Genomic DNA, 72,089 nt, shown 5'->3' with positions numbered 1-72,089 from the left:
AGATGCTTAAATGCATCCTCATGATCCTTCCCATAAAATGGTATATCCTTAAGTGCAGTGAGGGTATGTCCTTTCAGCTCGAAAGTGGCAGTGGCATGTATCAGTCGTTGTACTAATTCCGGACCAACATTGTCTAGAATACGCTTCTTGTAAGCTCCCATTGACATTTCTTCATTGTTAGCCATTTCGTTGTTTGGCTCGTCTTCGGGTTCGCTCGTATATAGTCCAAATTCGTTCTCGGATTCGTATTCAGACTCGTTTGGGATCGGTATTTGATCTAAACTTGCGACCTTGATCTTGTCCTTTGTAGATGAGCTTGATTCTCCCGTTTTCTTCCCCGACTTCTTTGAGAACACTGACTTGAGTTCTTGTAAGGGTGTCTTCTTTGGTGTTTGATCTTATTTCACGTTTTTATCTTTATTTTTGTGAAGGGCAGACTCTGAATCTTCAAAAGGTTGCACCAAAGGTGTATTGCACCCTCTGGTCATGTGCTACAAAATAAAAACGTAAAACAGAACTAAAATAGAAAAGCAAACTTAAAAACAAAGAAAACTGGAAAACACTGGATTCACGTCGTGAGCCACTAAAGCTCACGTCGTGAGTTCAGTACTGCAAGAATATAAACGATACTGAAAAATAACTTTTTGCAGGTTTTACCCCACAAAAAAGATCGATTAATTTAAAGCAAAATAAATAAACAATCAAATAAGTCGTTCCCCGGCAACGGCGCCAAAAACTTGATGCGTGCAATTAGCTACACCTAATTTTAATATTTATAACCTAACTACCTTACTAACTAAATTGCACCTAAGCAGTGTACCTAGTCAAAATTATAGAATAGTTGGGTAAGTCGGGTGTCGATCACAGGGAACGGTTTTGACTTATTAATTTATCTACTACTAAATTAACCTAATTACTAACAAAGGAAGGATTTTTATCTAATTTTGCAAGATCATACGAACTTAACTCAAATTCAATCAGTAATTAAAAACACTCTTGTTTAGTTCGAATCCACTTCTTCTTTATGGTTAGCTAACAATTATGGATTATCAAGTTGGTTGTTATTGTATTAGTAATTTAAGTCTAAATTTACTAATATTCAACTAATTCATGTAAAACTATGTATGGTCACACACAATCAAACACAGAATAAGTTGTAGATTATGAATTTACTATGTAAGATTAGGCAAACATAATTATGGTCATAATTTATGTTCTCTAGCACAGTTAAATTTATTTACTTCAATTACTATCTAAGATTTTGGTCGATCCTTGCTCTAGCAATTTAATGTTCACTAAATCACTAGGTTTCAAGTTCATGTAATTTAATAATCACTAAGCTACACAGAACATGAATTTAAGCAACTAAAGAAACAAATATTAACATGCTAGGTGGTACAAATCAAACACAAGCAAATTACCAACTAAGCAAATCCATTATCAATAAACTAAACCATAAGTTAGAAACTTCATATAGCTAAACAAGAGTAACTAGATTCAGCTGCTCATAGCAACTAGCAAACTAAAACACAACATAAAAGAAGTCATCATCAATGTACCAAAAAAATAAAATTTTGATGTACTTTTCTCTCCTTAGGTGATAAAAGCCTCTTCCAGAACTTCTTCTCCTCTCAAAATCGTCTCTAGGTCTGCCTTCTATCAGCCAAAAGGTCCTCAATTCGTAATGGCCAAGAGTTTATATAGTTTTCCCGAAAATCGTTATTCACGTCGTGACAGGAAGCTTCACGTCGTGGTTTGAGAGTTATCCGTATCAGGCAAGGATTCTGGCTTCGCGCGTACTTATCTTCTGGAATATTCATGCCACGTCATGGGCTTATGGTTCACGTCGTGACACCGGTTAAATCCGTGAATTTCTTCAACTTTTTTACTCCAAGTCTCCAATGTTCCAAGTATTGTCAATTCTGGTCCCTTTCTTCGAAAATGCTCTACTTTGACTGCCAATAACAATTTATCCTTATAAGTACCATAATTCCATGCAAATAACCAAAATATCAATAAAAATGTAAATAAATATTGCCTAAAAATATGTATAAATATGGCAATATCATGCCAGAGGTCCATGTTGAACGAGTTTCAATGGAGCATGCCTTGAGGGGGGGGGGAACGAGTTAGTTCCCGATCGATTTTTGGTGAGACGCCAGTTGGAGTCACAAGACTCAGAGAGGAGTAGAAGATGGTGATTTATGGAGGATTACGGTCTGAATTGATAAATCGGCCGATAAAGGAGATGTCACCTTCTGTGACCAGAGTTGTGCTAGTTCCGTTTCCTGTGAGAAGTAGAAGAGATATTGAGACTTTCGGTTTCTGAGCATGGGGGTAAACCCTGTGGGGTAGCATCAGTTGTGATCTTTGACCAGAGTATCTGGGCAGTATGTCTACCGCAAGGTAGTATTATAGTAAGAGAGGAACATAAGTGGTGACTGAGACGATTAAGGACAAGGATATACCCTATATGAGTATAGTAGGGCATGTGTTAGTGGCAGTGTCAGGTAATCAAGAGGAGAATTTTTGGGGCGGTGGCTTCCGTTGTCTGAGTTGTGTATCGACTATGAGAGTGAGGTCTCTTGCTTTTATTATTATTCCCGCGTTGGGAGGATTTCGAGATTTTTGGTGAGAGACGGGATATTTGGAGATTGCTTGGTTCCGTTGGGAAGGCCCTTGAGTGATTGCGTAGTACGTTTCAAGAGTCAAGTGTGACATACCTGGTGAAACAGGCTATGGAATAGATTGTTGGCATGCCAATCGGTGATGGTTCAAACCCTGAGTGGGGGAGATTTGGGTATTCTATTGAGGGGATCAGTGATCCGTTCAAGTGCGGTAGAGAAATGATTATGAATATCTACGGTACAGACACGTGAGGCCATGGTTATTGATGGTCGAGGCGAGGGCAGAGCGAGATAATGCATGTTGTACGTGTTAAGGAAAGGATGAGTGTCTCCACGACAGGTGGCCGTCAGTCGAAGACCGTGTGGTGGCTAGTAAGGATAGTTTCGACGGTTGAGAAATTCTGGTTCAATGTATGGGATTCTGAGCAATAGAGGAGGGAGTTTCGGATGTTCGTCAACGTGTTCTGAGTCGTTGACGATCTTCCGTGTTTCAGTTGAGAGTTGGAATATTCCGAAGTTACGTTTTGTGTGGCATGAAGATTAGTTGTAAATCCTGAAGGAATGCATTGTTGTATCTGTGTATGATGCCGTAAGTAGGAGATCAGTGGTTGAGGCAGGACATCGTGAGGTTCTGTGATGTTGTACCGAGGTATCCAAGTATGATGTTCTAAATTTTGGATTATTTTGAGACTTGAGTTACGAGATGGCGAGTGGTGTATCAGGTGTCTATGGTTCCAGTGGGAGCACTTTCAGCTAATTGACATCAAGCGGGATTATCTGAGACTGCGAATTGCAGCGGGAAAAAGTGTTTGTCCCGACGGTGGTCGTCAGGAGTAGTGATGTTTAGCCTGTGTGGGTGTATGTACCTATCTATGTTGGGCCGCGAAGCATGAGTTAGTCAACGCAGTGAAGTAATGACCTGAGGATGAGATTATGGGGTGATAAGAGAGGGTGTTGTGATACTGCGGGGAGCCGTAGTACTCACAAGTCAGCGAGAGGGTGTTGTGATACTGCGGGGAGTCGTAGTACTCACTAGTCAGCGAGAGGGTGTTGTCATACTGCAGGGAGCCGTAGTACTCACTAGTCATCGAGAGGATGTTGTGATACTGCAGGGAGCCGTAGTACTCACTAGTCAGCGAGAGGGTGTTGTGATACTGCGGGGAGCCGTAGTACTCACTAGTCAGTGAGAGGGTGTTGTGATACTGCGGGGAGTCGTAGTACTCACTAGTCAGCGAGAGGGTGTTGTGATACTGCGGGGAGTCGTAGTACTCACTAGTCAGCGAGAGGGTGTTGTGATACTGCGGGGAGCCGTAGTACTCACTATTCAGCGATAGAGTGTTGTGATACTGCAGGGAGCTGTAGTACTCACTAGACAGCGAGAGAGTGTCGTGGTGCTACGGAGAGCCATGTTATTCGTTAGTCAGAGCGTGACTCAGGAGAGTTCTTAGGCTTAAGTAGCCTTATTGGATTGAGTCTTCGGGTACCCGGTGGTCAGACCAGGAGAGAGACGGTGGTCTCCAAAATGGTCGGGAATCATTATATTTTGAGTTAGGCTGTGGAGACCAAAATCGGAAGGAATCGGAGAAGTGATGTACGCGTGGGTTGCGGGTCATAGGTCGCGAGTTGAGTGTTTCGTTGGCCCGAGTGGTTCCAATTCTGTGGCGGACCAGACTCTCGAGTTGAGTTCGATTCTAGTAGTGTATTGAGTAGGCGGAATGAGATTCCGGATTTAGAGATGAATTTCATTTTGAAGGGGGTATTGTTTTCATCTGGTGTCTAGTGGGTCAATTTGTTGGTATGGGAAAAACGCGAGATGCATGGAACTAATGAGTGGTAGACGACAGAGGTCGAGGGTGAGATGACTTTCGTATTCGCTTGAGGTAAAGCGAACTTCGTGACTTGTGTGTCACACTGGGCCGAGATAGTTATTGTGAGAAGGAAGTTAGTGAGACGTTTTGGGACATGCAATGGGTAACCTTTGTAGGTTCAACTGCTGGGTCGGGAGATAACCTGGTGCTCAGTCTTGAAAGGGATATTGAGAAGGGAGCGGAGGTTTACGTTTTTTTAGATGTTGGAGGACGCTTCTGAACAAGCATGATCTTTTTCCATGTCTGAGGTCAGGGTGTTGAGGGTTCGTTGTTCAGATGGGTTTTGATTGCAGTACAGTGGATGGGTCCCTGGTGTGATGTGATCCTTTCATTCCTTGGTATATGATCTAGATTGTTTATCATGTCTGGGATGAGTGATCGGTAGCCAGTTTTAGGCATGGACTTGTTTTTATCGGTCCCAACTAGAGAATCAGAGGGGCAGTGAGTTATCGGGGTTTGTTATTCGAGGAGTGAATAACGTGGTGATATCTTGAGAGGGCGGTCTGGCTGTGTGACAGGCCACTAGAGTTTCCAAATTCTGGAGAGTCAGAAGGGGTAGCGTAGTGGCAGATGGGTCTGTCCTTTTTCCAGGGAGGAGTTCCTGTTTGGATTTAGGTGTCCAGAGAGGAAGATAGTTGTGTGGTATGAGATCCTTTCGATGGTGATGTTCGGTTATTGGATTAGATCTATATGTTGTTGAGGAGCGATTTCAAGGGCGAAATCTAATTTAAGTGGGGGAGAATTGTAACATCCGGATTTTCAGGGATATTATTGTGTATTTTAATCTTGAGATTGAAGGAGAGACTCGACGAGTTGAGGGTCCAACTCGCCGAGTCGAGTCGATTTGCTCACGTGGATTCAATGAGTGGACTCGACGAGTCAGAGGAGGGACTCGCCGACTAGGTGTTGGGCAGAGAAACCCTAATTTCCCAGGTTTGGGACCTATTTAAAGGCACTTATAGCCTCATTTGCGGCTACCTTCCCCTGAGAGCAAACCCTAATTGCTATTGGAGCTAGAGAGTGAGAGAGAAGCTCATATTGGGGTTCTTGTGCATCATTTGAGGAGGAGGAGGAGGTTATCAAGCAAGGACCTGGAGGTGAGGCTGTTGGATCCAGTGATTTCCTGTCCAGAGGTCCTGAGGAAGGTAAGAAGTCTTTACCTTTCTTCTTATTTTGGATAGATCTCATATCTATGGAGTTTTAGGGCTTTTTGCCATATTTTATTTGGGTTTTTTAGTAGCATGAGTTATCAAGAAGTCTAGACCTCAGATCTGGACCTTGTGAGGTCCTTAGAGTCCAGGTGTCCCAGCTTTATTCATCCATATGAGGTTTTTTTGGGCTTAATCATTCATGAAGGGCATGTAATAGCATTTTAGAGCAATAACATCATGCATGAACGTAAAGATCGAAGCTTTACGTGACTATTGAGCCTTGAGAGGACAGATCTAGTGTTTGGAGTGATAGATCTGGTTTAAATCGCCTGAATGAGCTTTGGTTCTGAATGAACTCGTCGAGTCAATGAGCCGACTCGACGAGTTGATTAGGGTTTGTCCCCTAGAGCTGAATCATGCGATCACTCGGCGAGTTGGGAGTCAACTCGACGAGCTGAGTCAACCTTCACGAGACTAATGTGGAAAACGATGGGACTCGACGAGTCACAAGGGTGCACTCGGCGAGTCAGGTCAAATATGGACTGTTGACTCGAGTTTGACTTCTGTTGACTTTAGGGTTTAGTCAACGTGAGTAATGGAGACCATGGAGGGGTAAAATGGTATTTTATCCACTTCAAGAGTTAGACAGAGAAAGAGAGTAGCCTTTGGAGTATGCGAGTATTAATAGAGCATTAATTAGAGATGTTTATCCTATGTGATATGCGGAGGCTAGTTCGAGATTTCCGAGTACGAGACTGTTACTTGCTTGCTTACAAGGTGAGTCTTCTCACTATACTTTACCTAGAGTGGTACTTTTGTGTGACCGGTGAGTCTTATGTGCTTATATTGTGTATTGTGATATCCTGCATTATGTCTTTGTGATTTATGTTGTATATTATGTTGAGCCTTACAGAGTTAGAACCGGAGGGTCCACAGAGTTAGGACCGGAGGGTCCTAGAGTTACGACCGGAGGGTCCACCAGAGCTATGGGACTGGAGGGTCCCACTGAGACACATTGACCAAGAGGGTCTTACAGAGTTATAGCCTCGAGTAGCTAATGTGTTGTATGTGGTATTTTGGGGAACTCGCTAAGCTTTGTGCTTACCGTGTTATGTGTTATGTGTTTCAGGTTTTTCTCAGGATCGCGGGAAGGCACCGACTTGATTGTACACACCAGAGAAAGAGTTATGTTTCGAGGATCCTGGATTATTAATCAAACAAACATGGGGTTGCGTTTTGTAAATTAAATAAATGAGATTTTATAAAACGTGTTATGAAAAATATGTGATTTAAAAGTGGAAATTTTGTTTGAAAATTTTACAGTGTTACACAATGTGAATCTGAACAGGTTCACAATGTGAATTTGAACTGAAATTTCGATTTTTTTAACATCAATATGAATCTATGTTTAAGGACTACCAAAAAAGATGAATTTTAGTATATTTATTAATTTTTTCTACAAAAAATAGACCTTAACTTTTAAACAAACAAAGAAAATAAAGTGGGTTTTTTGAAAAAAAAATCATTTTTTATATATCAATATGGATCTCTATGGAAAGAGGACGAAAAATCACGAACAATGGTATATTTGGTTTTTTCTTCGATAAAAAACATGGCCTAAAAAATTAAACTAAAAAAAGTGGGTTTTGTTATATCCGGTGCATGTGCGTCCATTGTAAAAGTCTACAACCCTTCCTTTTGCCGTTGGTCGCTTTAAATTTCGACGCTTTGGATTCGTTCCTTGGTTCCTTGATTAATAATCGTGGGCGATAAAAGAAAATTATGATTTCTCAGTTATTGAGCCGTATCAACCACCTGTCCCTTTCCCGTCTCGTGTCAATGCAAATATAGTGAGGAAAGAACACACAGAGTTCCTTGAGTATGATGTACTTGAAGAGGTTAAGGGAGAAGATTAGGAGGAATGGGAGGAACCTATGAAAAATATCAATCAGAAAAAGTAGTGAATCATTCGAAATCTCTAGTTTTAACGCCTATGATATTTGAAGTGTTTGCTTTTACAAGACCTCCAGATCAAGTCTCGGAAACAATTGAAGTTAAAAAAGAAGAGTGTGACGAGTCTCATTTTTATAAGAAAAACCTGGAAAGAGAAAAGACAAAAGCTGAAGACATGGGAATGAAGAAAGAACCCAATCAGAAACATAATGAAGATGTCAACCTGAAAATGCCAGAAAGCTCGAAAAAGGCATTCAACAACGGGATTCCTACAAATGATCAAGTTACAGGATGATGGAGAACGGTGAGGCTACACTTCCACCTGACACAACGTAGAGTGGGAAGGAGCCCGACTCACGACTCCTCAAAAAGAAGCGATTATGAGGAGGCAACCCGATGTTTTAAGAGTTTGCATTTTCTTTCTTTTTATTTCTTTTTAGTTTTTGTTTTCATTTATAGTTTTAGTTTAGTTTAACTAAATTATGATGTGGTTCTCTAGTCTTTCATCGTATTTTGTAGTGTTGAACGAAAGTGAAGCGGTAAAGAGCTTAATTGATGAAAAAGTCGTGAGATATTTGAAGATTATAATTGAAGACCATATTTTTGAATAAGTGTGGGGTTCCCACTAGATGAAGAGAGGAGATTTGAAGGAATTTTAGAGAAAGAAAAGGTTGGGAATGGTCCTAAGCCATTAAGAAGAAATAATGCATTATTTTGAATCTTAATGACGTTCTGAGAAGTCACCACAACGTGGCATCACTGAAACACACCGTGGCAAAAAATTCTTGCAGATATGTCACCACGACGTGGCATCACTGGACCACGTTGTGGCATTCTTATTGTTCATGACCATGACGCCTTCTTACTCGATACCATGATGTAGCGTTGCTTTCCCATGTCGTGGTTGAGGTTCATCACCTTTTTTGAAGATGGTTCTTTGGTTAATTTTGATCCGACACATTTACAATCATGAAAGAAAAGTCCAGAAGTTCTATTTCCAGCTAATATTACGAGATGTTCAAGCTTTTCCACACAAGCTTTTGAATTCGATCTCGACACTACTATCCCAAGGGAGTCTCTTCCAATTCCTCCTTTTTGTTTTTATGTTCTTTAATTGTTTAAGCATGCAATGGGGACATTGCATCAATTAAGTATGGGGTAGCGGGTTGAATTTAGGAATGCAAGCAAACTGATAAAAATTAAAAAAAAAATAACTAGGATTTAAAAAAAATATTAGAAAGATTTGAAATAATAATCTAAAAATTAATCCTATTTAAAAAATTGTTGTATTGTTATGTTGAGATCTAGATTGCTAGCGTTGTATGGGATGATCTGATGCGAGTTTTGATGTTTATTTGAGCCAATATATATGCTAGTGTATTTGTGGCTTCCCTATTCTAGTGAAATCATGGAAAAAAACACAACATTGCTTAGTTTGAGGGTCATAATATGTTTAGCATTGTGTACCAGAAATCTATCCGAGAGAGCTTATGTAGTCATTCCACCTTAGACTAATACTTCTAACCAATAAGGGTTGAAGTTAATTTCACTTGCTTAATCATATGTTTTTATTTTTAGGATTTTTAGTTTTGAGTGAAAAAAAAGTGAGAAAAAAAAAAGTAGAAAAAGTTAAAAAAAAAAAAAAAAAGTTGCAAAAGTTTGAGATAATAAGAGTCTACAAAGCTATGAAGATCAAGAAATATCATGAAGAAAGTTCAAAAATTGAAGACTCAAGAATAAGGCAATTTGCCAAGTTATTTATTGTAATTTTTTTATTTCTAGGTTATTTCTCCATATGTATGTTTGGGGGTTTAACCAAAAATTACCTTGAGGTTAAGAAAAATTTCTGAGGATATATTCGGAGGGATGCACAAAATGAATGTTGTTCAAAATAAGTGGAGAAGTTTTTATGAAGATTGTGAGTATATAGGATTGTGAAAATTCTTAGGAAAATTTAGACATAAATACATGCATTGTGGTCTTGATGTAATGGAGAAGCTCAAAATGGATTGTCTTGTGTGATATTGGTAGCTAGGGTTTTAATGTGATGGTATGATAATAAAAATCAGTTTTGCTTGAGGGCAAGCAAAAGACAAGTGTGGGGTATTTTGATAGTGCCAAATTTATACACATTTCTAGGCATTATTTTAATACATTGTAAGCGATAATTTCGTTTATTGCAAGATATTTGGTACTTATAATGTTTAAATTGTAAATTGTAGCCAAAAATGGACATTCTCGTAGAAAATGATTGCTACCAAAAAAAGTTGGATGCTTGGAGGAAGAGGAGCTGAAAAAGACACAAAAAGAATGTTTCTGGATAGCTTGAACCCTTGTTAGTATTTTAGTCATATCTCATGACTCGTAACTCTGATTAAGGGGATTCAAAATGATCTAAAAACGAGACAAAATTTCGGACGACTTTCATGTTTGTGTAAAAATGTAAAATCCAAATGTAACACCCCGATTTTCAACTATCGATTAAATGACAAATAATCGTTCCAACATCTCCCATGATCAATTCTAAACTTACGTATAGACTAAACTACAGCGGAAGCAAAATAAAATAAAATAAAATCTTCAATTGAAGAACTTCGGGTGTTACGTCTTTGCGGAACTCCTTTATCGTCTTGTTGTAAAATCATTCTCCTTGCCTTCTTACTGCCACTTGCTAAATAGTTTCCTGGGTTGCGCACATTTAAAGTTTCTTAATGGGTAAGCCTAGGGCCTAGTGAGTTCGTGTTGCACATATATGTCCATCACTTAACAAAACAAATAGTTTTATCATATAGTTTCAATAAATAATACAACAAACATATCACCTGATGACGTAATTTAGGGGAACGATTAATTATCCAGAGAAAGAACCAAAGGTTCATTTCCCTTCTCCTTGAGACAACTCATCATCCATTGTTCTCAAGTATTTTAAATATCCAAGGAAATGAGTATGATTCTCAATTCCCATCCCCACCGATCACACACATCCGTCATGCTCACGGCGATTAAACACCCACCCGTTCCCGCTAAACATATCATCCAAAATCACACACAGTAGATAACAAATACAAAATAACATTTGTACGCAACCATACTTATCATAAAACATACTGTCAACAAATAAATAAAAACCACATAATAAACGCATGACAAACATTTATGTGCGAGCAACCACAGAACACGAAAAAACTCACCTTGCTGGCGTTAGGTCTTCACCGGATGTTGTCACGCTACTTGCATACATGCACCCTTAATTTCTAAAATAGCTCCAAAAACCTTCACAAACTTCAAAACCCCGATTTCTCTTTTGTTTCCCCAACCTTTCTTGCACTTTTTTGTGGGCATTCCACTCTATTTCCCATGCCTTTTATAATGCCCAAGTTTGTAACATTTCTAGTTAACCCAAAAGTCTAAATTTATGACATTAATCAAAGTGATGGGTTTTGGAATTAAAATTCCATAATTTCTCTATTTACTCCTACTTAATCACCCATTATATTATTTTAATAATATAGTCAAATTATATATATTTATACATTTTTTTAGTTTGAGTTATCACACCAAATCTCACAACGTGGTGAATGGAAACTTCTTGATCATTGAGTTGAATTGGAGAATACGAGATATCAATGAAGACCACGACGTGGTGCCTCTTAACCACGTCGTGGTGGCCAGAATTTGGCAAGTAAATATATTCCGGAGATTAGGTCGTTTCCAGGAGGTGGAGGCCCAAGGGCTGCAATAATTAACGAAAAAAAACCCTTCCAGTAACCTTTGGAGGGCATAATTCGACTAGAGATCAAAGGATAAATAGATTAGAGCAACGATTCGCATCTAAACATTCGGTTTGCTTAGTTTAATGATGTTTAACTTGGTTTACCTTTTGTTTATGTGTTTTTCAGTTGTAGTTATCGGCTAAAAACCTTTGATTTCGTTTAGATTAGATGAACTATTAATTACTATGTCTTTATTTCTTGTTTGATGGATTGATGAAGTTAGTTTTGGCTTTAAATATTGTTTGATAAATCAAAACCTAGCCTGTTAAAGTTTCTATCTTTATTGCCTAGTCTCAAGATTATGTAGTTAAACTGCAGTTAATTGCATGAAATTGATTTACCTAGCTATTTATGATCATTAAATTGTTAGAGCTGGTGATTAGTCACATCCTAGTATAGGTGATAAGTTAGTTGCTTAACTGTGTCAGAGAGCAGTATTTGATCATAATATTGCCTTGATTACTAAACTTGACCAAAGAATAGTAGTTTATAGATTTTATCATTCAGAGTCCAAATTAACTTTAAAATCAATTTAGTGTCCTTAACTTGCATAATCATTGGGGTTAAAGTTATTGAATTGACTTATGCTAGTTAGTCTGGTCATGATGACTAGTAACTTATATTTGGTAACTAACAGATTTAATCCATTGTCTTGAAATAAACCATAGGAAACAGGAGGGAGCTAAACGAAAGTATCATTTATTCTTGATTTAAAATTGTCTTTCTAGTTGTTTACTTTAGTAATTAGTTGAGTATTTTAATTAAGTTAATCTAAACTTGTAAAATCAGATAAAACCCCCAACTTCTAGTTTTTTTTTCTTAGTTTAACTTTTAGTAGTTTTTTTATTAATTTAATACAGTTCTATGAGATCGACACCCGACTTACTTACAATTCTATAATCGGATTAGGTACACTGCCTATAAGTGCATAGTTAGTTAAATTTTGTTAGGTTATAAATTTAAAAGCTGATAGGTATACTTTATGCACATCATGTCCTATGCACATATATGCAAATGTACATGATAATAATTATTTTATTTTCGTCATCTTAATTCATACTAACGAGCTTGATTTCTAAAAATATGCACGAAATGAAATTACGATATTCGAAACGATGATAAAACAATTATTTAGAGTTTCTTGATCAAATGGTTATAATTCTATAAATTTCATGAAACCGGTTCCATTTCGGGATACAAATTTTAACCGGATAAAATTGCACGTTAGATATAAGTCTTAGTTCAAAATGAATTAGTTCACAAACAATTAAGTATAAAACAACTTCAATTTTCTTAATAAAATATTATTGTGTCATACAATAGCATAATTATAGTAACTTTCACGATGATTGATCGACAATTCTTGACCTATTTTACCAATTGTTATAGTGGATTTCGAGGACGAAATCTAATTCAAGTGGGGGGAGAGTTTTAACGCCCAATTTCAGGTATGAGTTTCAATTGTTATTTTTAAGAAAACTTGATTGGCCACGAAGTGGTGAAGAGGTCACCATGACATGGCATTTCTGCATGAAACACGTGTTTCATTTAGACGTCGCGTCGTAGTCATGCAATGGCCACGACGTGGCGACGCTGGATGTGCAAAACCCTAATTTTAGGGCTCAATGCCTATTTAGAGGAAGTGATGGCTAGGGTTTCTTCCACCATCAGCCTCCATCACCTCCTCAAGTGTTCTTGAGAAAACCCTAGCCGCCTTGCAAGCTTTGAGATCATTTTGGTGTCTTTAATGCATTTTGAAAGAAGAAGAAAAAGAAGGTTTTGGTGCAAGGATCAAGTAAGCAACTCCTCCCCATCCTTGGAATCACTCTTGGACCATTTGTATGTCCTCAAGTTTCCATCTTGGTGATTCCTTTCTTGTAGATATAGCCTTCTTAGCATGTTTTGGTCCATAAATGAAATTTGAATGAAGGGATGAGATAAAGTTTGCAACTTTATGACTCATCAAGGTCCTTTGAGCTTAATACCTTCTGGATCTAGCAGTTGGTTGAGTTCTTTAAAGTCATGCATGTGGTTTTGGGTCATTTTCTCATATTTTGACCTAGTTGGGTGAAGGACATGCATGGGTCATGCATGTCCATAAATTTTGTATTTTTTCGGACCATTAAGGTCCCAAGAAGAATCATGGAAAGTTAGAGTCGAAGGCTTAACAATTAAAAGCTTAATCCATTCAGATGCCTTTATATAGTTTCCACTACATGGCGAATTTCTTGCCACGACATGGAGGCTGGTCTGGTCACAACTGTTTTGTCGTGAAGCTGCCACGACATGGCCAATAGGTAGCTACAATGTGGAGGTTAGCTCGCATTGACTTTGGCCATTGAATTTTTGACCTGGTTGACTTTTAAGTCATATTGCTAGTTTTAGAAGGTGGACTAAGGTTTTACCTTATATAATTCAATATGAGGTGTTTAGTACCCGCCATTCGATTGTGTGAGCCTGTTAGCTAACGACTTGTGTTTGTGAGGTGAGTCTTCTCACTATACTATGTTGGACATTAGGTGTCTGATCTGCATGTTTTCTCTGTGACTCTTGACGTTATGTTTGCATGAAAGCCCATGGGGAAGGCCATGACAATTGCAGAAGTGATGTAAGGCACAAATCTTGCCTGTAGCATTCACTTTGGATGAAATAGGCCCGTTGGATAAAATAGGTTGTTGCAATAGTGATTGTAAGTCTATGATTTCGCCCATAGCATTTCACTTGGGATGAAATAGGCATGATGACTGAAATATGTCGTGTTGCATGTTTATGGTTATGAATGGTATGTGGTACTTTAGGGAAATCACTAAGCTTTATGCTTATGGTTTTATGTTTAAATGTTTTAGCCACATCTGGTTCAAGGGCAAAGGGCCCAACATGATTGCATCGCATCCACTGGAGTTTCTGCACTTATCATTTTGTTATTGCACTGATGTTATTTGAAACACTATTGATACTCTGTTTGTATTTTGAATGTAAAGAATAGATGTTTTGGTTGAACTAAAATTGAAATTTTTAACTGTTATTTTTGGGACGTTACAGTTATGGACTTAACATGAGATTTGTGTAATGTTAAACACTTGACAACATCCAATGGTGTTTTGAATGACTTTGTAATAAGTCACAATGATTGGAATGCAAAGGTGAGAAACTTAAGCTCTTAATCCTTCCAATTGTGTAATTATGAGTTTATCTTGTAAAATGAGGACTTAATGAATTAAGTTAAATGTTTGACATGATAAATCGTCCTCTAGTAGTGCTTGGAAACCTTTAAATGTGTTACAATTTGTTACCTAAAAGAAAAAAGAGCATCCAAGCAAGTTTAAGCCTCAAAAAGTGAGTTTTGGGTGTGTTTTGTTTGCCTTGGGGTGCGACCAATGTGGTCAGAGGTGCAACCCACATTCAGGGATCAGAATGCCCAAGTGACCACAACCTGAACTTTAGTATTTTCCTCATAACTTTTGCATACGGACTCGAATTTACGCATGGTTTTCGCCTACATTCATATTATTACATAAGTAATGAGTTGAAACAATAAAATTAAAAATGAAACCTATGAGGGTTATTTTAGTCATTTATTGACTATTATACATGTTATATTGGTGGTGTTTGAGAGTGTTGCTCTAAGTAAAGGAACTAGAAGAGGAATAGCCAAGCTTCTTGTGATCGAGGTGAGTATGTGTTGACATTTTCCCAATTTGGGGTACATGGAAAATGATTTTATGATAATGAAATACCAATGATTCAATATATGAAACGCTTTGAAATGAAAGTGTTAAATACTTTTGAAAATAATGCCTTAAAAGCAAGAACGTTTTCAAAACAAAGACTGTCTTGGAAGAATGAATATTTTGATATGTGAAACGTGTCTTTTCAAAGTATACCTTTGTAGGAATCTATGCTTTTATAAATGATGATATGAGTGTTGATAGTGTTTTAATGTGAAAGTTAGAAAGAAAGTAAAAAAGGCACAATGAAAATTGTCCGGACCATGATACATAATAAGAGGCACTAGAGGAATCTACTGGGATGGTACCTCCCCTTCACGAAGTACATTGTAACACCCATTTCCTGGTACGTATTTAACTTCAAGTAACTTCATGTTTTGATCTGGGACTCGGCGAGTTGGAGGCCCAACTCGTCGAATAGACTCGACTTTTGATCGGGGATTTAGTGACCTACTCGACGAGTCGGGAGACCGACTCGGCAAGTAGGACTATCTCGATGAAACCCTAATATTTGGGTTTGCACCCTATTTAAACAACTTATAACGCCCCAACCCAGCCCCCATTATCTCTCCCAACCCATAGAAAACCCTAACTCGAACCCTAAGCCTCTATTGTGTGTTCTTGAGCTTGTTGGTACCTTTTTGTGTGTTTTTGAAGTTGGAAAGGAGGAAGGAAGCTTGGGAGTTCAAGTAGAAGCAAGAAGATCCAGAGGTTTTGCTCCATTCTCAGTTCATTCAAGGTAAAAAGCTGGAACATTGACCATCTATCTCTTAGATCTTGATTTGGGGCTATTTCCTACCCTTTTTATGAGTTTAGAGAAGCTATAATCGGATTTTGTGTGTGTGCTTGGAGTTGCACTTCAGATCTGGAACTATTAGGGGTCCTTATGGCATAAAGGTGCCAACTTTGTTTCCATAAGCACCCCATGCATCTTGTAGACTTCTTTTTATGGTCTTTTGAGTCAAAAACCCCATGCATGGACATCAAGATTGGAACTTTACGTATGAAATGGACCTTCGGAGGTCAGATCTATGGTTTTGATGCATTAAGACCCATTATAATCAAATGTATAGTTTTGGTCATAGAGGTACTCGATGAGTCTCTTGGGTGACTCAGCGAGTCGGGTCACATTTTCCCCCAATGTCTTCTGGAAGTGGTTTTTTGTTGAGTGGAGGGAACACTCAGCCTGTTAGGGGGTTTGTGTTGGACTTGAAGATCAAAGGACTCGACGAGTTCAAGGATGAACTCGGCAAGTTCAATACAATATCCCAACCACATGAAGGTGGACTCGACGAGTTCAAGGAGAACTCGGCGAGTCATAGACTGAACACATTCATACGGATGAAGATGGACTCGACGAGTTCAAGGATGAACTCGGCGAGTCTGTTGAAGAAGGTCCCGATGTTTGGTTGAAGGAGAACTCGCCGATCTCTTGCTATACTCGACGAGTAGGGACGAGGTTGTAGCTTTTCATGGACGTGGGGACTCGACGAGTTGGTGGGCCAACTCGGCGACTCGAGTCAACCAGATGTTGACTTTGACCAGATGTTGGCTTTAACCAGATAATTGACCATTGACCAAGGTGTTGACCTTGACTTTGTCTTGGACTGGAGTTGACCCTTGTAAGGGTTACGAGTATGAATTGATAAGTTAGAAAAGTTATTGTGTGGGGATCGAGGAGTCGAGGAGAGTTGTTTTTCATACCGAGATCAGTGCAGACACTACACGACTTTGAGGTGAGTTTCCTCCTAGTAGGAGTGGGTCTACGGCCACAATGTCGGCCCACAAGTAAGAGTGTTGGATAGGTGATTGTCTTTGTGATAATTATCTAGTATTGATATGTTATATGATTATTCTGTCTGATATGATTATTGTGCTTGATATGCTTACTGTGCTTGATATGTGTTAGCAGTAGTAGGGGGTGAAATAGTCCCCAATTACCAGTTGAAATATACCGAAGGGGAGGGTAGCTCCCAGTTACTAGTTGAAAGATACCGAAGGAGAGGTTAGTTCCCGGTTACCGGTTGAAAGATACCGTAGAGGAGTCCAGCTCCTGGATATGCTCGACAGTTACCGGTTGAAAGATACCGAGGACTATGCATTATTTGGTATGGCTATGATGGGGGAAATCACTAAGCTTTGTGCTTATGATTTTTAGATTTGGTTTTAAGTACCTCTTCATCTAAGGGGAAGGAGTCGGATGGGTAGCAGCGCATCACACATATACACATGACTTTCCGCATCTGAGAACCTGGGATTGTACTCTGACATTTTACCATTTGATGTTATGGTTTTCAAGACTTGTGCTTGTTACTTGATGTTTTGAAATGATAACAATGATGTTTTTCGTGAACTATTTTATTAAGTAATATGATTAAACAAAAATTTTCGGGTCTCAATTTTGGGATGTTACATTCATATCATGATATAGGATGGTACATTGGTGGACTGATTTTGTTCTTTTCACCTTGGCGCTTGACTTGGAAAGGGATCAAATGATATAACATGATATCTTGGTGGACTGATTTTGTTCTTTTCACCTTGGCACTTGACTTGGAAATGGATCAAATGAAATGATATGTTATGTTATGTACGAAATCATTTTCATGTAAATGCTTTGAAATGTTTTGGGTCACAAACTCGTGTATCTCACGGGATATTATTGTCTATGGAAGTTAGAGGTTAAGGAGAAAAGATGATATATGGAAGTTAGAGGTTAAGAGATAGTGAAGGGAGTGGAGCTTTTAGGTTCCTTATTAATGATATTTATGTAATTTGTATTTGCTTGCTATAGTTTATATGATGCTTAATGGTAAAATCCAATGCTTTAATTGTATATTTTATTGTGGGACCGAGTTTTTGTTAAATGTGGGTTAATCCCGGAAATGATTTTATAACCATAGAAACTTAAAGTTTGAAATTTTTTGGGGTGTTACTGTTCATCATGATGACATTTTCACTAAATATCCAACCATGCGTTATAGTGGCAACAATGTGGACTACATCGATTATGTGGACATGGAAATTTCTCAATCCATGAATTGAATTACTATAACGACCCAAATTTTTAAAAGAAATTTTCCATTTTTAATTAGTCAAACACATTTGCATAAACCATGAAATCCCAATCAAAACAATTGTTTTCAAATCCACATTCATTACAACTTTATTTAAAAACATCAGTGTCCCATAATATATCAGTGAGAGTGAGAGAGTGCACGCCGCGCCATCACGCCTTGCCCTTGCCCTTGGGCTCAGATGTACCTGAAACAAATCCTCAAACGGTAAGTTGAAAGCTTAGTGAGTTCCCCAAAGCATACCCACACACAACCACATACAACATATCATACTAGCTAAAACAGCTATACATATCACATAAGTCATGCATACCAACATATAAGGAAGCCCTGGAAACCCTCCAGGGTCTTACTCCGGGTGCCATGGGAACCCCCGCATGGTCTTAGCCCAATGCCTCGGGAACCCCCCGAGGTCTTTGACCTAGGATGCCAGGGAAACCCTCCAAGTTCTTACACCTAAGTGCATCGGGAACCCCCCGAGGTCTTCCATACAAGATACATAGAACACTAGCACATTGCATATCACATAATCCAAATAGCATATACATCACAATTAATGGGCCAGCCTTGGTGCCTTCGACCCATTGGTATGGTGAGGAGACTCACCTCTGTCCGAAGAATCCAAATTTGTTCTCCTAACTGTCCATAAGCTCTCGTACTGAATAATAATTTTAACCCATGTTAGGACATCACATAATCAAAGGGAAACCCAAATCCCAAATTCTTCCAAAAAGGCCCAAATATCCTTTCTTTGTTAATGGGCCCAAAGTCCATGTCCAAAATCATTAATGGGCCTCTTGGCCCAATAAGGCCCTACCATGACACCAATGGCCCAAACAGATAAAATGGCCCACTATTCTCAGAATGCAACCAAGTCCAATAACCAAATGAGGCCCAACGGTTCAAAGGCCCAAAACATATCCAAGCCCATCTGTGATATGTACGCTTAGCGTACCATCCTGGTACGCGCAACGTACTAGGGTTTTGGGACTTACGCGCAGCGTACACTGGGTTACGCCCAACGTACTAACAAATTAAGCACTTTCTCCATTAAGTGCTTAAAACTCGATTCCTTTACGTCTAAAAGTCAAATCTAAGATTATTAAGACGACCTAAGGGATAAAGGTTGCAACTTTATGCCTTTGCATGTCTCATATGCACCCAACACCTCCATTGAGACCTTTTCAAGGTTCTTAACCCATGCATGAGGTCAAAACACCCACCAAGACTCCATTTTTATGTTGCTAAAGGACCAAGGGACCTCAGATCTGTCATCTCCATCCTCTGTAGTTGCTTAGCTCACAAGTGGAGGTCCAAAATTAACCAAAGGGACAAAACTAGAAAACCCTAGCTAGATCTAGTGATTTAAGTGGAAAGATCCAAGCCTTTTACCTCCAGAAGCTCCTCAAGGTCGTCTATGTGCAGATTCTTGAAGCCAAATGACACTCCAAGCATCCTTGCCAACTTCTTCTTCTTGAATGAACACTAAAAGGACCACAAATGCACTCTTAAAGCTCAAAATACACTCACAAATGGTATTAGGGTTTCCAAAGACGTTTGAAGGTGAAAGGGGCTGATGAGGGTGAGGCTCAAATGAGTAAAGGGTGTTTATATAGGTCACATGTCCAAAAGTTAGGGTTTGGACATCCGGCACGTATGCCCAGCGTACTTCTGGTACGCCCAGCGTACGTGCTGCCCCTCCGCGATCACCCATACGAAGTACGGTAAGCGTACTTAAGGTACTAATATGCTAAACTTGAATTTCTTCAAAGGTTTCAAAGTCATACCTGTTTCGGAGTGTTACAACTCTCCCCCACTTGAACTAGACTTCATCCTCGAAGTTCGTAGCTGTGAATAGATCGGGATAATGCTCCCGCATCTCCTCCTCCGGCTCCCAAATCCATTCAGAGCCTCTTCGGTGCTGCCATTGCACATTTACTAGCCTCACCTCCTTGTTCCGAAGACCCTTTGTCTTCCTATCTAAGATGGCAACCGGCCTCTCGACATAGTTCAGGCTCTCATCCACCTGAATATCGCCCAATGAAATGACTGCAGACTCGTCAGTGACACACTTCCAAAGCTGAGACACGTGGAAGGTGTTGTGAATCTAGCGAAGCTCCTCCGGCAGATCCAAGTGATATGCCACCTTGCCTACCCGGGCTGCGATCCTGAACGGGCCTATGAACCGAGGCCCCAGCTTGCCCCTCTTCCAGAACCTGATAATCCACTTCCAGGGCGACACCTTCAGCAACACAAAATCCCCCACCTGAAACTCGAGATCCGATCGCCGTCGATCAACATAACTTTTCTGACGGCTTTGCACGACCCGCGGCCGGTCACACACCTGCTGAATCAATCCGGTAGTCTTGAGCACTACCTCAGTGCTCCCCATGACCTGGTACCCAACCTCGTCCCAACAGACCGGGGTCCTGCATCTCCGACCATATAGCATCTCGAAAGGAGCTCGATCGATATTGGCATGATAACTGTTATTGTATGAAAACTCTGCCAAAGGGAGGCACGTGTCCCAACTCCCTCCAAAATCCAACACGCATGCGCGAAGCATGTCCTCCAGTGTCTGGATCGTCCTCTCGCTCTGGCCGTCGGTCTGGGGGTGATACGTCGTGCTAAAATGTAGCTGAGTGCCCAGTTCCTTGTGGAACTTCTTCCAAAACTTGGATGTAAACCGAACATCCCTATAAGAAACTACCGACACCGGCACCCCGTGCCTAGCCACCACCTCTCGTACGTAAATATCCGCCAACCTTTCTGCGGATATACTCTCAGAAATCGAAATGAAGTAGGCACTCCTCGTCAGTCTGTCTACGATCACCCATATGGCATCCACACCCCTCGTCGTCCTAGGTAACTTCGTGATGAAGTCCATAGTGATCTCTTCCCAGTTCCACATGGGAATGGGTAGTGGTTGTACCTTGCCATGAGGCCGCTGATGCTCGGCCTTGACCTTCCTGTAGGTCAAGCATCGCTCCACGAACCAGGCGATCTCCCGCTTCATGCAGGGCCACCAATAACTCAGTCTCAAGTACCTATACATTTTTGTAGCCCCTGGGTGTATATAGAATTTGGACTTATGTGCCTCGTCTAATATCCTCTGTCTCACTCCCCCAGTCACCGGTACCCACACCCGGCCACACTGCGTCAAGAGGCCACGACTATCCTTAACAAATAAGGGATATTGTCCCCGTATTTTCTCTATCTTCCAATTCTCTTTCTTCACTCCCTCGACCTGAGCCTCCTTGATCATATCCAACAAGGGAGAAATCACCGTCATCCTCATACAAATGTTCCCAATCGGGGACCCCGCCGTCTTGCGGCTCAACGCATCGGCCACAACGCTGGCCTTCCACGGATGGTATAGGATCTCACAATCATAATCCTTCAGCACATCCAGCCACCTCCTCTGTCGCATGTTGAGGTTCTGCTGATCCATCTAATACTTTAAACTCTTGTGATCGGTATAAATGGTGAACCGCACTCCATACAAATAATGTCTCCAAATCTTGAGGGCAAACACCACTGCCCCCAGCTCCAGGTCATGAGTGGGGTAATTCGCCTCATGAGGCTTCAGCTGCCTCGAGGCATAAGCTATCATGTGCCCCCTCTGCATCAGTACCGCACCTAACCCTGAAATCGATGTGTCACAGTATACCACCAAATCGTCTAACCCTTCGGGTAGTACTAGGATCGGAGCCTCGCATAACCTCCAACTCAGGGTCTCAAAAGCCATCTGCTGATCCCTGCCCCACCGAAAGGTCACATTCTTCTTGGTCAAGCTAGGTCAATAGCACAGCAGTCTTGGAGAAATCTTGGATAAATCTCCGATAGTATCCCGCTAAACCCAAGAAGCTGCGAATCTCTGATTCATTCTTTGGTACTTCCCATCGCATCACAGTCTCAACCTTGGCTGGATCAACCGAAATGTCCTCCTGATTGATGATATGCCCCAAAAATTGTACCTCTCGCAGCCAAAAATCACACTTGGAGAACTTTGCATAAAGCTTCTCCGCCCTCAGGGTCTCTAGTACTTCCCTCAAATGCCGCTCATGCTGCTCCCTGGTCTTAGAATAGACCAGGATATCATCAATAAAAATGATCACTGACCGATCTAGCATCAGCCTACACACCCTGTTCATGAGATCCATGAACGCTGTTGGGGCATTGGTGAGCCCAAACGGCATCACCACAAACTCATAATGCCCATACCGAATCCTGAAATCCGTCTTCGGTATATCCTCATCCCGAATCCTCATCTGATGATACCCTGAACGAAGATCAATCTTGGAAAACCAAGACGCACCCTAAAGCTGATCGAACAAATCATCGATCATCGGCAACGAATAACGCTTCTTCACCGTTAGTTTGTTTAGTTCCCTATAATCGATGCACATCCTGTGTGATCCATCCTTCTTTTTCACGAAAAGGATCGATGCTCCCCACGGGGAACTGCTCGGGCGTATGAACCCTCGGTCTAACAGCTCCTGAAGCTGCGTAGATAACTCCTGCCTTTGCTATCGGAGCGGCACCAGGCACCAGGTCGATACGAAACTCCACCTGCCTCTCTGGAGGCACTCCCGGTAACTCTTCGGGGAAAACATCCCGAAAGTCCTGTACCACCGGCACACTGCCCACATCCATCGTGGTCTCTACCCTCGTATCTGAGATATAAGCCAGAAATCTTGTACAACCCTGCTGCAGAAATCTCCTAGCCCTTGCAGCCGAACAGAGAGTTGGCCCCTGCAAGGCTCTCTCACCATGAATAACCAGTTCTCCCCCACTTGGGGTTCGAACCCTAACTAGCTGGCGCTCACAATCAATCATGGCCCCGTTGGCCCCTAACCAGTCCATTCTGACAATCACCTTCAGACCTCACAATGGTATCGGAACTAGATCCACACGAAACCTCTCGCCCAACACATTCAGGACGCAATCCTGATACACCCTCGCTGCACTAACAGTGCGGTCATCTGCGATCTCCACCTCGAGCGAGGAATCCAAAGCTCCTGGCGCGTCCCAGAACTTCTTCCTAAGCGCAAGTGACACGAACGATCGGGTAGCACATGAATCAAAAGAAGACATGAGCAGACATACCATTGACCAGATAGGTCCCTATACCAGCATAAAATGCACATAAGTCATACAAATAATAAGAACGGATAATAATAGACACGTACCAGCCACGACGTCTGGCTGCCCGAACCTCCTCGGTAGTCAGCTGAAATACACGGCTCTTCACCACCGGGGCATCCGCCTTAGCAGGGCGGCCATCTGTGATCCTCAGTGCGGCGGGCGCAGGCGCCGCCACTGCTCCTCCTCTCCTTGCAACTTCGGACAATCGGCTCGCTTATGGCCGGTCTGATTGCAGTGAAAACATATCAAGCCCTTCTTGGGGCAGTCCTAGGGATGTCAACGGGGGAAAACAGGACAAGGAGTGCATCCCCCACCCCCGCCCCCGAAATTTCACCGTTCCCCCGTCCCCGCCCCCGCCCCCGAAATGTTCAGCCATCCTATCCCCGCCCCCGCCCCCACCCCCGTTCCCCCGCCTCCGATTGATTTTGGGTTGCATTCTTTTAGGCTAAAAGAAATTGTTATTTGGGCTAAAAGAAGCTATTTTTAAGTAACAAATAATTATTTATAGCAGACTTTTACATGTTAAAAATAAAAAAGTTATGGCATCTTAAAAACATTATACTAACAAATTAAAAACATGTTTTTTGATGAATTTTAGAAGCTCAAAATAATGTTATTGTTTATTATATTTATATAATTAATATATATATATATATATATATATATATATATACATATGTGTGTGTGTAATTTATTAACGGGGTCCCCATGGGGGTTTCGGGACGGGATTGCCTACCCCCGCCCCGCCCCCAAAATTAAAAAGGGGGTTAACCTTGCCCCCGCCCTCGATTTTTTTAAAAAAATTTCCCCAAACGGGACGGGGCCCCCACAGGAACGGGGTCCCACGGGATTTTTTTGTCATCCCTAAGCAGTCCCTGCTCACGTGGCCCGGCTGACCACAAGTATAACACACTGTGCCCTGTCCCATACATGCCCCCATGTGATCTCCCACACTTGGCACACCGGGCCCGGCCCAGCTGGCCCCGACTAGATGAATCCGATGTCTTAGGCTTCTTAGCCTGACCTACTGCTGCCTGGGCCTGCTCAGGCTTTCGCTTCGTGCGGAAGTCCAACTCCATCTCCCGCTCACGGGCCTTCTCCACCATCTCATTCATGTTTTTGCACCCTATAAAGCTCACAAACTCTCGAATATCATCCCTAAGCATGGAATGATACCGCGTACGCCTCATATCCTCATCGGTAGCATACTGTGGGATCAACAATGCTCGCTCCCGAAACTTGGCGGTGATCTCCGTCACAGTCTCGGTGGTCTGTTGTAGGTCATGAAACTTCTTCACTAGTCGTTGCACCTCAATAGGTGGTGAAAACTCCAAGTCGAATCGCCAAACAAATTCGGCCCATGACATATCAGCCATACCGGTTGCTCCCACTTGACTCGTAACCTCGCCCCACCAATCTCGGGCCCTGTCTCTCAACATACAAGAAGCAAATCCCACTTTTGCCGCATCCGGGCAAGAACTCGTGTGTTGGGCGTTCTCAATGTCCGCCACCCAACGTCAGCTAATAATGGGGTCCATGTCCCCGAAAAACTATGGCGCCCCACACGCCTTGAACTCCCGGAACGAGGGAGTTCGGGCCCCAACCTGACCCGCAACAATATCAGCCTTGAATGCCCTAAGTCTCTCCTCCATGATCTCCATCATACCCTCCTTGACCGTCCCAAAAATGACTGGGGTAGCGTCAAGGATGCCCCTGGTAACCTCGGTTGCAATGAGCTCGTGTAGCCTCTCATCAATGACATCGGTAGTGTCGCCTAATCCTGCCCCGGACCCATATCCCGATCCTGATCCCCCTGCTCTAAATCGTGTCACCACCATGCTGAACTGAAATGTCATAAACCATAACGATCAGGATTTCCACATAAGGGATCTTCCCACACCGGTCCTCCCTAAAGTCGTCAGATCTAACACTGGTTTGGGTATAGGTCATGTGCTTTCAGTAGTACGGGCCCAATACTACCTTCCACACCTACCTGTACCTTTCCTCAATGCTCTACCTGATAACACCGATTCGTTCCCAAAACTAAACCATATCCACAGACTACCGCATACATCAATCTCAGGCTGTCCTAAGATTTACTCTACTTATATCAATCAGACCAATCATAACAGGTTGCCTTTATGCATGCAAATTATACACAGAAAAGGATCAAATAGACTTTCAAATAAAAGATTCTACCCTAGGACCACAACCAGACAAGGAATAGGAAATAAGGCCAAATCAATCATTTTGAGGCTATAAGCTCAGAACCGTATACAATTTTAAAAGCATAAACATAGCAAGTTCCATATAATCAACAAAGCTCAAATATCAATATAACATGGCTAACATATTGGGGAACTACTTACTTGGCTCGGCTGATCACGCGCGTTGCACTCTCATCTTTTCATTTCTTTTAAAACTTTTTATGTTATTTTTGAAAACTATTTTACCATTTCCTTAGTTTGAGTCCTGACACGCCCGAGGGTGTGCCCGAATCCCTCAAACCAAGGCTCTGATACCAACTTGTAACGACCCAAATTTTTAAAATAAATTTTCCATTTTTAGTTAGTCAAACACATTTGCATAAACCATGAAATCCCAAAACAATTGTTTTCAAATCCACATTCATTACAACTTTATTTAAAAACATCAGAGTGTCCCATAATATATCAGTGTGAGAGAGAGTGCACGCTGCACCATCACGCCTTGCCCTTGCCCTTGGGCTCAGATGTACCTGAAACAAATCCTCAAACGATAAGCTGAAAGCTTAGTGAGTTCCCCACAACATACCCACACACAACCACATACAACATATCATACTATCTAAAACAGCTATACATATCACATAAGCCATGCATACCAACATCTAAGGAAGCCCTAGAAACCCTCTAGGGTCTTACTCCGGGTGCCATGGGAATCCCCGCATGGTCTTAGCCCAATGCCTCGGGAACCCCCCCCCCCCCCCGAGGTCTTTGACCTAGGATGCCAGGGAAATTACACCTAAGTGCCTCGGGAACCCCTCGAGGTCTTCCATACAAGATACATAGAACACTAGCACATTGGATATCACATAATCCAAATAGCATATACATCACAATTAATGGGTCGGCGTTGGTGCCTTCGACCTATTAGTATGGTGAGGAGACTCACCTCTGTCCGAAGAATCCGAAACTATTCGTAACCTCCCGTACTAAATAATAATTTTAACCCATGTTAGGACATCACATAATCAAAGGGAAACCCAAACCCCAAGTCCTTCCAAAAAGGCCCAAATATCCTTTCTTTGTTAATGGGCCCAAAATCCATGTCCAAAATCATTAATGGGCCTATTGGCCCAATAAGGCCCTACCATGACACCAATGGCCCGAACAGATAAAATGTCCCACTATTCTCAGAATGCAACCAAGTCCAATAACCAAATGAGGCCCAACAGTTCAAAGGCCCAAAACATATCCAAGCCCATCTGTGATGCGTACGCGCAGCGTACTAGGGTTCTGGGACTTACGCGTAGCATACACTGGGTTACGCCCAACGTACTAACAAATTAAGCACTTTCTCCATTAAGTGCTTAAAACTCGATTCCTTTACGTCTAAAAGTCAAATCTAAGATTATTAAGACGACCTAAGGCATAAAGGTTGCAACTTTATGCCTTTGCATGTCTCATATGCACCCAACACCTCCATTGAGACCTTTTCAAGGTTCTTAACCCATGCATGAGGTCAAAACACCCACCAAGACTCCATTTTTATGTTGCTAAAGGACCAAGGGACCTCAGATCTGTCATTTCCATCCTCTGGAGTTGCTTAAATCACAAGTGGAGGTCCAAAATCAACCAAATGGACAAAACTAGAAAACCCTAGTTAGATCTAGTGATTTAAGTGGAAAGATCCAAGCTTTTTACCTCTAGAAGCTCCTCAAGGTCGTCTATGTGCAGATTCTTGAAGCCAAATGACACTGCAAGCTTCCTTGCCAACTTCTTCTTCTTTAATGAACACTAAAATGACCACAAATGCACTCTTAAAGCTCAAAATACACACACAAATGGTATTAGGGTTTCCAGAGACGTTTGAAGGTGAAAGGGGCTGATGAGGGTGAGGCTCAAATGAGTTAAGGGTGTTTATATAGGTCACATGTCTGAAAATTAGGGTTTGGACATCCGGTACGTACGCCCAGCATACTTCTGGTACGCCCAGCGTACGTGCTGTCCCTCTGCGATCACCCATGCGAAGTACGCTAAGCGTACTCATAAGCAAGCCCAACGTACTTATGGGACTAATATGCTAAACTGGAATTTATTCAAGGGTTTCAAAGTCATACCTGGTTTGGAGTGTTACAATTACATACATCATGAACTAGAATATCTCAAAGGTAAGAATATCTACTACTATTTTCTAACTTGAGAAGTATAGTTGGATTACAGTCTACCATTTCTCAGATATGGACATACCATATTTTATACCTATTTTAAATGTCCAATTAAGTTTGTTATTGAAGGGATAAACAACTGAGTATCTCCATATTCAATTAAAATGATTTGTTACCGTGTGAGGTATGGATGTTGGGTGGTAGTTAGGTTAAACAACATAAGAGGAACACCAACATTAGAGGAACACTCACTGAGTACATCTCACCATCATACCCACAACGATGCATAGGAGGAACGTAGTGATTTTGATGTGGTCAATAAGCAATAGAGGAGTACTTAGACCACCAATTTATTCCTATAAATTAGCAACAAGTGTATTTCCTTTTTTATAATAAAAATATTTGTTATGTTTATAAATGATTTGTTAATAATAATATCTATTAATTTCATGGTAATATTTAGAAAAATCCCAATATTTTGGTTATCATGTAGTTTCCGGAAAAGTCCCAAAATATTAAGCAAACTAACGAAAAAAGACAGAATATCGGCTAAATCTGCGCAACCGGCCGAAAAGGGTTTTTTTTTATGTTTTAACCAGTATTATGTGTTATTCTTTCAGAGTTCCACTTCTCAGTATCACATATCTCACTTAACAAGCTTATATTGTAATTTGAGGAGTTGTTTATCAGATTTTTTATTTTAGTTTAGTTATCATTTTTATGACTTTTTTACATAGTGGTTTTATTTGACATCTTGCATTTGTAGATGCATCTCAAAAAATGTATAAAGAAGTTTAAAGAAGTTAGAAGTTTTTAAGAATTAAAAAATACCTAAGATCAATAGGCATCCATAGAGAGAAGTTTACTTTGAAGTTGTTCAAAGCTAGCTAAAGTTATTGAAAGTTTACTTTAAGTGAATATTATGTATAGATGTATAGAGAAAGATATTGGCAATATTATGTATAGAGAAAAAAATGTTAGATTAAATCGATCTTGTTAGTTTTGTATCTAATAAAACTAGAAATTTATTGTCTTTTGTAAATATTGGTGGTGTGTTTGCAAATACTGTGACTATATTTTTGGTTTGGAAGATATTATTGATTATTATTATAAATGATATCTTTTTCAAACTTTTATTATATTTGGTATTGAGATATTTGACATTGGGGCCCCATTTTTCTTCTCTCCCGGGACCAATATATGTTTGGACCGACCCTGTAATACAAATGAGCATAGTTTTATTAACAAAATATAAAACAAACTTGATGCACTCCAAGAAACGTAAACCATATTATACAACTGTACTCACTCACATTCATACAAAAAGTAAGAACAAAATTGACAGTTATTCTTTTATGTCACAAGAAAACACCAATATAAGAAAAATAATTGTAATGTTACAAACATCTTTTTAGACAACGATATAATAGTAGTAAGGACATTTAGTATTCAATAAAATTTAATTGGGGATGATCGAACAAGATAACCAAAATTTAATTGTGCCTTTAAAATTGGGGATGATTGATATTATGGAAAATTACTAAACTAGCCATTAAAGAAAGTTTTCAAAACAAAGACTGTGTTGGAAGAATGAATATTTTGATATGTGAAATGTGTCTTTTCATAGTATATCTTTGTAGGAATCTATGCTTTTATAAATGATGATATAAGTATTGATAATGTTTCAATGTGAAAGCCAGAAAGAAAGTAAAAAGGCACAATGAAAATTGTCCGGACCATGATACATCATAAGAGGCACTAAAGGAATCTACTAGGATGTTACCTCCCTTTCGCGAAGTACATATCATAAGATAGAATGATACATTGGTGGACTGATTTTGTTCTTTTCACCTTGGCGCTTGACTTGCAAAGGGATCAAATGATATAACATGATATCTTGGTGGACTGATTTTGTTCTTTTCACCTTGGCACTTGACTTGGAAATGGATTAAATGAAATGATATGTTATCTTATGTATGAAATGACTTTCATGAAATGTTTTGAACTGTTTTGGGTCACAAACGCATATCTCACGGGATATTATTGTATTACGTACCTCATTTAATGCAATGTATCTCATGTTACACTTAAGGAGAAAAGATGATATATGGAAGTTAGAAGTTAAGAGATAGTGAAGGGAGTGGAGCTTGTTAGGTTCCTTATTAATGATATTGATGTAATTCGTATTTGCTTGCTATAGTTTATATGATGCTTAATGGTAACATCCAATGTTTTAATTGTATATGCTTTTGTAGGACCGATCTTTTGTTAAATGTGGGTTCATCCCCGAAATGATTTTATAACCATAGCAATTTAAAGTTTGAAATTTTTTAGGGTGTTACAGTTCATCATAATGACATTTTCACTAAATATCCAACCATGCGGTATAGTGGCAACAATGTTGACTACATTGATTATGTGGGCATGGACATTTCTCAATCCATGAACTAAATTACATACATCATGAACTAGAATATGTCAAAGGTAAGAATATCTACTACCATTTTCGAACTTGATAAGTATAGTTGGATTACAGTCTACCCTTTCTCGGATATAGACATACCATATTTTATACCTATTTTATATGTCCAATTAAGTTTGTTATCGAAGGGATAAAAAACTGAGTATCTCCATATTCAATTAAAATGATTTGGTACAAAAGAAGTTCGATCATGAAGTAGGAAATTACACTTGAATGTTCGTGTTAATAAGGTCAATAATAACTTTGAGCCTATGGTAGTTTATGTGAATAACGAGTATAACTTTTCCAAATCCATTGTACCATGTTGACTTATGGTAGGAGAGTCCCAATTAACCCAATAAAGTGAAGTTTATAACGTACAAGTTGACCAAGGTTTTCCACTTCACCGAGATGTTACATTAGATAAAGGTATTAGAGATCAATATGTTCATAATAACTAATTGTTTTGGTTGATCAAGATGTTCAAAATGCCCATGATGTTCAAGTCCATAAAAATATTCCAGATTAATATGATTTTGATCTATAATTCGATATGGGAAAAGATGATTACAACTATATAGGTAATATATACTCTTAATATGGTGGTGATAATAACTTGGATGTACAAGATACAAAGAAATGGATCAATGATGATGGGAGCACTAATAATGATAATTGATTTATAGTTTATGAGTAGATGTGGTGGATGAGATGTATGTAGATATGTAAGAGTTTAGTATTGTAGGAGATCATGATGTTTAGTGGTTGAATGCCTAACAACGAAAAACATATCGTACATGATGGTCTTATTCATGTTCCACCTTTTAAGTTGGATCAAACAAAAAAGGATATGAAGAAATTGATGGTTTTTTATGGTACCTTTTGGTAGATTTGGAAATGTTATTTAGTATAAATGTTACTTGGATGTCAGAATTCAGTTGGAAATGCTATTTGTATGAATGTTATTTGTCAAAGTATTTTAAGGTTTAACATTAGCTCAAATTTGTAGACTTTTTTTAACAAACCTGCGAACAAAACTAACGTACTTATACAACTTTACGAATGAATTTAATTAACATGTGTGTTGTTTGAAGATTAAGATGTTAATCTGTTTTGAAAAAGTGTATAAGGTTTACCAATAATACAACAGGGTCGGCCCAGACAGTGTGCAACCCCAGCGACCGCCCAGGACCCACGCCTCTATGTGGCCCAAAATTTCTAGGTATGTAGTGTGTGTGTGTGTGTATATATATATATATATATATATATATATATACATATATATATATATATATATATATATATTTGATTTATGTACATGTTTTTAGGGCCCAATGTTGGTCCAAACTCAATTTAGCCCAACAAAACAAATTAGCCTGGTTCTATTAGAATGCGTCTATGGGAATCGGAAACACCGACCGAATGAGGCAAGAATTAGCCAATTAGGCCACCTTATGAATCATCAATCGAATCGACATACTTGATAACTAAATCAACATCTCCACCTCGACCTCGTGAATCGACATACCTCTGATAACATATTCAAGAACTAATCAAATGAATCGCACGCATCTTTCCAACTCGCTTTGTTCGCTCTTACATTCACAATCGACTTCCCCGCTTCTAACCCCTATTTCTTTCAAACTCTCGCATTTTCATCTGATTCGCACCCTCGATTCTCTATGTTGATTGCGAATCCTTGCGACTTGCGTGATATCAGATAAGAATTTAATAAGGTATGACTTTTCTTTCAAATTTTTCGTTTCTGAAAGCTTATAGGTTTGTGTATTAGATCTTTTTTTTTATTTTTGCTTCTCATTCAATGATATATTAGATTTTTGTTTCTCAAATTTCTAAAGTTGATTTATCGAGAAAATTTTGATAATCAATGTTTTAGGTTTAAGAATTTCCACTCAGTTAGGTATTATGTTTCTAGATATTTGTATATAATTTTATAAAGAGAAGTTTATGTTCCAATTTTTCTACTGTTTTTCTTATGACTTTATTCTTTCAGGGTTATCACATATCTCACTTAACAAGCTAATATTGTAATTTGAGGAGTTGTTTATCAAATTTTTTATTTTAGTTTAGTTATCATTTTTATGACTTTTTTTACATAGTGGTTTTATTTGACATCTTGCATTTGTAAATGGATCTCTAAAAATGTATAAAGAAGTTTAAAGAAGTTAGAAGTTTTCAAGAATTTAAAATTACCTAAGGTCAATAGGTATCTATAGAGAGAGAGAGAGAGATTTACTTTGAAGTTGTTCAAAGCTAGCTAAACTTATTGAAAATTTACTTTAAGTGAACATTATGTATAGATGTATAGAGAAATCTATTGGCAATATTATGTATAGAGAAAAAAAATGTTAGATTAAATTGATCTTGTTAGTTTTGTATCTAATAAAACTAGAACTTTATTGTCTTTTGTAAATATTGGTGGTGTGTTTGCAAATATTGTGACTATATTTTTGGTTTAGAAGATATTATTGATTATTATTATAAATGATATCTTTTTCAAACTCTTATTATATTTGGTATTGAGATATTTGACATTGGGGGCCCTTTTTTCTTCTCTTCCGGGACCAATATATGTTTGGACCGGCCCTGTAATACAAATAAGCATAGTTTTATTAACAAAATATAAAACAAACTTGATGCACTCCAAGAAACGTAAACCATATTATACAATTGTACTCATTCACATTCATACAAAAAGTAAGAACAAAATTGACAGTTATTCTTTTATGTCACAAGAAAACACCAATATAAGAAAAATAATTGTAATGTTACAAATATCTTTTTAGACAACGATATAATAGTAGTAAGAACGTACATTTAGTATTCGATAAAATTTAATTGGGATGGTCGACAAGATAACCAAAATTTAATTTTGCCTTTAAAATTGGGGATGATTGATATTATGGAAAATTACTAAACTAGCCATTTTCACTAATTATTTTTTCAGTTTTTAGCCAAAATTAAGCCATTAGCTGGAAATAGCCCTTAAAACCGTAGATTTATGAATTACATATGGTCAACGCCCCTTTGACTACGGTCAAAGGGGTTTTGACTACAGTTTTAGTGGGCTGCCTACGGTTTGGTGGGTCGGCTACTGTTTCATGGCTCGTTTGCCTAGTATATATAAAGTTAAAAGTTTCATTTTTCTCATTTTGTGTGTGTTTTAAATCCATAATTCTCTTTTAATGAAGCCTTTAAAGAACAATCAGGTTTGTCTCCGAATCTAAAACTTTTTTTTGTTTATCTTGATTATTAGGGTATGGTAGTATATGCGTCTTTTTTTGGAAAAAAAGCAAAAAATAAAATGAAGTACAAGCGGTCAATGCACAAAACGTGCATTAAATACTTGCAAACAGTAGGTTTCATTTGCACCTACGGTTTTCGTAAAAAAAAAATAATTTTTTTTGTTTGTAGTTTGTATAAAACCTCATATATTATGCATTGTTGTGATTTTTGTTTAAAAAATACAAAAACCATAGGTTTGTTAAGAACCTACGGTGTACAAGCAGTCAATGCACAAAACGTGCATTGATTGTTTGTACACCATAGGTTCTTAACAAACCTACGGTTTTGGCATTTTTTTGTGTAATACTCGGAATGTATCACATATGATAGTTGGGATCTAACAAACTCTCATCTTCCATAGTGATAAAGCAATATGAAATACTCACTTGAACCCATAACATGATTTTTGAAAGAAAACAAGGTCAAAAACAATAACTTTCACTTTAAAATATATTCTCATTTTAATATATACTATGTACGAAATAATAATCAAAATTCATGAATCAGTACTCCACTTCTACCTAACAATAGTCAAAAATATCAAATAGTAGTTAAAAATAATTAAGACCGTAGGTTTTTGGTCAAAACCATAGACCATTTAAGATCTACGGTTTGGGAAGCCGTATAATATTGAAAGGATACCGTAGACCATAACATGATCTACAGTTTTGTTTCGAAAAATGAAAAAGAAAAATTATAGCAAAGCCGAAACCGTAGGCGAGATAGGTACGGTTTGGGGGGCTATTTTCGGCTAATCGCTTAATTTTGGCTAAAAACTGAAAAGTAATTAATGAAAATGACTAGTTTAGTAATTATCCTTGATATTACATGTTTAAATTCAATAAAAAAAAAGTTTGGTTTGGTCTAAATTTAATAATTCTATTATGTTATAGTTTGTTTATATAAAGGATTGAGCAGGCTCGCCAGCCTAATCAAAGTCATTGATTAAATCTCGGATACGCGCGTTTAACAAATGAACCCCAAATCAAGCTCGGTTTGGGTTCGTTCCTCTAGTTACCAAATTTTTGAATGAATCATTGATTTTGTACTTAAGTAGTGAACAAACTTGCAGAATTTTTTTTTAGCTTAAAGACAATTATGCAAAGACAATAAAGGTACAAAAGGTTAACGTGTTCTACTCCTATGCATTCTTTCATTTACGTACACATAAACTTTTTTTTTTTTAAAACGGCAAATCTAACTTACTCCTAATCTACACCTTAAATCCACATATGTCTGCGACAGGACTTGAACCTTCAACCTCAAGGAGGGAGTGCAACACCGGATACCGCTGGGCTAGAAGCACTTTGGTATGTACACATAAATATAAACGCTCTTAACATTTATGACTACCGCCCATTAGGTGAGTGGTGGCATTTTGTGATGAACAAGTGGTAGAAGTACAAACTATTTAAGTGGTCACGGAATGGCCAACGTTAAACTTGTCACACTCAAGTGGTGAAAGTAACCACATGTCATCATATCATGATACAATCTTAATCCGTCGACCATTTTAAGACATGAACAATTTAAGTTTGTTGGCATTTTGATGAGAGACACGTGATAATAGTTGAATGTACTACAATAATCTATATGTGTGAGTCGAGTGAGTATTGATAGAACCAATCGAACTGATAGCTACATTTCATTATCATTAATAGTTAATAAGTAGTAATAAGTTAATGGATAGAACTAGTGGACCCACATGTCTTGTCGTGACATAATCCCATTAATTCAACCGATTCGAGAAGGTAAATAAGTAATGTTTTGTTTATTACCTAAAATATTACATGTATTATGAAACAATTTGGGCATATGGGGATCAAAATATATACACATTCCCATTATTCGTTTATAATTTATTATATACAAAAGATTAGATTTTATTATATTTGTGTCAACCATATATGTGATGGCAAAGACGGACCAGTTTTTCCGATTCGAACCAATAATCGATTACGACCCGGTTCAATTGATTTGTTTCTTTCTTGTTTGTATCTAATCTTAAAGGGTGTTATTATATGTATCCCTCACTCATATAAATCGTCACATCATAGGGGTATATAAACATTATTACACTCACGTAGGGATACGATAAGCAACTTGGGGGGTAAATATTGAAATTCTCAAATTATAAATATGTTACTTATAAAAATTTAACCACTTTGCAATAATATAATATTTGTTTTCCTAAAAGGTCCACTATAAAGGAATGTCATTGGGTGCACGCTTTTTGAACAAGTACTTAGAAAATAAGTCTATATAAACCACATTTCATTTTATACCAACACATCATAACATCCCATATTTTAAAAAGAAACAATGTGGAAGTTGAAGATAGCAGAAGGAAATGATCATTATTTGTTTTCCACCAACAATTTTGTTGGCCGGCAAATTTGGGACTTTGACCCCGATGCTGGAACTCCGGTAGAGCGACAAGAAGTTGAAGATGCACGTCAGTATTTTAGAGACAGTCGAAGGGAAGGTGTTCATCCATGTGGCGATCTGCTTATGCGGATGCAGGTTAGTGTCAACTAGAAGGAGTAAATTAACTAAATTATATGAAAATACGTTAATATGGGTTATATTTTATTGTTAACAGATCAAATAAATAAGTTTTAAAAAGTTAACTAAAAACGAAATGGTGTAAAGGTTTTGAAGGTCACATATAACATTACCTGGTGTTTACAACATCTTAAATTAGTGTCTCTAAAAGAATTTTGCTCATTTTCGAACGGTGTAAACAAGTTTTGATTTGTAATGATACATGCGTTTTAATATCCTATTAATGATATGTGATGAATATGGTTTAGCATAACCATAATAATCAAGAACAAAACACAAAATACACAAGTTATATGAACAAACCACAAACTACACAAGTTATATGTCATTTTGAATAATCTCAATACATTTTATTAGATTTTCTTTAAAGTTTAATTTACGTTATGTAGGTCATATTATAACATACTCCACACATATTTCCCACTTAAAGTTGAAACACCAACCAATGTGTTTTGTTTGTCATTTTGTGTAGATTTAAGTGGTTAATATATTTGCTTAAAAACAATATAAATGCATTTCACATCTTTGTTTATTTTTATGAAAACTATGAACTATTTATTATATATTCGAGATTGGAAACCAAAAACAACTTTATATATATATATATATATATATATATATATATATATATATATATATATATATATATATATATATATATATATATATATATATATATATATATATATATATACACACACACACACACACACACACACACACACACACACACACACACACACACACACACACACACACAGGTTCTTTAGAGAACTTTATGATTTTCGAGAACTCGAAAAATCCTAATACGTCCAATATTTTTTTAAACCAATACCACCATTGGACTCCAAAAACTGCATTTAAGCCAGATCCAGGATCTAAACGCATAAACGCATAAGATTTGACAAACTTATTTTTTGAAATGTGAATATATGCACATCTGGATATGCATGAATGCAGATTTATATTATTTTAGTGTTTATTGACGTTTTCATGTTGCGACTCTCTTAAACGTTGGTATTAGAGTCTCATTGTTGTATTGGTTTTGATAAATGTTAAATGGAATAAGAGTGTCAAATCCCAAAAACACGATAAAATTTTTCATTTTTAAATTAAAAGAAACCATTGTTTTCGATCTCAAAACCATATCAAGTCAAGTGTCAAATATAAATATTTCACAAGATCAGAACATCATAAAATCTCCCAAAGTATATATTCGACGGATGTGTACGATCACGTCTTCGCCTTGCCACGATCATCTGAAGTACCTGAAACAATAAACTGAAACTGCAAGACAAAGCTTAGTGAGTTCCCCTAAAGTACCACCACACAACATAACATATACACCATTGCATGTTGGGTCCAATCAGTTATCGAACTGAAATACCCCCGACCCAATCAGTCATCGGATTGGAATGCCAATATACAACGGGTCCGCTCAGTCATCAGACTGGAATGCCCTCAGGTCCAATCAGTCATCGGACTGGAATACCCTTGGTATATTGGCTCACGCACATAGCAGTAAAGTCTCAACCCAAAACCATAACATGTCGACATATACATAACAGATAAACATATCACCAGTCAATAGACAAAAGGCAGATCAACGGATCACTAACGCGTAGCAACATCCTAATACCAGGACACAGATCTAACAGATCGCTACATGACAATAACATCCTATATACCAGGATACGTAATCTAGTGGGTCGGCATTGGTGCCTTCGACCCACAAGTACAGTGAGGAAAAACTCATCTCTCAATCAGAAAAGATAGCTGATCACACCACATCTCAGTGTACCAACTCTACGAGTCACCTATACAAAAAACAGTGACCTTGTCTCAAAATATTATCCAATTACCCAAAATACCATTCAGTCAAACTTGGTCAAACCCTGGTTAAAGGTCAAAGTCAACAAGTCAACTTAACCAGTCGACACGTCGTGGTTAGCTCCAGCCACGTCGTGGTGACTAGAGAGCAAAACAGTCACATGGTAGCCATCCACCACGCCGTGGTGACTGTCCAGACCAGCTTACTCTAATATGCTCTTAATCCATCAAACCATTCATTCAAACTTCACATAAGGCATTCTCTCATCCAATGCACCATAAAAATTGTTGCTTTATATACATGCATGTCCAATGTATGTCTTGAACTCAAACTAAGTCAAGATAGCACAAAAAGAGGGCAAAGATCACATGCAATAGTTTAAAACTCTAAGAAATTCCAGATCCAACACTCCTAACCCCAAAGGGACTCTGGGAATCCATAAAGTTGGCAACTTTATGGAATTCCAACACTCCAATAAGTCCCAACATGAAGAACAAGGCTTAAAAACCTAGATCTATGCACAAAGAACTAAAAAGCATGGAACTTGAAGGCTTACGGAAGTCTATAAGATGCACAACAAGAATATGAGAAGAGTTTTTTGTTGAATCCAATCCCAAATGTCACCTTCTTCTTCTTCTAATACCCAAAAATCAACACCAAAGGGTAAAAAGGCAAGTTGGAGGTCGGGGTTTGCTTGGAGGCTGAGAGAGGGTGATGGAGGGTGAGGGTGAGCAACCCTAACCATCACATTCCCTTAAATAGGGGCGCAAACCCTGTAGATTAGGATTTCTCATTTAACCACCACCATGGTGTGGTTATAGGCCACCATGTCGTGGTGGTCATTTAAAACCCGCGATACAAAATGCTCCACCACGTCGTGGCCACCTCAATGAAGGTTGATACACAAAAGTTGATTTATACATGGACTGAATGTTACAAGGAGTTCTTGATTTCTCGCAAATCTTTAAGTTCTCACTATATATATATATATATATATATATATATATATATATATATATATATATATATATATATATATATATATATATATATATAGAGAGAGAGAGAGAGAGAGAATTAAGGTCATTTGAGAACTAAAATATTCGAGAAAATTCAAAAAAAAAAGTCTATTCAAAAAAATATTTTGAGACATCTAATCATTTTTTGACTTTATAAGACATTAAGTCGCTTATTAAGTACTTAAATCGCTGGAAAAAAAACATTTTTTAGCATGCATGCACAAATAATCATCCTTTTTAGCGAATTAACTTCTTAACAAGCGTCTTAATGGCCTATAATAATAATAATAATAATAATAATAATAATATAAAATGTATCTAAGTATTTTTTTTATAGTTATCGAGTCTTCACGAATCTTTGAATTTTCAACGTATCTCAACCATATATAATGGTTGGGGACGTAATACTAGTAATTTATTTTGGAGATGAAAAAAAATATTCTAAAATGCAAAATAAATGGAAATTTTCAATATATATATATATATATATATATATATATATATATATATATATATATATATATATATATATATATATATATATATATATATATATATATATATATTCGTCACTTTTTAATTAAAAAAATTATCGTTCTTTTTGTACATTACATGAAAAAAAATAGAATTATTAAAACATTCTAATAAGCTAATACACATTACACTATAAATATTCAAATAAAATAGTTGTAATATTCTAATATTCAACTAAAGTTGTTAAAATATTATAGTAACCTACTATGATTATTAGAATATTAAATGTAAAACTTTGTTAGATTATTTTTCTATCTCTCTCTCTACACACACATATATATATATATATATATATATATATATATATATATATATATATATATATATATATATATATATATAAAGGGGATTTTTATTTTCTATTTTTTTGGATAAAAAAAATAATGAAAATAATATTTTAAAAAAATTGAAATTTTCCATAGTATATGCAATTTAGATTATTTTTTTTTTTTTAAATTTTGATCTTCAAAATGAGTGACTACGATTTGGTCTTTTATATATATATATATATATATATATATATATATATATATATATATATATATATATATATATATATATATATATATATATATAGGAGTTGGATCAAATGAGAACACCAAAAAGGTTGAGAACGCGAGAATAAAGTATATTCATTTGTGATTTCATGTATTCATTTGTGGAGAAATGATAAATTTTTACGCCTTTAATTCAATTGAAGAGAAAAAGCATATTCATGTTGATTGTGCGTAAAAATTTATCATTTCTCCACAAATGAATACATGTAATCACAAATGAATATACTTGTTCTCGCGTTATATATATATATATATATATATATATATATATATATATATATATATATATATATATATATATATATATATATATATATATATATATATATTAGAGATTTAATTATGTATCTTAAAAGTGTATAAGAAGGATGATATGAAGTCAAGACAAGAAACATAATTAATAAATTGTTTTAAGTATTTTAATACAAACTTTTATATATATAAAGGGGGTTTTTATTATTATTATTTTTTTGATAAAAAATGATGAAAATAATATTTAAAATATTTAAATTTTCCATTTTATATGCTTTTTAGATTTTTTTATGTATTTTGATTTTCGAAATGAGTGGCTACAAAAAGCTCATGGTCTGAAATGAACTTTTATATCCGCAGACAACCCTCTACGGATCTGGTGGTCATTTTACAAATTTCGAAATTTTATGGTTAAAATGTGAAAACACCCCTTATATATATATATATATATATATATATATATATATATATATATATATATATATATATATATATATATATATATATATATATATATAGAGAGAGAGAGAGAGAAAAATTTCATAAAATAACCATATCTTAAGGGGTGTTTTCACCTTTTAACCATAAAATTTCGAAATTTATAAAATGACCACTAGATCCGTAGAGGGTGCTCTGCAGATCGGTTTAACCTTCTAAGGATCTTAGCACACATCTGCGGAAATGATGTGGCAGCACTAAAGGACAAAATATTCTGGGGGTTTATAGGGTTCCCCAGAGGTGGCTCTACGGATCGCTTAATGGCTCTGAGGATCGGTTCTTGAGCAAAATGCCAAAATCAACAAGTCTATGTTTTTAATATTTTTTTTACTTAATAATCTCTTTTAATAATTTTTGTTACTTAATAATCATTTTTGCATATAAAATCAAAATAAAATAATAATAATAATAATAATAATTTCGCAGAGATAAACATCGATCCTCAGAGGGGGCTCTATGGATATGTTCTTGAGTCTAACACCTCTGGGGATCTGTTCTTCGCAGAAACGATACTTCCACGGCAAAAATCGGGCAAAATTTTAGGATTTACTAATCACTAAACTAGCATACACTCATACAAACTATCATACACCCTAACAACATATAATTAACTCAAAAACGGGCAATTACGTTTTCATACCTAAAAACCCTCGAAAAATTTTGTCATTTAGTGTTGCTATCTCATTTCCGCAAAGGTCTGCTAAGATCCTTAGAAGGTTAAACGGATCAGTAGAGCACTCTCTGTGGATCTGGTGGTCATTTTACAAATTTCGAAATTTTATGGTTAAATTGTGAAAACACCCCATAAGATATGGTTATTTCATATATATATATATATATATATATATATATATATATATATATATATATATATATATATGATGAGTAGATATTCAATTATGTGTCTTAAAAGTGTATACGATGGATGATTTGAAGTTAAAGAAAAGAAACATAACTTATAAATTGTTTTATGTCTTTTTATACAAAATTATATATATATATATATATATATATATATATATATATATATATATATATATATATATATATATATATATTTATATTTATATATATAAAAGGCTAAAGGGTATCATGACAACCTATTCACTAGTAAAGAGCATGTCATATTGTTAAGGTAGTCACTCCACAACATGTTTACAAGCCTTGGGGGTGTTGTTCACCGATGGAATCAGTTCTATTAATTATTAAATAATAAAATTATATTAAATCGACACTTTTGAGCTCGGTTGGAATCAGTTCTATTAATTATTAAATAATAAAATTATATTAAGTTGTAATAGAAATATGATTATGCTCGAGAAATCGATTCTGTTTGACTCGATTATGTAAATATAAAAGGTAAAAATGTAAGTATATTTAAGCTTAAATAAGATCGATAGCTTCACGACCCTATTTCGATACTCAAGCTCAACTCGATATTATACTCGAGTAGATCGAGTTTTACTCAACGGTTCAATTTTGAGTCGGTCTCAAATATCTTACGAGTTTGTTTGACTAAATTACACCTTAAACCTAAATAGCACCGGTCACTTAAGCTTTTATGGTCATATCAAAAGATTATGTTATCCAATTGTGTTGTCTACTTAAAATAGCTTTTGAAAAATTTTAGCTTTTTGATTTTAAGTAGTTTTGGCAACTTTAACTTTTGATTTTATATAAGATAATTTTATATCTTTGAAAATTTTATCATTATTTTTCCAAACATACAAATAAAAGTTACAACTTCCAGTCAGTTTTTTTCAAATTTGTTTTATATACTACGGATAATTATTATTTGAAAATTATAATTCAATATTACTTTTTTAACGGAAAATACAAATATGTACTAAACCATTCCTAAATTATTCCATCTTTGTCCACAGTATCCCTTTTAAAACATACAATCGATACGTGCTAAAAAATAAAATCGCTAAAAGTAAATACATGATAGACATCTTTGTTGTATTTTTAAATACACAGGTGGAAAATCATAAAGATTAATAATAATTTCATAAAGTTACGTAACAAAAATAGTTTACTGTTCGAAGTTGACCTATTGTTTAATTGTAAACGACGTTTATTAATTTACTAGTTGTGAAACTCATTTATTACATGGGTTTATTTATATATATATATATATATATATATATATATATATATATATATATATATATATATATATTAACCCATGTAATACATGAGTTTCACAACTAGTAAATTAATAAACGTCATATATATATATATATATATATATATATATATATATATATATATATATATATATATATAAGGTTAAAATATTTGAGAACTTTGAATTTATAATAAAATAAGAAAATAATGAATTATTATAATGAAAATGTTTTTTTATATTTTAAATTTAAACAAATAATTTAAATAAATAAACAAAAGAAATTAATGAGTTTTAATTTTGAGAATTTTGAAATTCAAATGTAATTTCATTAATAAAATTAATATCCATTTATTACTACATTTATTGTAATTATTACATTAAAACATTATATGAAATTTAATAAAATAGAAAAACTTATAAAATGACATGTGGAAAAAAATTAAATCAAAATAACTACAAAATGACATTTGACAAATTGAATGAAATGTGACAAGTGACAAAAGAAACATTCATTTATTAGAGTAGATTTAAACAAATAATTTAAATAAATAAACAAAAGAAATTAATGAGCTTTAATTTTGAGAATTTTGAAATTAAAAGGTAAGTTCATTAATAAAAGTGATATTCATTTATTACTACATTTATTGTAATTACTACATTAAAATATTATGTGGATTTAGTAAAATAGAAAAACTCATAAAATGACATGTGGAAAAAAATTAATTCAAAATAACCACAATATGATATTTGGCAAATTGAATGAAAATGTGACAAATGACAAAAGAAATCTCCATTTATTAGAATAGATGAAAATAGATACTCAACAAAAATTTATTGACACGTTCAATCTCACCAAACCCAACTAGCTTCATCCTATGTATTTTTCCATTAAATAATATGAAAAAAGACAAACAAATATAATATTTAATAAATATAACAAATTGTTTTCATAACTTGGGTATACAATTTATAAATTACACACAAAATAAAAAATTTCACTCAATTATTATTCTAAGGAACATAATGTCATAATCTATAAACCAAGATCTAACAAGGACTAAATTACCAAATATAAGAACTTTATATTTTAAATATTTTTTTTATTTGATTATAAATTATAATATAATAGGTACTCAAACTCTCATTTTAACAATGTTTATTTTACATGCAATTTGTCTTTTACAATTTATCTGCTAATTCGCACTCCATTTTAGTTGAAATATAAAAGTTATATAATAAACGGTAGTTTTATGCAGTTGATCAAGGAAAATGGAATCGATTTATTTAGCATACCGCCAAGAAGATTGGGAGAGAATCAAGAAGTAAATTATGATGCAGTGACAATCACAGTTAAAAAAGCGCTCCGATTAAACCGTGCAATTCAAGCAAAAGATGGTCATTGGCCTGCAGAAAATGCGGGTCCTATGTTTTTCACTCCTCCACTCGTAAGTTGATATTGTATAAATGATGTTTTAAAATGTTTGAAAAAAAATAACAGTACACCATGAAAATGGAACGAAAAAATAAATTGTCAAATTCATAAAAAGTTGGGATTTAATGAGGAAATTCTTGTTTCACTGTCTCAGATGTTTTATCGTGTTCTCTATTAAGTCGTCTTTCTATACTTGCTAAGTTCATAAATCAAAGAAGAAACAACACATAAAAGAAAGATACCCATAATACACCTACAAATGAGTAAAAATATGGGGTTAATTGTGTCAATTCACACCTTGTAATAAATATATTCAATGTGCAGCTTATTGCTATGTACATCAGTGGAGCCATAGATACACATTTAACCAAAGAACACAAGGCAGAAATGATACGTTATATCTACAACCACCAAGTAAGAATTGTTTCCATTCGTATATAAGAGAAGAAAAAAAACATAAATTGTCAACTCAAAGGGCTAAATGCAAAATAATAATAATAATAATAATAATAACAACATATTTTCATTTATTTATGCACTATAACATCCTACTTCATTTCTTTCTATTACAACAATGTATTGAAAAAAGAAAATATTGTGTATGCTTAGGAAAAAAATCTACCAAATTATAACATTACACTTTCAAAAAAAAAAATTCTTATCAAGACTACACAAAAATTCAATTTTAACACTGTGTTATTTTTTGTTTCAATTTAGGCTATGTTTGGCGTACTAGCTGAAAAGCTAGCTGTTAGCTGAAAAGCTAACTGATAGCTGAAAAGTTAGCTGTTAGATAAAAAGCTAGCTGGTAGCTGAAAAGCTAGCTGATAAAAAATAACGTTTGGTAAAACTAGCTGAAAAGCTAGCTGAAATATATAAAATTACATAAAAGGACATGTAGGAGTATGTGTTTCTATAATTAATTAAGGGGTGTATTTGGAAAATTTTAAAAAAGCTCCTAAAAAGCTAGTCTAAGTAGCTTTTCAAAAAGCTAGTTTAAAAGCTACTTTTTGGTTTACCAAACACGACAACATAAAAAAGCTCGAAAAATAAGCTAGCTTATCAGCTAGCTGTGGTGCGCCAAACATAGTCTTAGTCACTAAGTTTTCTAATTTTTGCAATATTGACATTTAACCGGTCAACCTAGTAGTTACCTGCTGATGTGGCACCGACGGAACATGATGACGTGGCACTTGGTGTCAAAACTGGAAAAAAAAAAAACTAAAATGTAGTGACTTTTCTGCAATTTGGTCTTATCATAAGAAAAATGAAATATCAACATACAACCGAGTAACCGGTTAGGTTTTTTATAACCTAAATAAAAATAAGTTTTCTGATCATTGGCATCTTAATTATGTTGTAATAGTAAAAGCCACATTCACAAACAGTTTCTTCAATTCTTTTTCAAATCGTTCTCTTCCACTAGAAAAGTATGTAAACATCCTAGATTAAGAGTAAGGTGTGTGAGTAAGGTGTGTGTCGCTGAAAGTTTTATCTTTTGTGAGTTGTTGAACGACCTCCACGATAACATATTTTCCCGTTTCCTTAGGTATTGCTTTTTGAGATTACCTAATTATTATAATGCAATCATCAATGCTCCAATCACAATTGGAGCGATGATGATTTCATTTAAATTTTCATGAATTTTCGAAAAGCGATGCCTATTGAAATGGGAAAAGTCGTAATCATGGAGGTCGTTCAACAGCATAAAAAAATATAATACTTTCAGCGACACACACCTTACTCGTGATCTAGCAATGTTTGCCTACTTTTCTAGTAAAAAGAATGGAAGAAACTTGGTTGGTGAATGTGGTTTTTACTGTTACAACATAATTAAGATGTCAACGATCAAAAAAGTTATTTTTATTTAGGGTATAAAAAACCTAATTGGTTACTCGGTTGTCGGCCGGCTGATGCTTCACTTTTTCATTTTTCTTATGATAAGACCAAATTGTACAAAAGTAACTACATTTTGGATAACTATCACAAAAGTCACTATATTTTAGTTTTTTTTTTTCATTTCTGACACCCAATGCCACATCATCATGTTACGTCAGCAACACGTTACCAACGAGTAATTGGGTTAACTGCTTAAGTTGTCAACATTGCAAAAATTATAAAACTTATGATGAAACACAATATAATGAAATGTAAAAATCAATCTTTTCTGAAAACTTAATGACTTTTGTGCAATTTAATTACCCTTGAAACATACCAATTTATATCACTGATAAATAGCTTTGTATTGGAATGATGTTTCTATAATTGGGTAGATTATCAAAAACTCAAAATTTAATGTCATAAAAAGAAATGAAGTAGGATGTGTAATAAACAAATAAATGAAAAAGGCGTTGCTATTTCTTGCATTTGCCCCTAAGTAAAACTTCAAATAATGATTTTGTTAGAATGAAGATGGAGGGTGGGGATTTTATATAGAAGGACACAGCACCATGATTGGATCTGCTTTAAGCTATGTAGCCCTACGGTTATTAGGAGAAGGACCCGATGATGGGAATGGTGCAGTGAGCCGAGCAAGGGAGTGGATACTCGAACATGGCGGTGCAATGTCGATTCCTTCTTGGGGCAAAACTTATCTATCGGTAAAAAAATTCACAAACTCACATCTTAATTTGAAACATGCATGTGCATGTGCCTTTATGTATGAGGCACATTGTGGCTCATACATGTATACATATTGTGAATGTCAAATATGTCTTGATACAATATCATATGTATCACACACTATGTGCCTGATACAACCTTGATACTTCATGCATCAGGCACGTTGTTGATACAGTATGTATCAACTAATTTTTGTACCTTCATGAGCAGGTGCTTGGGGTGTATGAATGGGATGGATGCAATCCACTTCCGCCAGAATTTTGGCTTTTCCCAGAAACTTTACCATATCATCCAGGTATATACATGTCCTTTTATATATATATATATATATATATATATATATATATATAGTCGCTGGATAAATTTTATTTAACGAACACCTAAAACTTGTGTATGGAAGAGTATAAAAGATACCAAACTTTGTACAATAGTAAAATTTATTTATTTCTAATCTTAATTTCGTGGGCTATTATCGTATTATGCAAATGAAATTGTGAACAAAGTATGTTGAATACAGAAGGAAAAATAAAAATTTAGTTGATCTGACTATTTTTGTTACTTGTGATGTAGCAAAAATGTGGTGTTATTGTCGGACAACTTATATGCCCATGTCATACTTGTATGGGAGAAAATTCCATGGTCCAATCACTGATCTTGTTTTGCAACTACGACAAGAAATTCATCCAATCCCATATCATAACATAAATTGGAATAAACAACGCCACAACTGTTGCAAGGTTCTTCTTACAATCATTTATTTTTATCAGCATGCTTATAAAGGGTAATAATAGTAGTTGTGTGAGATCTTGAAAAAATTTGTGTGATTTCAATTGGATGCAGGAAGATCTCTACTACCCTCATTCAACAGTTCAAGATTTGTTGTGGGATAGTCTTAACTACTTCAGCGAGCCACTTCTTAAGTATTGGCCTTTTAAGAAATTAAGAGAAAAAGGTCTCAAAAGAGCAGTTGAACTAATGCGATATAGTGCTGAAGAGAGTAGATATATCACCATCGGATGTGTTGAAAAGGTAATCAAGCTTTACGCATGAACCTAACTAAAAAGGTTGTACTGAGTTTGTCATGCATTGGACTGAGACTGAGATTGATGTCAATGGGACAAAAATAGCAACTTTTTGTACCACACGAAAAGGTATAACAAGGTGAGAGAGGAATTGCTCTCGATCACTCGCCTATGAAAAAGACATAAATGCCCTCATTGTCCTCATCATCCAAAATAGCCCTACAAAGTTTGTCCAGTCCACTCCTCTCTCATGTAACAAATGTAGCCTTAGGCTACATTTGTTACACGGGAAAATGCGAGAGTGGACCGGACTGGACAAGCTTTGTAGGGATATTTCGGATGATGAGGATGACAAGGGCATTTACGTCTTTTTCACAGTCGAGAGATCGAGAGTGATTCCCTCTCCCACCTTGTTCTATATTTTCGGATGGGACAAAAAATTGCAAATTTTGTCTCATTGACATCGGTCACGGTCCCGGTCCAATGCATACCAAACGCAGTACAACCTGTTCTGTCATGTCATGTGTAACAAACAGATCATAGTGGTAATCCTTTAATTTATTTATTTTATTATTTTATTTTTTTTTGGGATGCAGAGCTTGCAAATGATGTGTTGGTGGGCAGAGAATCCAAACGGGGATGAATTCAAGCATCATCTTGCTAGGGTTCCGGATTACTTATGGCTAGCAGAAGATGGAATGAAGATGCAAAGTTTCGGGAGCCAAGTATGGGATTGTACACTTGCAACTCAAGCAATAATCGCTAGTGATATGGTTGAAGAATATGGGGATTCCCTTAAAAAAGCCCATTTTTATATAAAAGAATCCCAAATTAAACAAAACCCATCTGGAGATTTTAGTAAAATGTGTCGACAGTTTACTAAAGGAGCATGGACTTTCTCTGACCAAGATCAAGGTTGGGTTGTCTCAGATTGCACAGCTGAAGCACTTAAGGTATTATTCTTTTTCTTTTACATATTCGGGAAATAATTATGCTTATTAAAAATTATAAAATTAAATTTTTTTTGTAGTGTCTTTTATTACTATCCCAAATGCCAGAGGAAATTTCAGGAGAAAAGGCTGATAATGAAAGATTATATGAGGCTGTTAATGTCCTTCTTTATTTACAAAGTCCTATAAGTGGAGGTTTTGCTATTTGGGAGCCACCTGTCCCTCAACCCTATTTACAGGTAAATTCAAAACTGAAAATGTCAACTTTTTAAATATAAAAATGTAAAATATCAATTTTTTACACCTACTTTTTCTTCAGATGTTGAATCCTTCAGAGATTTTTGCAGACATTGTTGTAGAGAAAGAGTAAGTCCCTTACGAATTATTAACATATGATTATTAATAATATATAATATAATATTATTTCTTATTTGGGTGATTTAATTTAATTAGGCATGTTGAGTGCACATCATCAATTATTCAAGCCCTTTTAGCCTTCAAAAGATTGCACCCAGGGCACAGGGAGAAAGAAATTGAAATTTCTGTGGCAAAAGCAGTTGGTTTTTTGGAGGAAAAACAATGGCATGATGGTTCATGGTAAGATAAATTCAAGAAATAGAAATTTACTTTCATTTATTTGTGTATTACTATTGTATTTACCACATTGTACTCTAAAAAAACCACCAATTTTAGCATGGTGTTTTCAAGTTTTTTTTCTTTATTACAACATTATACTTTGAGAAATCTATGTATTGTTTTGTATTTATGAAAATCTATGAAATTTGATAGGTATGGTTATTGGGGAATATGTTTCCTATATGGCACATTTTTTACAATAGGAGGCTTAATTTCAGCTGGAAAAACATATAACAACAGTGAATCAGTTCGTAAAGCAGTAAATTTTTTCCTTTCAACACAAAATGAAGAGGGTGGATGGGGAGAAAGCATAGAGTCTTGCCCTAGTGAAGTATACACACCATTGGATGGAAATCGAACAAATTTAGTTCAAACATCATGGGCTATGCTTGGCCTTATGTTATGTGGACAGGTATTTTTCATTATTTGTTGTTGTTGATTGAGTCAGATCTAACTGAGTCAGGGGTTGTTAATTGAGTCAGATCTAACTGAGTCAGACCAAACCCCAGAGGTTATAAGACCGAATCAGAGACTTCTAATTGTGGTAATAAACAGTCTGAGGGGTCGTTTGATAGTTGCTGACCGAGTTAGAACTTCTGACTGAGTCCAGACTGAAACCATGTTGTTTGATTATATCTCTACCTGACTGAAACCATGTTGTTTGATTATATCTCTGTCTGACCGAGTCAGATCCAGCCTCTTACCAGTCCCAGTAAAATGCATATCAAACAGACCCTAAGCTTATTCCAAGTATTAATTATTAATATTCATGGCTAATATATATTTATATTGATATTCGTAGGCTGAAAGAGATCCAACGCCCTTGCATAAAGCAGCAAAGATATTGATTAATGCACAAATGGATAATGGAGATTTTCCTCAACAGGTAACTTTTATATTTCCTATTTTACCCTTTTGGCCAATCATTTCTCTTAACATGTGACATGAACTTTGTAGGAGATTACTGGAGTCTACATGAAGAATTGCATGCTGCATTATGCAGAGTACAGGAACATTTTCCCACTTTGGGCACTTGGGGAATATCGCAAACGTGTTTGGGTCAATTAAAATCCATAAAATAAAGTGAAAAAATATATACAGATCATAAGCCGGATTCTATGTATATTAAACTCATGTGTCAATAAAATGACATAATCATAATTCATAAATGAATATAAATATATATGAACATTTTTTTGGTTTAGGCTCAGTTATCAATGCAATATAAAGTGCCTACAAGTTCATATTATTGTGTATAAGGAAGAAATATTGATCAATTAAAAAAAAAAAGTAATCTTTATACTTGCATACAATCGTTTGTTAGTTTTGATATTCGTCTATTCTATATCCATTGTTTTGAAAATATCCTATCTTTCAAGATTCCTCCATTCTTTTTTGTGAAATAAGCAAACTCTTTAGCTGCTTTTGCAACTGTGCCCTTGTGTTGTAATTAGAAGCCAAATTTCTATCTAAAGACGCTTTTGTAGCTTCAAGTTCAGATTTTCTCATTTCGGCTGCAGCTAAGTCAGGATTATTTGAGTACCCAGCGCTGTGTTGAAGTTGGATGAAACTCGATTGGAGCTGATAGAATGATCAATAGAATGCAAATAATTTTTAAAGTTCATTTATTCCTAATCCAGTTTGATTCTCAATTGGCATTCTAGAAATTGAAAAGATGAACGAAATGGAGAGGGTGATCAACTTGAGTTGTTTCAAAAATTCTTATATACAAATGCATAACATGGAACAACAGTTAATAAGAGAGCGAGAAAGAAAGATTGCATATGCGATAATGGAAAATTATGAACTGGTATAATGATCTTACCTCATTCACACAATTCCTCAATTCATCCACACGCATTTGGGATTCAGTAGCAAAAACCTCAGTTCGAGCCCTAAAGTTGTCAATCTCACGAGCTTTCAACGCATAATACTTGTCCTTTTCCTTATCTAACCCTTCCAGATTTTCCACTTCACTTTTCAAAAGCCTAATTTGAGGACAAAACTGTCAGCAGTACGAAACAGAGAAGATAAAAACGGGAATTCGATGATAGGAACCTGAATTGCTGGATTTGATTAAGATAGATTGAATCAAGGCGATCGAGTTGGGATTTGAGGGAAGAAATGATGAATTGTTGCGAGGCAATTTTGTGATCGAGCTTGAAGCACCTCTGTTCAATGTATCTGATACCAGAAAGCTTCGAAGCTAGAGCTTGAGATTTATTTTGCTGGAGTTCTTTCTCGGCCTACCAATGATCTCGATCAAATATTTGCAGCATAGAATGTGATTCTGGTTGTGTGATAGCATTTAAGGAATGATACCTGCAAAAGAGAGAGGCGTTGGTTTCTGGTTTCCTCCATTTGATAAAGTCTCTCTTCGAATGTAGATGAAAGCGCCATTGTCGAGTAACATAATCACAAGAGAAGAGATTCATAAGTTTTGTTCTGGATATATATATATATATATATATATATATATATATATATATATATATATATATATATATATATATATATATATATATATATATATATATATAAAATAAATTGGTCCATTTGCGATATTTGTTTCTGCCATAGCTAAAATAGAATTTTGAAAATCTATATGTCTTTTATCTCTTAATATTAAGAGAACAGGAGCATCAACACCAATTCTAAAAAGAGGTTTGATAGCAATTTGAACAAGACCTAAATGAAGAAATTTATATTTTTGTTTATGTTCAAAAATAGATCTTGATGATAACAAATTTATATTTTGTTGGTCTTGACCAATGGATAGGGTTTGTTCAGTCATTTTAATTGAGTAACTTTGAAAATAATCAAAAGTCCTTATTCTATAAATTGTATTTATATTTGTTTTAGGTATAGTCCAATCATTTAAATTTTGTTCTATATTATCAATAGTTTCTTCAATAGAGTTTATATGGTTATCATCATAATCTTGTTCTTTATTCATGATATTTTTACCAGTATCATATTTTTTAGATAATATGCGTGAAAATCTACTCATATTTGATTAATTTTAGTTTAAAGATTTTATAAGAAAACTTACTTGTTCTATTTAGGATGAACAGAGAGGGCATCAGCCCAACGATGATTGTGGTCCGGCTCCGCGACTTACCATACTTGCACGTCTTACGCTAATCCAACCAATCACTGGTCTGGTCTCTGTATCATTCTTAACAAAACTCATAATTTTCTTAAAATTCTTCAAACAAAAATTAACCAAATAACAAACAGAAATATCATACATAACTATCAAAAATAGAACCTAGGCTCTGATACCATTCTTTGCGGAACAAATTAACAAGTAGTTTCAGATATTTTTTGATGATAAAAATCATACATTAGTTTATAAAACTGTTTTCTATCTTTGCTTATAAACTTATGATTACTGATTAGAACTTGTAAAGCTTTTAATTGATTACAATAATAATGACGATTAGCTTGTATCTTTGAATCAGACATGATGAATAATAAAAGAACAAAAGTTATTTAAATATTTCAAGCATGAATTTGATTAACTTGATTATTATTAAATGCGAGTATTATTTTAACAAAAATTTCAAACTTTGTAGAATTAATAGTTAGAATAACTCGAAATGAGATTGTCATAGAGATAATACAACAATTGAATAAAATTTTCTATATATTACCTTCTTTTAAATTACAATCAGAGCATCCGTCTGGAGCAAGTATGATTTGAAAATCTAAAGATTTTGAACATCTAGAAGTAGATAGGAGAACACTTTTCTTAGACATGAACTAAACATTAGAGAGAAATTTAATGAGAGAAATTTTTAGAGAACCTAGAGATGATTCTAATTAAAACATATCTCCTCAATATATAGGAGTCTTGGAGTCTTGAAATATCTTGAAACGGGAAACCGAAGGATTACCGGATCAATCTTGAGAATTATTGAATCAACTTGCATTTGTCGGAGTGTAGATGTGGCAGACAAAACTGTAAAGCTTTTGACAAATTGGCATCATATTTTGTCATTTTTTGATAATGGAAAATCTTCTTTTGCGATAATGGAGCATCTTCTTTCATCTTTGTAAAAGTTGTTTGTTTTCTTGTAATAATTTAACATCTTATCTCTGCAGAGGATTTGATAATATTTTTGATAATTGATGTACTCACACAGTGTATAAATTTGATAACAGTAAATACTAACACACATAGTGTATAAATTTGATAACAGTTGAATAAATACTAAGACAATTTGATAACACGTAGTACTACCCCCCTTGAATAACAAACACTTTTGCAAAATACCTAAAAAGGGATGACACCAAGGGTGGAGGGTGAAATACGAAATGAAAGAATACCTTACATTGAAGGTATAACACCAAAATTAAAAATTTAATTAATCTGCAAATGGATCATCAAAAGGATCTTGAGCATCTTGAAAATTATTTTTGACAGATGAAGGAGAATTTTCTGAATTAGTTGGAGAATTGCGAATTTCTTGAAGTAATTGTTGTAGATCTTCAGGGGAAGAATTTGCAGCGGCACGAATTTTGCTAATAAGATTAGCATCTGGAGAAGATAGACTCTTGATAAGATTCGCTTCAATTTCTGGCTTTTGATTATACATTGATTGATAATGATTGAAAACAGCCTGCTCGTTTGCTTGAGAAATTGTGACTTTATCCCACCATTTTAGACGAAATTGTCTATTGAGCCAAGGGGGATTTAAGTCTGCTGCTTCTTGATAAGAGAATGTCCAGGACATGATCCATGGAACTTTGAATAACATGGTGAACTGTAACAAATATTCAAATTCTGGGATTTGTTGAATAAATAGTTCTTTGAATTTAGAAAATCCTTTGAGAATTTCAGTGGGTAAACAAATAGGAACAAGTCCCATATAACGATACCAATTGACAAACCATCTGGGGTATTCACAGTTGAAATTTTTATCAAAGAAAATGAACCATGAATGAGAATAGTTTCGAAGAAAAAATGCTTTAGTCCAAGCTTCTTGGTAATCATAATATGAATATCTTGGATAAGCAGGGAATTGATAAAGGGGTTTTTCGAAGGAAAGATTGGATGACCAATTTTCTGGAGAAATGATTTTAAGAATTCGGGCTTTGCTAAAATCAATAGATCCTTCCTTATTATTAGAACGGTGATCAATCTGAACAGATCCAGATTCTTGTAGAATGGTTTGATAATATTCTCGAGATTTGTAAGAGTTTTCATGAAAGGTTTTTCCTCGACCAAAGAGGTGTTCAGTAAGAACATGAAAACCTTGATTAAGCTTAAGAATTTGAGAATCTTCAAGTATTTGGATTTTCAAGAGATTTGGATTGAGAACATAAGGGGCTTTATTTGTAGGTTTAGGATTTGTTGAAATTTGTGTTTCAGAAGGAATAGGTTTTGAAAAAGGGCTAATTGATTGAACTGGAGAAATGTTTGGAGTAGCTAGTTTTGATTGTAGCATGTTTGAATAAAGTTGAGAATTTTTTGCAATTGGAGTTAATGGGGAAAAACGATTTTGACTTGAGAAAGGAACAAGCTTTTGATTAACTGGTTTCTTGTCTTCAATCTTGGAGGAAGACGATGAACTCATTTTCCCTGCAAAAATTCACGAGAAAGAAAATCTGGTAATGAATTGCTTTCTCCTTTTATAAATTCAATATCGAAATCAAAATTGCCCAACAATGCTTACCATCTAGCAAAAATTTGTTTAGAAATAATATTTTTAACATCCTTTTCTAAAATTGATTTTGCAGATTGACAATCAATTCTTAATAAAAACTTTTTCATAAATAAATCATCTTCAAATTTAGTAATACATAAAACAATACTTAAAATTTCCTTTTTAACAGTTGAATAATTCTTTTGAGTATTATTCCAAGCACCTGAATAAAAACGAACCAATTGTTCTTCAGAGGAATTTGATAATTTTTGTTTTAAAATACCTCCAAATCCAATATCACTAGCATCAGTTTCGACTATGATATTAGCATGAGGATGTGGTAAATTTAAACAAGGTAAAGAAGGAATTTTTTGTTTTATAAGTTTAACAATATTAGTATGTTCTTGAGTCCAAGGTTCTGGATTGTTTTTTAATCTATTATAAAGAGGTTTGCAAAGAGTTCCTAAATCTTTGAAAAAATCATGAATATAATTTAAACATCCTAGAAACCGTTGAAGTTGTTTTTTATCTATAATTTCATCAGGAAATTTATTAGAAAATTCTAAACTTCTTATAATAGGTTTAATAGTATTATTAACAATGTTATGTCCTAAAAATCTAATTTCATTTTGAAATAAATGCATTTTCTTAGCTGAAACAGCTAAGCCATTTTTATAAATTAAATCATAAAACTGATTTAAATGTTTGAAATGTTGATCAATAGATTTTGAAAAAATAAGAACATCATCAATATAAACAATTGAAAAACTATTTATAGGAATGATAATATCATTCATAACGTTTTGAAATTCAGAAGGAGCATTCTTTAAACCAAAGGGCATAACGTTCCACTCATAATGTCCAAAAGGAACATTAAAACCTGTTTTGTATTTATCTTCTTCATGAATTTGAATTTGCCAAAAACCAGATTTCATATCGAATTTTGAAAATATTTTTGAATCATAAAGTTTTTTCAATAAATCTCTTTTATTAGGAATAGGATATCTAATCCAATCTAAAACTTTATTTAAAGGTTTATAATTGATAACTAATCTTGGTGATCCTCTTTCTAATTCAGCAGCATTCATAACATAGAAAGCTGAACAAGACCAAGGAGATTTAGAAGGTCTAATTAATTTTTTGTCCAATAAATCTTGAATTTCTTTTTTACAATGAGCTTCTAATTCATTATTCATATGAATAGCTCTTGATTTTGAAGGAATATCTTTTTCATTAAAAGTTTTAATATAAGGTAATTTGACAATATGTTGTTTTCTGTTCCAAAAGGCGTTTGGAATATTTGAGCAAACATTATTTTCAAACTTTTGTTTTAAAGCTATAATTTTGTCTTGAATATACTTATCTTGTAATTGATTATGTATACGAAAATCATTAATTTCATTGATAAGGTAATTTGCTTGTTTTGTTTTATAATTAAGAATATTAATAGTTGAATAAGACGGAGGTTCACAAAATTTAAACATAATTTCTTTTCCAAAAATTTTAGTAATAATTCCATCATCTTGAACCATAAAAGGATATAATTTAGTAATAAAATGTGTTCCTAAAATTAAAGGAGAAGTAAGATTTTTTACTAAAATTAAATGAGTTTTATAACAATAATCTTGATTGTTACAAATATGAACATCGGAAACTTTATAATTTATTTTTAAACTGGTTCCTTCAGCTCCAGTAAGCCTAGAAGAAGTTTTTTCATAAAATTGAGTGGGAAATATACCTTCTTGTATACAGTTCATATCAGCACCACTATCAATTAGAGCAGTAATATCCATTTTAAAATTATCCTTTACTAAAGTTATTTGAGTATTCCATTTTTGAGAAATTTGATCATTTATAATTCTTTCGATAACCTTTTCATCTTTATTATCATTATTTTGAGAATTAATAATATTTTTTCCCTTTTCAAGAGTTATAATTTTGCCTTTAATTTCTTTTATGTCTTGTTTAACTGATTTTAATTCTTCTTGAAGTTCTTGCATGGAAATGGGTTTTGTTTCAGAAAATCTTTCATATATGTCTTTTAAATTAAAAATTTTTGTATTATCTGAAACAGAATTTTCATTCTTGTTAAGCATTTGTTTTATTAACAGTTCTTGGATATTTTTATCTTTAATGGAATCTAAATTTTTTAAAAGATCTTTGTCATTGTTTGTAAGGACATTAATTGAATAATTACAATTACATTTTCCAACACATTCACATGTATCAGAATCTTTCGAACTTGAACTATTTTGCTCTAAAATGTTTAAATCATTTTCTTGAAAATCGGAAAAACTAGAATCAGAATTGGAATCAGAATTTAACATAATTTTTCTAATTTGTTCTTTTAATTCTTCCGAAATATTTAATTCATTAATTTTTGTTTTTGCATAACAATTATTAGCATTATGACCATTACGACCACATTTATGGCAAATAATAATGTCTTTTGATTTTCTTTTAGATTTTTTATTAGATTGTTTATAAGGGTTTTTTGATGTTGAAAATTTATTTTTCTTATAATTCTTATAATTTTCTGTTTTATTATATTTCTTTTTCTTGAAATATTTTGAAGACTTTTTATTATATTTTTTGGTTTTTGAAGTAGACGGACCTGTTAATGGTTGATAACCATATTGTTGACAAAAATTTCCTAATTCATTTTTACTATTAATTCTATCCTTTTTAAGTTTTTCTTTAAATCTAAGGTCAGCACAAATAGCTAATCCTTCCTTATTAATATAATTAATTAAATCTCCATAAGTTAGGTTTTGATAAGGAATTGTATTATTAAAATTTTCTCTTAATTTTTGTCTAATTCTTTCGGCAAAAAGTTTTGGAAGTCCAGCAATAAAACGTTCTTTCCAATAAGATTCTTTACAATCAGGTCTTGAAAAAACTTTAACGAGATAATTATCTTTGTACCATCTGAAATCAGTTAATTTTCTACAATGTAAGTTCATTAGAATTTCAGAAGTTCTTTCTTGAAAAGTAGTAGGATCTCCTACAAAGTTTTTGATTATAGCAAAAATTAAAGTATTAACCATATCATCTTCTTGAGTTTGAATAGGTAAATTATTTTCTTGTTTTATAACGGTTTTCTTGGCAGTTATTATAAAATTCTTTTCTTCTGGTGTAATATAGAAATCCCACCAACCTTTAAGAGTACCAGTAAACCCAGAAATAATAATATTAACAATTTGAAGTTGAGTATTATTGTGAGACTTGTAAGCATTAGCTGCCATGGTCATTTCTTGAACAATATTAAGAATTTGATGTTCAGAGTTACCATCGATATTCCATTCGTAAACAGAGGTACCATCGTAAGCTGAACGATCATATTGAAAAGCTCTTTCTTCAATTTGAACATCAGGAAGAGAAGGTCTATTCCAATAATTTTTAATAGTTGGTTTTGGATTATTACCAAAAGAATTAATCTTATTTAATCTTGAAAAATCATTTGTAAGCTGATTTATATCATCATTATCATTTATGAATTGTTGAGTAAGATTGTCTAAATTTAATTCACTTTCATTATTACTTTCGTCAGATTCGTCAAAAGAGTCATTATTTGTTTTTAACATATTTATAGATACGTTTTTTGAAATACGAAAATTAGTAAGTCTTTTTTCTAATTCATCAATTAAATCTTTATTTCCAAGATTAAAATTTCCATTTATTTGATGAGGAATAAAGCTGACATTACTAGAGCTTGCTATATTATTATAAAATTTTTTTGTTTTAATTTTATTTTCTTTTGATAACTGTAAATTTATAGTATTTTCTTCAATCCTACTTAGTTGATCTGAAATAGTTAAAAGAGTTTCATTCGAATAATTATTTTGATAAATAATATTTTGAAAACATTTTTCATTTGTTATCTGACTCGGAACTTTAACTAAAGGAGTTGCAATAAAATTATTATCAATAATGATTTCCTTTTTTGGCGGATATTCAGAAATAATTTCTTGATTAGTAATAACATCCTTGTATGTTTTTGAAGAAACAGGAAAAACAGTTTGCATTTTAAAAGGATAATCTATATTATGTTTAGGAACATAAATCAATTCGAACCATTGAAAAAACGGAGAGTGAATTTGATTTGATAAAACATAATCTTCCCAAAGACCAAAATGTAAAAATCTTATATAATATGAAAAGTTTTCTTCATGCCAAATTCTTTTTGTATTATTATAATCTTTATAATATTCTTCTTCTTTTAAATAATCAAAATTAACATATGAAGGTATTTTAGAAATATCTATATTAATATTCATTTTAACAAGTTGATTGATTTATTCTGAAAGATATATTTTTAATAATACTAAGTTGAGCACTAATAACAATATATTTATTTTTAATCATTTTTGATAAACAATATATTATCTCCTTTTGAATATTATAATTATATGTGTCCTTTTCAATATTAGATAATTTAATTTCTTCGTCTTCTTTAAGTTGTTTAATTCTATTTATTTCTTTAGAAACGCTTGCAATAATTTGCCATCTAGTCTTTAATAAATTATTCCAAAAAGTATTATTATTACAACAACTAATCTGTCTTTTAGAACTCATTAACACGTATATTTTTTAATTCTAATACCTTTTCTTGTAAGAGTTTTTTAAATATTTTTATTGAATTTCTTAATCTTTTAATAGTAGTAACTCTATTTCTGTTTAAAGAATTACAATTTATTTGAACTTTATTACTCATAATTGTTGTCTATAATTTTGAAGTTCATTAATAAAATCAGATTTAGTAGGACTTGGTAAACTTGTATCACTAGTTTGATCTTCTTGATAAAGAGGTTTAGGAATAGAACTAGAATAGTCAACAGTTTTTAAATTTAAAGACTTTGATTTTGAAAACGAAGATTTAGAAGTACCAATTTCAGGAATAGAATTAGTAGAAAATCTAGATGATGAAAAATTTATAGAAGAAAAATTTATATCAACTGAGCCATCATTATGCTCAATTATATTTGAAATTTGTTTTGAAGAATCTAAAGATTTTGGTTCAATAATATTTTGTAAATTCCAATTACATGATTGAGTAATTTCTGACCATTTAAGTCGTTTAGGCATATGAACTTTTGTATGATTAGTATTTGCTTCGTAAATAATTGTTTCATTTCTTGGACTAGACAAACGGGTTTTTGGTTCTAAAGTAGTTGTCATGGTTTTATAACAAACACGATAAATGATTGCTAAAGGTTTAGAGTTATTTTTAAATTCTAAATTCTTTGTTTCAACAGTTAAAACCAAAGTGTCTAAAATATTTTTGTCAAATAATCCTACAGAAATAATATTTTTGATAGCAATTTGAACAAGACCTAAATGAAGAAATTTATATTTTTGTCTATGTTCAAAAATAGATCTTGATGATAACAAATTTATATTTTGTTGGTCTTGACCAATGGATAGGGTTTGTTCAGTCATTTTAATTGAGTAACTTTGAAAATAATCAAAAGTCCCTATTCTATAAATTGTATTTATATTTGTTTTAGGTATAGTCCAATCATTTAAATTTTGTTCTATATTATCAATAGTTTCTTCAATAGAGTTTATATGGTTATCATCATAATCTTGTTCTTTATTCATGATATTTTTACCAGTATCATATTTTTTAGATAATATGCGTGAAAATCTACTCATATTTGATTAATTTTAGTTTAAAGATTTTATAAGAAAACTTACTTGTTCTATTTAGGATGAACAGAGAGGGCATCGGCCCAACGATGATTGTGGTCCGGCTCCGCGACTTACCATACTTGCACGTCTTACGCTAATCCAACCAATCACTGGTCTGGTCTCTGTATCATTCTTAACAAAACTCATAATTTTCTTAAAATTCTTCAAACAAAAATTAACCAAATAACAAACAGAAATATCATACATAACTATCAAAAATAGAACCTAGTCTCTGATACCATTCTTTGCGGAACAAATTAACAAGTAGTTTCAGATATTTTTTGATGATAAAAATCATACATTAGTTTATAAAACTGTTTTCTATCTTTGCTTATAAACTTATGATTACTGATTAGAACTTGTAAAGCTTTTAATTGATTACAATAATAATGACGATTAGCTTGTATCTTTGAATCAGACATGATGAATAATAAAAGAACAAAAGTTATTTAAATATTTCAAGCATGAATTTGATTAACTTGATTTATATATATATATATATATATATATATATATATATATATATATATATATATGTCAACTCTGTACAGCATACCAACTCTGCAGAAAATAAATAAAAATAAAAATAAAAAAATAAAAAGAGAGATAGAGATATCAACTCTGGAGGACATACCCTTTCACCATCCTTTTTTTTAATAAAGATTATATTTATTACTTTTGTATAACATTTATTTTTGAGAATCATGTATATCTTAATTTTTAAATACTATTAAAATATTATATTTACCCAATCTAATATTTAAATATTATATTTATCCTTTATAAACTTTAAACTATCGTATTTATCTAAAAATATAATATTTCATAAACATTTTAAATTATTATTTTTATTAATTGACTGTCATAACCTCTTATAAAACAAAATAACATATGCAAATAGAAAGTAGATATACACTAATCTATCTTATTGGCCCACCATGATACAATCCAAATTCTAATCTTATAAAACCTTAAGCAGCAAAACATCATTCCTCCTGATCATTACCTATTTTTCTTCTCGTCGCATTTTTTTTTTTTTTTTTTTTGCTTTTCTCATAAAAAACTAGGTGATTTGAATGCATTTGTGTGAATTCGGTTCAAGCCCTAATTCAGTTTTAAGATTTCATCATCATAATCTCTTTTGTTTTCAATTAGGAGATAGAGGATATGATAAATAGATTGAAGAATAGGTAGGTGGGCCTAGGGAAATGCAGGAAAAAGTTAGGAATGAGATGGGGCCGGTTCAAGGTCTTTGTTCTAATTTGGCTATTTTTAGCTTATTATATTTTCTAAGATGCTTTCATGATCTTGTCTTTGTTCAATTTGTTCATGGATACATTAGTCCAACTTTAGGTTGACATAAATTACATAAAATAAGGTGAATGTGTATTTGTGTAATAAGATGAAACATATATCTGGTTTGAGATTTTGAAGATCTTGGAAAGGAAAAGGTTCCTTCGTAATTAAATTATCACAGATTGAAGAAAAAAGATACAATAAATGTATTATGCAACACGACAAAAATACACTATACGAAATGAAATGGGGACGAAATTGAAATTTGAATTTGTGTTTGTGTCGTGTTCGTGTCAAGTTAAAAAAAAAACACGACGTCGTGTTCGTATTCAAAATTTGACATGAATTTGACACAATTTAGCATTTTTCTGTTGTGTTTTTCGTATTTGTCTTGTTATATGTGATAAAGTATTAACTAAATAAACTAATTGTTATTTTACGTTATCTTTGTCGTGTCGTGTCTTTTTTGTCGTTTTGTAATAGGTTCGTTTTCGTGTTAGTTAAAAAACACGACATCATGTCGTGTCGTGTTCGTGTTACATAAAACATTGTCGTATCAGACAAAAACACGACACGATTGTCCGATTTGACATGCTTAGACTACTAGGTGTGGGCAACATGTTATTACATGTTATCACACCAAAAGTGTCCATCTCATCATCCTAGTCACCATTTGGTGTTATAACACCCAATGTGGAAATAGGCAACACCAAATAACATGAGATAACACTTACTATTTTCTTTTTTATTTTTTTGATGTTTTTAATTTCTATTATTCTAATTTGTTTTATTTTTTTTATTTGCTTCATATATTTCTAATTTGTTTTATTTTTTTTATGTCATATATCTATAGAAAAACATACAAATTAATAAAACATAATTTCATTAAAATAGTAAATTAAAAATACCATACAAACTTAAAAAAACATTACAAAGCAAAATAATAATAATAATAATAAAAATAAAAATAAAAAAATAAAAACACTATAGTCCTAAAATCACACGATAATTTAACAAAAAACACCGATAAACTATTCGTCGTCCAAGTATTTGCTCCCGATCTTTGCATTCATCCTCCGTATCACTTCAACTCATCTCGGTGGCATATTTTCTTCGTTTGTCATAAGAATTGCCAAATCTTTCGATATGCGATCTTGCTCGGCTTCATGACGAAGAAACTTCAAATGTTGACGTTGCAATTTATATCTTTTATTTGCGATTTCCATGTGGGCGTCAAATTTTTGTTTCATTTTCGCGTGCTCTCGAAGTCGACTTTCATTCTCCTCCGCATGTCGTTGAGCGTGCTTCGCTTTGTCACGCCCCATCGGTCGTCGTGGCGGAGAGATTTCCTCGATGTCGTCAAACTCGCCCGGGAGCTCATCGGTGTCCGCGTTGAGGTCGATGTTCGTGCATCCGTCGGAAACGTCAACCGAACCCGAACCACGAGATCTCTTTGATTGTTGTTCCGATGATGTTGACGTTTTTATCCATTTTGGATCTTTCCTCACGATCTCTCAGATTTTTTCGTGCTAAAATAAGTGACTCATTTGCACGTGGTATTCCTCTCTCGCGGCTCTAAACACATCGAACTCATTCGCACCACTTTGTCGTTGCGAAGAAAGTTTGTTGTAGATGGAATTGAATTTGGTGCACTTCCGGCTAATTTGAGTCCATTTGCCACTATGCATATCATGATTGCGATATGTGTCATTCTTGTTCAAAATTGTGCGGAATTTGACAATCACGGTTTCCCAAAAAGCAACTCTCCTCATATCGTTCCCCAAAGTTTGTTGTTTTGAAGTCCGGCACCAAGCCACCGCCAACGCATGCTCTTCCTCCGGTGTCCACCATGTTGGAGGTGCTTCCGTTTGCTCCGCCCCGACCACGGCCTCTTTCCCTTTCTTTTTTGATCTCCCTTTTTTCCCGATGTTTTCTGACTACCCCCCGGCTTGCGTCTCGACAACCGTTTCTTGCGTGGGTGGGGGGTTGTGTGATTGTTTGTCGCATGGGACCGAATGTGTTAAAAAAGTTTTTTTGAATGTTTGCATTTTGTTGCATAAAAGGGAGGTAGAGAATTGTAGTGAGGGTGAGGCGGGATTGAAAAAATTGCCGAAATATAGAAGTCGTGGTGAACCTTCTCAACTCGCAAATAAAAAGGTTGGGTTGGGTGGAAATATTCAACCCAATTAATAAATGGGTTGAACATGAACCCAACCCAGGTCGACCCATTGCCAGCTCTAGCAACGCGTCACCACATAACGACTGGTAACGGGATTGGGTGGGGGGGGGGTGTTTTGGCGGTATGGCGGCGTTAAGGAGCTGCCACCTCGGCATAATGCCTTCCGCCGTTGTCCATACCCATAGGTCTGAGATAAAGGTTTTCTTTAAAACAACATTGATCAATCTTCTTACTTACCTTGACCATCTTCGTAAACCTGTGGACACACAAGGTCACCATCACCATTAAAACATTAACCCTAGTGAGCAATTAGGCACCATGATTGCACAAACTAAGTTGAAATTAACTAATGAAGCACTGGTGGATTAAAATCTTCATAAATAACATCATCTCCAAAAGAATGAGGATTTAAGATATATTAATCTATGTATTAATTTTCTTTCTTTTGATTATGAACATGATTAGCTAATTCTTCTGGCGCTTCTCCAACTTAAGTTGAAAAAAAAGAAGCAGATATGCATAAGTTGGTAATGTGAGGTTTTTTTATTTTTATCTTTCACATTATTTTATTTTAGTAAAACAAAAAATACTATTATATCTAGATGAATAAAGTTTTAATATGAACTTCACATGGATTATGCATGTACATCTAAGCAAGTGTGGCAACATTTTTAACCACGTGTGACTGTAGAAGGATCAGTGTATATATCTATTTCCTATTTTTGTTATTTGTTATTTAGTCTTTAGTTTATAATAGTATAATAGGAGTATAATAGTCAACTTATAAAAATAATAATTTAAAAGATTATAAAATATTAAAAAAATAATTTGGATAAATATGATATTTTAAAAGTTTATAGATGTTAAATATGATATTTAAAAATTAGGATGGACAAATATGATATTTTGATATTTAAAAAAGACATATGAAATTCTTCTATAAAGTAAATATAAATCTAACATAAATTATTAGAATAACATGAGGTTAGTTTTCCTTATTACTTTAAACTAAGAAATTTAAAAGTACAAAAAAAATTACATAACACTAAAAACGATGGAATACTACATGGAACGATTAACGTAAATATGTTCGACCAATCGGAACGAATGTTGACATACACTTATTTGTTATGTAATTCCCGAATATTAGCTTCGTATACTCGGGGATCAATTTCTTTCGAATCTTCATCTTCATCTTCCGGTTCATCGTACATGTGGAACGTTTGGCATTCGTCTTCTAAAATCATATTGTGCAATATGATGTGCACATACATTATGTTTCTTAACATATTTAGAGTCGATGTTCGTGTCGGGAGGGCACGTATCTTAAATTATTTCTTAAGGACACAAAATACACGTTCAACATCTTTCCTAGCTGATTCATATGATACCTTGAACATATGTGGCTTTGATCGGTTGGACATGAATTACTTCACAAAGTTATCACACTCATGATATATGTCATCAAAAAGATAACAACCAAGCCTTTATTCAACTCCATTAACTGTGAATATACACTCGAGTGTTTTTGCATTCTTAAGTTCGTTGAATATATGTAATTGGTAAGGACATTGAGGTCATTGTGGGATCATGGGGGACCAAAAAGTGCATGTCAAATCTATAAATCTTGTTAGGCAACCAATTCTAGCATTACCTTCAGGTGCTCATGATCACCTCGCATCAATTGCCCTCGCCATGAAACTAGAGAATTTTCTCATGCCTAGTGTGTACAATCAAGACTTCCTAGCATTCCAGGAAAGTCATGCGCATGTTTGTGCAACTCATGTAATTTTTGTACGCCTTTATACTTAGGTTTACACAAATATTGTTTTTTATAGCCTAATAACACATTTAAAAAAAAACTTATACACACTGATCCTTGAAGTTTTATCTGACATCTCTAAGTACTTTTCCCATGAGTTAGAGCATGTTTGTACCATATTTGGCTCATAGCAGTTCTGCACTTTTGTAAATTTGTAAAACCCCTTCTACCTCGTGCATCCTATGATAATTTAAAAAATAGAATACTCTCTCCAAATTGTTTGCTAACCGGAGAAATAGTTCTTTTTTCATCTGATACCATCTTCTAAACTTTTCGACATTAAACCTATGATGTTCGGAAAAGTAGTCTTTTACAAGATATATGAGTGTGGCTTCGTGATCCCTATTTAAAATAACTCTTCTTGTCCTAGAAGGCATAATTGGAGCAACGTTTTAGAACAACAAATTTGTTGTTTCAAGCATTGATGGGCTTTTTAGGTTATAAAATTACATATGATTGGAAAAACACTAAAACCCTTAAGTTCACATGCAACCTAGAAAGGATCTATATTTTCTCTATTGATAGCAATAAACTATGAACATCAAGAAACCCTAAGGAAAACCCTACTATTATCGAAATTCACATGGGAATTGGGTTACCTTTTGATTATTATAGTAAATAATCACACAAAATCCTCTTGAAGTTCCTTGGAAAGAAAGCACCAAAAACTTAAATGTCTCTAATGGTTTGTACCCAAAACCCTAATAACTAAAATACTTGAGGAAAGGGGAGAAGGAGAGCAAATTTTCGGCTCTATGAAAGATGGGAGAAGCGCACGAAAATAAGGACCTTAGGGATCCTATTTATAGCTGATAAGGAAATTCTTGGATAACCCTAATTGAATATTATAATAATATCTCAAATATAGTAATTATTCAACTCCTTATTTATCTATAAGGAATCATTCTAGAAACCCTATGAGGCTTCCCAAAACTTTCCCCCCTATGGGAAGGTTCTGGAACCTCTCTTGTTCAACTATTGAACAATTACAACTTAACACCTGCACTTTCAATTAATTCTAATTAACTTGAAATTAATTTCAATTAATTTCTGATTAATTCTTAATTAATAATTACTATTTCAAATTAATATATTAATCATATAATATATTAATAAATCATTTATTTCAATTTCTAATTAATTTATTAATCAAATAAATTAACTAATCAGTCTCTCTCTCCAAAAGTCACTCTATTTAGTTATAGGGCAACCAAAAAGGACTTTGCTTTTAATTCAAGAATATACCAATTTAGTTACTACCTTAGATGTAACACCATGTCCCGAATGGTTTCCTATTTTGGGGTGGTGACCAAAGATCGGGTATTATCAGGCTTAGGACCTTTGAGGAAATAAGATTTGGACCCATTTGGATGTGGGTGACGTAATTTAGATGATCCGGGTGTTCGGTTTGTGTTTTGGAGCCAATGGGTATTTCGGTAAAGTGTCAGTTTGTGCTTTTATGGAAATTGGATTTTTGTTCGGGAAATTTTAAGGCAAGTATGAGTTGATAAAAGCGTAGAGCTTCTCGTTACCGTTTCATGGATATAAGGATCATCGAAATCAAATTTATAACGAAGAAGTTATCGCCTTCGGAAGATTATAGGGTTTAAGGGTAACCCTAGTACGTGGGGCGTACATACGGAGTACGCAGGGCGTACTAGTGAAAAGTTCAGTACGCGGGGCATACACTGGTGTACGCCTAGCGTACTAAGAGGGATTAATCACGGGACCGAGGCCTCGTACGTTGGGCGTAAGAGGATTACGTTGGGCGTACGAGGGTTTAATGAAACCCTAGTTTTGAGATGTTGCACCATATTTAAGCTCATTAAGTCCCTAGGGATAGCCTCTTTATCAGCCTCCATACCTCTTAAACCCTAAATTTAGACCCTTAGCCTCCATTGTTGTGTCGTTGAGCTCTTGAGAAGAAGTTGGTGCTTATTTTACTTATTTTAAACAGATTTAAGAAGATTGAAGGTGCATTGCTTGGTGTGAGGCTTAGAGATCCAGAATCATCACTCATTTTGCAAGTCTTTTGAGGTATCAAGTTCATACCTTGTCTTCTCCTTGATTAGATCTCTTCATGTCATGTTTTTTATGTTTTTGGGTCCCTTTTGGGATAGTTTGATGAGTAAAGTCGGTTGTGTAGTTTATCCTTTTAGATCTGGGCCTATTATGAGTTTCTTAAGATTAAAGGTGCAAGCTTTATGATGCTTATGGTCTCATGCATGCATTAAGTCGTCTATTAATTCCTTTTGAACTTTAAGAGCTTCATTAAGCCATGCATGCACATAAAGTTGGCAGCTTTATGTGATTAACCACCTAAAGGAAGTCAAATATGAGCTTGGGTTGGGGTCTTAATCTATTAAGAGCTTAAATGGGAAAGTTGGCCAAGTTGGTGAGTACGCGGGGCATACAAGCATGTACGCTACGCGTACAAGCCCTATAAGCAGTACGCTGAGCGTACAAGCTGAGTACCCACCGCGTACTCAGCAGGTTGGGTCTCTTTTGTTTTGGGCTTCGGTTTTGGGCTATAGTGGGCTTGGTTGTCTTAGGCCATGTTGGGCCATCAAAATTCAAGTGCTTTTGGACTAAGAATATTTTTGGACCTTGATTTAAGGCCCATAAAAGGGTTTAGGCCCAATTTGGAAAATTGGGCCATATTTGGGTCTTGGGTGTTTATTTGGAATTTGGGCCTTTGGATTGGTGGTTTGGGCCTAGGCTTTGGGCCAAGTTGGGGAAAGGGTAAAAAGGTCTTTTACCCTAATTTGGACTCTTAGTGTGATTCGGGACCCAGTTATTAATTTGATGTTATTTTGGTAATTGATAGCATGAGATTTTTAGCGGATCTGCAGTCAGAGATTATCTGTGGGTTTCAGCTGTCTGAGGTGAGTTTTCTCACGGTATCAATGGGTCGAAGGCACCAATTCCATCCCATTACTTGTTATGTGGAATGCTAGTAGTCTTTGTGATACTTTCTTGGAAGACCCCGGGGGTAGCATGTGGCATTTGTATGAAAGACCATGGGGGTAGCCAATGGCACTTGGATGTCAAACCATGGGGGAAGCCCATAGCATTTCAAGGAAAGACCATGGGGTAGCCCATGACACTTGGATGTCAGACCATGGGAGTAGCTCATGGCAAATATATGTATGTTATGTGGTATTTTGAGGAACTCACTAAACTTTGTGCTTAAGGTTTTCAGTTTATGTTTCAGGTACTTCGGTTTTTCAAATGGAAGAGCTCGGGATGATTGCAGAGCATACACCACCTCGTTCCGCATTTTCTTGACTTACTCTGATATGATGTGACGATTGACACATTTGTTTTATCTGGATTTTTATGATGATGTTTCTAGAATATTGGTTGTATTAATTTAAAAATGAAATTTTTGGGTCTTATTTTTGGGAAGTTACAAGTTGGTATCAGAACCTTGTTCTGAGGGATTTGGACACACTCTCGAGTGTGACTGAACTCAAACTGAGGAGTTGATAATTTTTCTTAAAAAGAAAACGGGTTTTAAAAGATTTTTGTAAAAGGAAATAAATTTCTAAGAGAAAGTGTTATAAAAGTTGGTTGCTATAATAGTTTTTCATATAATTATTAGTGGTTCGTGATATGGAAGTTAGTATAGTTCATTTATACTTATTACGACCTTAATCACTAAAGGTCATTTGTATGTTGTATTTTCGTATACCTTGTATGACGTTGTATTATTATAACCCGATAAACCATTCACCGATCATCCAATTTGTCACGTGTGTATTGTAGTGCTAAATGTACCAACCTACATACAGTTTGAAATTTGAAAAGGAAATGTACTTTCATTGAAAGATTTTCTAATATATCATAATAGTTGTGAGGGACATATTATGTTTAACTTAATCATGGTTGACTTTTGTTGACCAAAATTGACGGGTGTCACAAGATGTGGCGTGTTTGTGTCCAGTGACGCAGTGTGTCGGGTTTTGGGTTTTTGCGAAAAAGAAAAGGTTCTTTTCCAATATTAGCTTATATTACGTCTTACGCGAATCAATTCACAACTTTGAATTCGCAGCATATGATGTCAAACGAGCTGTTTGAAGTTTTAATTTTTCGATTACGGTTCATGTGCTGTCTGTTCATTGTCTCGTTTTCTATAGATAATTGTAACTTTCTCATACGAGCTTCGTTTTTGACGTTATTTATGCCCATGGTTTCGTAATTATGTGTCCTATTTGTTTGTCGTCTATACATAATAATACTTAATACATATATCTACTCAAATCATATGTATCCAATCATTACTTATGTATAATGACAAACGTTTGTTTATCGACGATCTATACATATCAAAGATTTATGTGATACCCCAAATACATCTCAAAGTGTATAACTTTATTTGCATCAAATTGACTTAAATAGATTACATTAATTCTAGCACATATGTGTTTAAAATAAATTATGATTGATTGTAAGTGCGATAATTGACCTAATTTTGGCAATTGTCATAATACTAAAACCTCCTACCCGGGTTAAGTTCCATCCATATGTCATGTTCATATCTACGCTTATACATGAACATATCACTAGTTTTTATCTTCTTAATGGAGAAGATATGGGAGCTTTCATAGAAAGAAAACGGAGATAAGGTAAGAGTTTTTAAAATTATAGGTGTACATTAGCTTCATACAATAAAAGAGATGGAGAAATATAGAGAAATAGTAAATATAATATTAAAATACCCTCACATGAAGGACATGTTTTTGGGTAAGCAGACAAAAACTAATGGCATGAGGCATAATGACTAATAGTGCAACTTTTAGAAAGTACAAGGAACATCTTCATCAAAAAAATAAAAAGTTAAGTAGTAAACTTATTGTAACGACCCAAAAACAGTACTAAAATTTTTCATTTAAAAAATGTTAATTTCATTCATTGATTGTACCAAAAACCATCGATCATTACAATATTCAAAACATCAGAATACAAATATATCAAGTGCGAAAATCATAAGGAAAGTATGATGTGTCATCACGTCAGGCCCTTCCTTTTTGAACTGGAAGTACCTGAAACCATAAACATAAACTGTAACCATAAAGCTTAGTGATTTCCCCCAAAGTACCACATACCACACATAAAATAAAATAAATGTTATGGGCCAAATCATAGTCATATAACCATTTCCTGCTATGGGCCAAATCATGGTCTTTCCGTTCAGTATCGAGGGCCAAATCCCAGTCTTAAATACAAGTGTTAGTGGTCAGATCCTAGTCTTTCATATAACTGCCAGGGGCTAGATCCTGGTATTTCATATAGATGCCAAGGGCCAGATCCTGGGCTTTCATATAATTATCATAAGGCATCAAACATTCTACATAACAAGCAATCTAGTGAGGAAACTCGCCTCAACTACTGAAAAACCAGATAAAAGCTTGGGCTGTTGATGTGCACAAAAGTACCTAACAATTTTAAATTTATTTCCTAACTAACTTAACTAACCAATATGCACCTAGGCAGTGTACCTAGTCAGATTGTAATGTAGTTTAAGTAAGTCGGGGTCGAACACAGGGAACGGTTTAATTAATTAATCTAACTACTATTTATTTAACCTAAGATTCTAGCAAAGTAATGGTTTTTATCTAATTTTGCAAGTTTATATGAACTTAATTCCTTAACAACTATTCAATTAACAAAAACACTTCTGTTAGTTTGAATCCACTTTCCCTCAATGGTTTAAAATAATAATTATGACAATTCCTGTTGGTTACCAATTAAAACATTATTAGCAATTCAATTCCAAATTTACTAATATTCAACTAATTCATGTAGAGCTATGTATGGTCACATATAACTTAACACAAAATCAATTATTAAATAGAATTTGAGCTATGTAAGATTGAGTTGACAAACACAATTTATGGTCACAATATGAGTTTTCTAGCAAAGCCAAATTCAATAATT

The 72,089-nt window shown here is 34.6% G+C and overlaps 2 protein-coding genes across 4 annotated transcripts; one reads left to right on the top strand and one right to left on the bottom strand.

Annotated features, from left to right (window-relative positions):
- Positions 1 to 35,710: 35,710 nt before the first annotated feature.
- LOC145124472 (dammarenediol II synthase-like) lies at positions 35,711 to 50,714 on the top strand. The gene is made up of 14 exons (XM_079059813.1): positions 35,711 to 35,984; positions 44,105 to 44,293; positions 44,605 to 44,694; positions 46,686 to 46,880; positions 47,113 to 47,197; positions 47,473 to 47,639; positions 47,743 to 47,931; positions 48,521 to 48,877; positions 48,955 to 49,113; positions 49,194 to 49,240; positions 49,328 to 49,471; positions 49,664 to 49,922; positions 50,313 to 50,396; positions 50,468 to 50,714. Exons 1-14 carry the CDS (start codon positions 35,784 to 35,786, stop codon positions 50,576 to 50,578), a joined length of 2,277 nt encoding a protein of 758 aa, XP_078915939.1. The 5' UTR covers positions 35,711 to 35,783; the 3' UTR covers positions 50,579 to 50,714.
- A 33-nt stretch (positions 50,715 to 50,747) lies between these two features.
- Positions 50,748 to 51,947, bottom strand: LOC145124473 (cytomegalovirus UL139 protein). 3 transcript variants are annotated; one of them, XM_079059814.1, is made up of 4 exons: positions 51,833 to 51,947; positions 51,569 to 51,756; positions 51,336 to 51,498; positions 50,748 to 51,091 (listed from the first exon to the last, which is right to left on the bottom strand). In XM_079059814.1, the coding sequence occupies exons 1-4, from the start codon at positions 51,908 to 51,910 to the stop codon at positions 50,885 to 50,887; spliced, it is 636 nt and encodes a 211-aa protein (XP_078915940.1). In that variant the 5' UTR covers positions 51,911 to 51,947; the 3' UTR covers positions 50,748 to 50,884. The 3 variants fall into 3 exon arrangements, with proteins under 3 accessions (XP_078915940.1, XP_078915942.1, XP_078915941.1); XM_079059816.1 differs by having other exon boundaries at positions 50,817 to 51,059; XM_079059815.1 differs by lacking the exon at positions 50,748 to 51,091 and having other exon boundaries at positions 51,218 to 51,498.
- Positions 51,948 to 72,089: the final 20,142 nt, after the last annotated feature.

Source organism: Lactuca virosa, chromosome 7, assembly GCF_052849685.1.
Source record: "Lactuca virosa cultivar CGN04683 chromosome 7, Lactuca_virosa_CGN04683_v6, whole genome shotgun sequence".
NCBI classification, from domain to species: Eukaryota; Viridiplantae; Streptophyta; class Magnoliopsida; order Asterales; family Asteraceae; genus Lactuca; species Lactuca virosa.
Note: the sequence above shows the minus strand (reverse complement) of the source record. Positions and strands in the feature narration are given on the sequence as shown.

Coding starts and splice junctions, on each gene's coding strand:
- LOC145124472 (XM_079059813.1), top strand. CDS start 35,784: ATGTGGAAGTTGAAGATAGCAGAAGGAAATGATCATTATTTGTTTTCC. Junction 47,198..47,472: donor AACTTTACCATATCATCCAG/GTATATACATGT, acceptor CTTGTGATGTAG/CAAAAATGTGGTGTTATTGT. Junction 47,640..47,742: donor AACGCCACAACTGTTGCAAG/GTTCTTCTTACA, acceptor AATTGGATGCAG/GAAGATCTCTACTACCCTCA.
- LOC145124473 (XM_079059814.1), bottom strand. CDS start 51,910: ATGGCGCTTTCATCTACATTCGAAGAGAGACTTTATCAAATGGAGGAA. Junction 51,757..51,832: donor AACGCCTCTCTCTTTTGCAG/GTATCATTCCTT, acceptor GATCATTGGTAG/GCCGAGAAAGAACTCCAGCA. Junction 51,499..51,568: donor AATCAAATCCAGCAATTCAG/GTTCCTATCATC, acceptor TCCTCAAATTAG/GCTTTTGAAAAGTGAAGTGG.